General features: G+C 44.5%; 1 long non-coding RNA gene across 1 annotated transcript; it reads right to left on the bottom strand.

The window, feature by feature from the left end:
* Positions 1 to 25,164: 25,164 nt before the first annotated feature.
* LOC119921735 lies at positions 25,165 to 48,382 on the bottom strand. The gene is made up of 4 exons (XR_005448589.1): positions 48,288 to 48,382; positions 36,952 to 37,023; positions 26,549 to 26,628; positions 25,165 to 25,302 (listed from the first exon to the last, which is right to left on the bottom strand). It is a non-coding gene; the product is annotated as an uncharacterized LOC119921735 (long non-coding RNA).
* Between the last annotated feature and the right edge of the window lie 23,707 nt (positions 48,383 to 72,089).

Here is a 72,089-nt window from a genome sequence, read left to right as displayed (position 1 = left end):
AAACAAATAAATAAATAAATAAATCCATAACTCAGCCAACCCTTCCCGCCTTGAAGTCCCCAGGATGGGCATAGCTTCAGGGACCTCCTATGCATCAGGGTAGTTGAGAATTTTTTTAATCACCTTACAACATAGATTCTGCAAATTTCCACCAAGAACCTTTTTGGATTTGTCATTAGGATACTTTAAACTATTGTTATTATAATCCTGGCTCTTCCAATTGTCAGCTCTTAAGTCAGCCCTTGGGCTTAACTTAACTTACCTCCTCTATGCCTCAGTTCCCTCATCTGTAAAATGGGGGTTAAGACTGTGAGCCCCACCATGGGACAACCTGATCATCTTGTAGCCTCCCCAGTGCTTAGAACAGTGCTTTGCACATAGTAAGCACTTAATAAATGCTATTATTATTATTATTATTATTATTAAAGATACATCTGTTTCAGTTTATGCTGCAAATAATTTGACTTTTCATCAGTTTCAAAATAAAAACTCTTTACTTTTAATTTAGTAATATTATTCATTCAGAACCTGTGGTGTCCATTGCTCTGTGGGAATTAGACATGGTTTCTAGTCCCCAAGGTGTTCACAATTGAAGAATAAAGGAGAAAGAGTGGTTTGGAGCTCTTTATCTTCCCTCCCAAACCCTGTCCTGTCCCTGACTTTCCTGCCACTGAGGATGGCACTACTATCCTTCCTGTCTCACAAGCCTGAAACCTTTGTATCATCCTTGACTCTGCTCTCTCATTCACCCTACATATCCAATCTGTCATCAAAACCTGCCCGTCTCACCTTCACAACTTTGCCAAGATCTGCCCTTTCCTCTCGATCCAAACCGCTACCTTGCTGGTTGAATCTCTCATCCTAAACCAAGTGGATTACTGCCTCAGCTCCTTTCTGCTCTCCCAACCTGCTCTCTCTCCCCACTTCAGTCTGTACTTATTGAACATTGAACATTGAACATTTCTTTTGTGCAGAGTACTGCAAGGCTGGAAAAAGTTGTTGGTAGCTATGATCCCTGCTTGTCAGGGACCTTACAGTTCAGCAGAGGGAGGCAAACATTAAAAAAATTACAGGTGAGGGAAGTAACCACATTTAAGGCTATGTACATAATTGCTGTTTAGGTGGAGAATGGGAGGGAATAAAAAAATTGCCTAGCAGGAGGGACTAAGTATATAGGAGAGGCAGTAGGGAGGGAAAGTGAGGTTAGGGGTGAGAGCATAGTCTGGAAAGACTTGATGGTTAAGATTTCAGTAAAGGTTTGAAGCTGGGAGGGAGATGGTTGGTTGGATACTTTGGATGAAGAGAGTTGCAGACAGAAGTGAAGGCATGATCAAAAGGTTGATGATAGCTGAGCTGAAAGCCAAATTTAGTGAGTAGGTTAATATCAGAGGAGAATAGTATGTGGTCTGGGAGAGAAGTGAGGATGAGTAGGAGGGAAGAGATCATTCATTCATTCAATATTATTTATGGAGCACTGTACTAAGCGCTTGGGAAGTACAAATCGTCCACATCTAGAGACAGTTCCTACCCAACAATGGGCTCACAGTCTCAAAGGGGGAGACAGACAACAGAGCAAAACAATTAGACAGGCGTCTACCTCCACAACATCGCAAGATATGCCCTTTCCTCTCCATCCAAACTGCTACCTTGCTGGTTCAGTCTCTCTTCCTATCCCGACTGGATTACTGCATCAGCTTCCTTTCTGATCAATCAATCAATCAATCAATCAATCGTATTCATCCTCCAGTCTCTCTCCGCTTCAGTCTATACTTCACTCTGCTGCCTGGATTATCTTTGTAAAAAACGTTCTGGGCATGTCACTCCCCTCCTCAAAAATCTCCAGGGGTTGCCTATCAACCTAGGAATCAAGCAAAGACTCCTCACTCTTGGCTTCAAGGCTCTCCGTCAACTCATGCCCTCCTACCTCACCTCCCTTCTCTCCTTCTCTAGCCCAGCCTGCACACTCAGCTCCTCTGCCACTAACCTCCTCACTATGACTCATTTTCGCCTGATCCGCAATTGACCCCTGGCCCACGTCCTATCTCTGGCCTGGAATGCCCTTCCTCCACACATCCGCCAAACTAGCTCTTTTCCTTCATTCATAGTCCTCCTGAGAGCTCACCTCCTCCAGGAGGCCTTCCCAGACTGAGCCCCTTCCTTCCTCTCCCCCTCGTCCCCCTCCCCATCCCCCTGCCTTACCTCCTTCCTCTCCCCACAGTACCTGTATATAAGTATATATGTTTGTACGTATTTATTACTCTATTTATTTATTTATTTAATTTGTACTTATCTATTTTATTTATTTCATTTTGTTAATATGTTTTGTTTTGTTCTCTGTCTCCCCGTTCTAGACTGTGAGCCTGCTGTTGGGCAAGGACCGTCTCTATGTGTTGCCGACTTGTACTTCCCAAGCGCTTAGTACAGTGCTCTGCACACAGTAAGCGCTCAATAAATATGATTGAATGAATGAATGAATACCCCTTCCCCTCCAACAGCACTTGTATATATTTGTACATATTTATTACTGAATTTTATTTGTACATATTTATTACTCTATTTATTCTATTAATGATCAATCAATCGATCAATCAATCAATCATATTTATTGAGCTCTTACTGTGTGCAGAGCACTGTACTAAGCACTTGGAAAGTACAAATTGGCAACATATAGAGACAGTCCCTACCCTTCAGTGGCTCACAGTCTAAAAGGGGGAGACAGAGAACAAAACCAAACGTACTAACAAAATAAAATAAATAGAATAGATATGTACAAGTAAAATAAATAAATAAATAAATAAATAGAGTAATCAATATGTACAAACATATATACATATGTACAGGTGCTGTGGGGAAGGGAAGGAGGTAAGTTGGGGGGATGGAGGGGGACAAGATGGAGAGAAAGGAAGGGGCTCAGTCTGGGAAGGCCTCCTGGAGGAGGTGAGCTCTCAGCAAGGCCTTGAAGGGAGGAAGAGAGCTAGCTTGGCGGATGGGCAGAGGGAGGGCATTCCAGGCCCGGAGGATGACGTGGGCCGGGGTCGATGGCGGGACAGGCGAGAATGAGGCACGGTGGGGATATTAGTGGCAGAGGAGTGGAGGGTGCAGGGTGGGCTGCAGAAGGAGAGAAGGGAGGGGAGGTAGGAGGGGGCGAGGTGATGGACAGCCTTGAAGCCAAGGGTGAGGAGTTTCTGCCTGATGTGCAGATTGATTGGTAGCCACTGGAGATTTTTGAGGGGGGGAGTAACATGACCTGATGTGTATATAGCTATAATTCTACTCATTCTGATGGTACTGACACCTGTCTACTTGTTTTGTTTTGTTGTCTGCCTCCCCCTTCTAGACTGGGAGCCCGTTTTTGGACAGGGACCATCTCTGCACAACAGTAAGCACTCAATAAATATATTTTCCTCTCCTCCTCCCCATCTCCCCGCCCTACCTCCTTCCCCTCCCCACAGCACCTGTATATATGTTTCTGTACAGATTTATTACTGTATTTATTTTACTTGTACATATTTACTATTCTATTTGTTTTGTTAATAGTGTGCATTTAGCTTTAATTCTATTTGTTCTGATGACTTGACACCTGTCCACATGTTTTGTGTTGTTGTCTGTCTCCCCCTTCTAGACTGTGAGCCCATCGTTGGGTGTGGGACCTTCTCTATATGTTGCCAACTTGTACTTCCCAAGTGCTTAGTATAGTGCTCTGCACATAGTAAGCGTTCAATAAATACGATTGATTGAGTTAATGGATGAGTGATTGAATGAATGAAAGAGAAGGTTGGGGGTGGTAGGATGGTGCACAAGGGACACTGGGAAATGAGAAGGAAGTTGATTCCTCCTCCTTAACCACTGAGTCTGGAAAAGTGGGAGGAAACGAGCCCCCCTCTGGAGATAGCAGCACAGGGAGAGCCAGGATTCAGTGTTGCTTAGGAGGAGCAGTGACTGGGTCAGGAACAAGTTAAGGATGAAGGGAAGCTTTCCCATAAAGGAGTGGCGGTTCCAAAGGTCACACTTGATTGAGGCTGGCCAAGGGGAAGGGGAGAGGGGAAGGCACAAAGGTGGGGAGGGTTTGAATGAGAGTAAATTGGTGGGTCTGCAACAGGGAGAAGGGGATGTTAGGCAGCCCTGGGACAGGAGAACAGCCTCCTCTCCTATCTCCCATCCTCCTGTCTTTCCCCACTTCAATCCATACTTCATGCCGCTGCCCGGATTGTCTTTGTCCAGAAACGCTCTGGGCATATTACTCCCCTCCTCAAAAATCTCCAGTGGCTACTAATCAACCTACGCATCAGGCAAAAACTCCTCACCCTTGGCTTCAAGGCTCTCCATCACCTCGCCCCCTCCTACCTCACCTCCCTTCTCTCCTTCCACAGCCCAGCCCGCACCCTCCGCTCCTCTGCCGCTAATCTCCTCACCGTGCCTCGTTGTCACCTGCCCTGCCATCGACCCCAAGCCCACGTCATCCCCCTGGCCTGGAATGCCCTCCCTCCACACATCCGCCAAGCTAGCTCTCTTCCTCCCTTCAAGGCCCTACTGAGAGCTCACCTCCTCTACGAGGCCTTCCCAGACTGAGCCCCCTCCTTCCTCTCCCCCTCCTCCCCCTCTCCATTCCCCCGCCTTACCTCCTTCCCTTCCCCATAGCACCTGTATATATGTTTGTACATATTTGTTACTCTATTTATTTATTTAACTTGTACGTATCTATTCTATTTATTTTATTTTGTTAATATGTTTTGTTTTGTTCTCTGTCTCCCCCTCCTAGTCTGTGAGCCCACTGTTGGGTAGGGACTGTCTCTATATGTTGCCAACTTGTACTTCCCAAGCGCTTAGTACAGTGCTCTGCACACAATAAGTGCTCAATAAATACGATTGAATGAATGAATGAATGAATGAATGAATGAATGAATGAATGAATGAATGAATGAATGAATGAATGAATGGGGAAGGGGATAGCACAGGGGTGGGAAGAAGTTGGATGAAGAGAGATGAAACTGTTAAAAAGGGAGGTTAAAGGTCACCTCTCAGAGGTCACCAATGATCTCCTGGCCATCCTAATCCATCTTAATCCTTCTCAACCCCTCAGCTGCATTTGACACTGTCATCCATTACCTTCTCCTGGAACCATGATCAAACCTCAGCCAAACTGACAGTGTCCTCTCCTGGTCCTCCTCCTACCTTTTTGACTACTCATTCTCAGTCTCTTTCATGGGCTCCTCCTCTGCCGAGCCTGCTGTTGAGTAGGGACCGTCTCTCTTTGTTGCCAACTTGCACTTCCCAAGCGCTTAGTACAGTGCTCTGCACACAGTAAGCGCTCAATAAATACGATTGATTGAATGAATGAATGAATGAATGAATGAATGAATGAATGAATGAATGAATGAATGAATGAATTACTGCATTAGCCTCCTCTCTGATCTCCCATTCTCCTGTCTCTCCCCACTTCAATCTATACTTCAAGCTGCTGCCAAGATTGTTTCTGTGCGGAAACGCTCTGGGCATGTTACTTCCCTCCTCAAAAATCTCCAGTGGCTACCAATCAATCTGCGCATCAGGCAGAAACTCCTCACTCTCGGCTTCAAGGCTCTCCATCACCTCGCCCCTTCCTACCTCACCTCCCTTCTTTCCTTCTTCAGCCCAACCTGCACCCTCCATTCCTCTGCCGCTAACCTCCTCACTGTGCTTCATTCTTGCCTGTCCTGCTGTCGACCCCCGGCCCACGTCCTCCCCCTGGCCTGGAATGCCCTCCCTCTGCACATCTGCCAAGCTAGCTGTCTTCCTCCCTTCAAATCCCTACTGAGAGCTCACCTCCTCCAGGAGGCCTTCCCAGACTGAGCCCCTTCCTTCCTCTCCCCCTCCCCATCCCCCTGCCTAAACTCCTTCCCCTCCCCACAGCACCTGTATAGTATTTGTACAAATTTATTACTCTATTAATTTTACTTGTACATATTTACATATTCTATGTATTTTATTTTGTTAATATGTTTTGTTTTGTTGTCTGTCTCCCCGTTCTAGACTGTGAGCCTGCTGTTAGGTAGGGACCGTCTCTATATGTTGCCAACTTGTACTTCCCAAGCACGTAGTGCAGTGTTCTGCACACAGTAAGTACTCAATAAATACGATTGAATGAATGAATGAATCAATCAATCAATCGTATTTATTGAGCGCTTACTATGTGCAGAGCACTGTACTAAGCACTTGGGAAGTACAAATTGGCAACACATAGAGACAGTCCCTACCCAACAGTGGGCTCACAGTCTAAAAGGGGGAGACAGAGAACAGAACCAAACATACCAACAAAATAAAATAAATAGGATAGAAATGTACAAGTAAAATAAATAAATAAATAAATGAATAAATAGAGTGATAAATATGTACAACCATATATACATATATACAGGTGCTGTGGGGAAGGGAAGGAGGTAAGATGGGGGGATGGAGAGGGGGACAAGGGGGAGAGGAAGGAAGGGGCTCAGTCTGGGAAGGCCTCCTGGAGGAGGTGAGCTCTCAGCAGGGCCTAGAAGGGAGGAAGAGAGCTAGCTTGGCGGAGGGGCAGAGGGAGGGCATTCCAGGCCCGGGGGATGACGTGGGCCGGGGGTCGACGGTGGGACAGGCGAGAACGAGGTACAGTGAGGAGATTAGTGGTGGAGGAGCAGAGGTTGCGGGCTGGGCAGTAGAAGGAGAGAAGGGAGGTGAGGTAGGAGGGGGCGAGGTGATGGAGAGCCTTGAAGCCCAGGGTGAGGAGTTTCTGCCTGATGCGCAGATTGATTGGTAGCCACTGGAGATTTTTGAGGAGGGGAGTAATATGCCCAGAGCGTTTCTGGACAAAGATAATCCGGGCAGCAGCATGAAGTATGGATTGAAGTGGAGAGAGACACGAGGATGGGAGATCAGAGAGAACGCTGGTGCAGTAGTCCAGACGGGATAGGATGAGAGCTTGAATGAGCAGGGTAGCGGTTTGGATGGAGAGGAAAGGGCGGATCTTGGCAATGTTGTGGAGCTGAGGCCGGAAGGTTTTGCTGACGGCTTGGATGTGAGGGGTGAATGAGAGAGCGGAGTCGAGGATGACACCAAGGTTGCGGGCTTGTGAGACGGGAAGGATGGTAGTGCCGTCAACAGAGATGGGAAAGTCAGGGAGAGGACAAGGTTTGGGAGGGAAGACAAGGAGCTCAGTCTTCGACATGTTGAGCTTTAGGTGGCGGGCGGACATCCAGATGGAGATGTCCTGAAGGCAGGAGGAGATGCGAGCCTGGAGGGAGGGGGAGAGAGCAGGGGCAGAGATGTAGATCTGGGTGTCATCAGCGTAGAGATGATAGTTGAAGCCGTGGGAGCGAATGAGGTCACCAAGGGAGTGAGTGTAGATTGAGAACAGAAGGGGACCAAGCACTGAACCTTGGGGAACCCCCACAGTAAGAGGATGGGAGGGGGAGGAGGAGCCTGCAAAAGAGACTGAGAAAGAACGACCGGAGAGATAAGAGGAGAACCAGGAGAGGACGGAGTCTGTGAAGCCAAGGTCAGATAGCGTGTTGAGGAGAAGGGGGTGGTCCACAGTGTCAAAGGCAGCTGAGAGGTCGAGGAGGATTAGGACAGAATATGAGCCGTTGGATTTGGCAAGCAGGAGGTCATTGGTGACCTTTGAGAGGGCAGTTTCCATGGAATGAAGGGGACGGAAGCCAGACTGGAGGGTATCGAGGAGAGAGTTGTTGTTGAATGAATGAATGAATGAATGCCTCCCATCCCCTATCTGTGAGTGTCTCTCAGGGTTCCGTTCTGGGTGCCCTTCTTTTCTCCATCTACACCTACTCCCTTGGAAAATTCATTCACTCACATGGCTTTAACTACCACTTCTACGCTGATGACACTCAAATCTATGTCTTCAGCCCTCATCTCTCTCCCTCTCTTCAGTCTTGCATTTCTTCCTGCCTTCAAAACATCTTTACTTGGATATCCTCCTGTCATCTCAAACTTAATGTGGCTGAAAGTGAACTCTTCTTATCTTCTCACCCAACCCCTGTCCTCCTGCTCATTTTCCCATCACCACTGATGATATTATCATCCTTCCTGTTTTGCAAGCCCACAGTCTCGGGACCATCCTTGACTCCTCTCTCTCATTCCACCCACATATTCAAGCCATCACTTCATCTTGTCAGTTCTACCTCCACAACATCGCCAAAATCCACCCTTCTTATCTCTGTCCAAACTGCCACATTAATGCAAGCACTTATCCTAGCTCACCTTGATTATTGTATCAGCCTTCTTGCTATCCTCCCTGCCTCCTGTCTCTCCCAATCCAGTCCATACTTTATTCTGCTGCCCGATTCATTTGCCTTCAAAACCTTCAGACCATGTTTCCCCACTCCTCAAGAAACTCCAGCGGTTGCCCATCTACCACTGCATCAAACAAAAACTCCTCACCATTGACTTTAAAGCCCTTAATCATCTTGCCCCTTCCTCCCTCACCTCGCTACTCTCCTACTTCAATTCAGTCTGCACACTTTGGTTCTTCAGTACTCGCCTTCTCACTATACCTTGATCCCATCTGTCTCACCACTGACCACTTGCTCACACCTTGCCTCTGGCCTAGAATGCCCTCCCTCCTCATATCAGACAAATAATTGCTATCAGACAGATAATTGCTCTCCTCCACTTCAAAACTTTGTTGAAGGCACGTCTCCTCCACGAAGCCTTCCCTGACTAAGTCCTCCTCTCCTCTTTGCCCACTCTCTTCTGTGCCATTCTTACTTGTTCCTTCAATCGCCCTCCCTTTCATCCCCACTGCATGTATTCATTCAATCGTATTTATTGAGCGCTTACTGTGTGCAGAGCACTGTACTAAATCCTTAGTACACATATGTGCCTTAGAGAAGCAGCATGGCTTAGTGGAAAGAGCATAGACTTGGGAGTCAGAGGACATGGATTCTAATACACCACTTGTTGCTGTGTGACATTGGGTAAGCCACTTAACTTCTCTGTGCCTCAGTTACCTCATCTGTAAAATGGGGATTAAAATTGTGAGCCCCATGTGATTACCTTGTATCTGCCTCAGAGTTTAGAACAGTGGTTGGCACAAAGTAAGCGCTTAACTAATTCCATAATTGTTATTAATTATTATTATGGGAAGTAACATGGCCAAGAGGCAAGATCCTAGGCTTGGGAGTCAGAGGATGTGGGTTCTAATCCCGGTTCCACCACTTGCCTGCTGTGTGACCTTGGGCAAGTCACTTCACTTCTCTGGGCCTCAGTTACCTCATCTGTAAAATGGGGATTGAGACTTTGAGTCCCATGTGGGACAGGGACTGTGTCCAACCTGATTGCCTTGTATCTACCCCAGTGCTTAGAACAGTGCCTAACAAATACCATTAGTATTATTATATATCTGTAAATATATGTTATTTGTTTATTTATTTAAATTAATGTCTGTCTCCCTCCCTAGACTGTAAGTTCGTTGTGATCAGGAATGTGTCTGTTTGTTGTTATATTGTACTCTCGCAAGTGCTTAGTACAGTGCCTTACACACAGTAAGTGCTCAATAAATATGATTGAAGAAGGAAGGGAGGAGTACAGGGATGAGCTCCTGAGAAGCAATGTGGTTTAGTGGCTTAGTGGAAAGAGCACAGGCATGGGATTCAGAGGTTGAGGGTTCTAATCCTGGCTCTGCCATTTATCAGCTGTGTGACTTTGGGAAAGTCATTTAACTTCTCTGGGCTCTGGTAACCTCATCTGTAAAATGGGGATTAAGACCGTGAGCCCCACTTGGGGCAACCTGATGACTCTGAATCTTCCCCAGTGCTTAAAGCCGTGCTTGGTGCAGAGTAAGCACTTAACAAATGCCGTTATTATTATTATTGTTATTGTTGTTATTGATAAATTGTCTCCTTCTTGCCAAATATAATGGCCCCTACTTCACCCTAATCCTCCTAGACCTCTCAGCTTCCAGTCAACCACCCACTTCTCGCGGAAACATTATCCCATATCCCATTATCCTTGGCTTCACTGACACTGTCTTTTTCTCTGGCAACTCATTCTCCAACTCTTTCACAGTCTCCTCTTCTGCCTCCCACACCCTTAACTGTGGGAGGTCTTCAAGGTTCAGTTCGGGGTCCCCTTCTATTCTCCGTATGCAGCCACTCCCTTGGAGAACTCATTTGCGCCTATTGCTTCAACTACCACCTCTAGGTGGATGACCCCAAATCTACATCTCAAGCCCTGATCCCTCTCTTTCTGCAATCTCATATTTCCTTCCACCTTAAGGCTATCTCACCTTGAATTTCCTGCAGGCAACTCTAACTTAACATGTCCTTCTCATCTTCCCACTCAAACCAACTCTGAAATCCCTCTATCAGACTGTAACTTTCTCACCTGCTTTCTTTCCCAAACATCACTTCCCAACGTATTTGCCTAGTTTTTTCACAAAGATCTTTTGATCCCCGCCAATACTCTTACAGCTTTGATGTCCCATTTGGTCTTCATACTTCAATTATCTTCTCTTAGTGCAGAAATAAACGCCCTAAACACCACCCTCAACTCCCACTGAACTCAACTCCCTCACTCCCCTATCCCTCCCCTGATCCCGCTCCACTAACCCGCAACCCTGAATCACCTCCACAAAAACCTCAGCTCTTGTCCTCCAGCCACATAGTGTGGCTGGAGGAAATGCAGACTTTTTTTTTTGACCTTGTCCACTTGAAATTCATTCTTAAATGCTGCAACTCAGTCCTTTCCTTGCCCAACAATGATACCTTTCCTTCCCCGTTCACTCCCATATCTGTTGCTCCCACCCAGACATTTAACTTTCTCACCCACCATCACTTTCCCCTTAATGAACTGGCCACATATTACCTCAACAAAATTGAAACCATCAGGCAGGATCTCCTTAAATTCTCCCCTGCTCCTTTCCAATTTCCCTCTCCTCTTAGTAGATGAGATCTCTCTCCTCTCAAAATCCATCCCCTCCTGTGCTTCAGACCCTATCCCTTCTTATCCTATTAAATCACTTGCCCCCTGCCTTCTTCCCTCCTTGACTAACATCTCCAATCATTGGCTTTCCAATGGCTTCTTTCCCTCTGCTTTTAAACATGCTTATGTAACCCTATCCCAAAAAACCCTCCCTTGATCCTAAGAAGCTCTTATGTAATCTCCCCATCTCCCTCCTACCATTTTCCTCTAATGCTAACCTTCTCCCTGTACCTCGATCTTGTCTATCTCACCAGTGACCTCTTGCACACACCCTACTCTGGACTTGAATGTCCTCACTCCTCATATCAGACAGATAATTGCTCTCCCCCACTTCAGAGCCTTGAAGACACATCTCATTCATTCATTCAATCATATTTATTGAGCAAGAAGACTTCCCTAACTAAGCCCTCCTCTCCTCCCACTCCCTTCTGTGTCATTCTGACTTGGCCCCTTTATTCATTCTCCCTCCCATCCCCACAGCACATATCTATAAACTGGCTATTTATTTGTTTGTTTGTTTGTCTCTCTCCCCCTCCAGACTGTGAGCTCGATGTGGGCAGGGAATGTGCCTGTTCATTGTTGTATGTACTCTCCCAAACACTTAGTACGGTGTTTTGCACACAGTAAGTGCTCAGTAAATACAGTTGAATACATGAATAAATTAATTTCCTTCCAAACGTTTTGAGAGAGTTGTCTACACCCACTGTTTCCATTTCCTCTCTCAATTTTTTCTTTGAACCTCTCCAATCTGGTTTCCACCCACTTCGCGCTATGAAAACAGCCCTCTCTAAGGTAACCAACGACCTTCTTTTCACCAAGTCTGATAGCCTCTGGTCCATCCTAATCCCACTCGACTGCTCAGCTGCTTTTGAGAACCGTCTCCTAGATCATCCTCATCTCCTTGAAACTTTATCCCACCTTGGCTTCAATGAGACTGTCGTCTCTTAGTTTTCCTCCTGTCTCTCTGACTGCTCCTTCTCAGTCTTTTATTCAGGCTTTTCCTCTGCCTTCCACCCTCTGTAAGTAGGGGGGTCCCTCAGGGCTCAGTTCTGGGTCCCCATTACCTCTTCATCCACACCTACTCCCTTGGAGAACTTGTTGACTCCTAAGGCTTCAACTACCATCTCTATGTGGATGATTCCCTAATCTACATCTCTAGCTTTTACCTTCTCTGTAGTCTCACATTTCCTTCTGCCTTCAGGTTATCTCTACCTGGTTGTCCCACTGACATCTCAAATTAAACACGCCCAAAACTGTACTCCTTATCTTCCCACCCAAACCCTGTCCTCTCTATATTTCCTATCACTGTAGGCAATACACTTCTCCCTGTCTCATCAAAAGCAACATGGCTTCAGGAAAAGACCATGTGCCTGCAAGTTAGTACACCTGGATTCCAATCCTGGCCCTGTCAAACTGCTTGCTCTGTGACCTTGGGCAATTCACTTAACATCTGTGTGCTTTAGTTCTCCTGTTCTCCCTCCTTTTTAGACTGTGAGACCCATGCGGGACAGGGACTGTGTCCAACCTAATTAACTTGCATCCAGCGCACAGAACAGTTTTTGAAACACATTAAGTACTTTCCAAATACCACTATAAATGGCGTGAAACCTTGGCATTGTCGTTAGCTCTGGTCTCTCATTCAACCCACAAATTCAATATATCGAAAAGTCCTGTCAGTCTACTTTCACAAATGGCTAAAATCATCCTTCCTGTTCATTCAGTACTCTATTCATTTATTTATTTATTTATTTATTTATTTATTCATTTATTTACTTACTTACTTACTTACTTACTTACTTATTTATTTATCTATTTATTTATTTATTTATTTATTTATTTATTTATTTATTTATTTTACTTGTACATATCTATTCTATTTATTTTATTTTGTTAATATGTTTGGTTTTGTTCTCTGTCTTCCCCTTCTAGACTGTGAGCCCACTGTTGGGTAGGGACAGTCTCTATATGTTACCAACTTGTACTTCCCAAGCTCTTAGTACAGTGCTCTGCACACAGTAAGCACTCAATAAATACAATTGATTGATTGATTGATTCAAACTGCTACTATGCTGATTCCAAGTACGTATCATATCCCACCTGGACTACTGCATCTACTTTCTTGCTGATCTCTCTGCACCCTGTTTCTCCCCACCCCAATCCATATTTCATTCTGTTGCCCTACCCTTTTTTTCTAAAGAATCATTCAATCAATCAATTATATTTGTTGAGTGCTTACTGTGTGCAGAGCACTGTACTAAGTATTTGGGAGAGTACAATACAACAAGAGTTGGTAGATTCCATTCCCTCCCCACAGCAAGGTTACAGTCTACTTCTCCCCATTCCTCAAGAATCTCCAGAGGTTGTCTATCGAACTCCATATTAAACAGAAACTCTTTGTTCATTCATTCATTCATTCATTCATTCATTCATTCATTCATTCATTCATTCATTCATTCATTCGTATTTATTGAGCGCTTACAGTGTGCAGAGCATTGTACTAAGTGCTTGGGAAGTACAAGTCAGCAACATGTAAAGATGGTCCCTACTTTACAGCTTTGATGTACAACAATGGGCTCACAGTCTAGAAGGGGGAGATAGACAACAAAACAAAACATGTGGACAGGTGTGAAATCATCAGAATAAATAGAAGTAAAGCTAGATGCACATCATGAACCAAATAAATAAAACACTAAATATGTACAAGTAAAATAAATAGAGTAATAAATCTGTACAACTGCGTACAAGTTCTGTGGGGAGGGGAAGGAGGTAAGGCGGGGGGTATGGGGAGGAGGAGAGGAAAAAGGGGGCTCAGTCTGGGAAGGCCTCCTGAAGGAGGTGAGCTCTCAGTAGGGCTTTGAAGGGAGGAAGAGAGCTAGCTTGGCAGATGTGTGGAGGGAGGGCATTCCAGGCCAGGTGAAGGGCGTGGGCCGGGGGTCGATGGTGGGGACTGGCGAGAACGAGGTACAGTGAGGAGGTTAGCGGCAGAGGAGAGGAGAGTGCAGGCTGGGCTGTAGAGGGAGAGAAGAGAGGTGAGGTAGGAGGGGGCGAGGTGATGGAGAGCCTTGAAGCCGAGAATGAGGAGTTTTTATTTGATTCATAGGTTGACAGGCAGCTACTGGAGATTTTTGAGGAGGAGAGTAACATGCCTAGAGTACATTCAGTTAGCTTGGCTGAATCTTACCTTACCTCACTGATCTCCTACTGCATCACGGCCGACACACTTAGCTCCTCTATCACCAGTGTGCTTACTGCCCTGATCTTGTCTATCTATCCACCCATGTCCTCCCTTTGGCTGGGACTCTCCCCACGACAAATGCTCCAGACCACTACTCTCCCCACTTTCAAAGCCTTTTTAAGATCACATTTCCTCCAAGAGGTCTACCCTAATTAAGCCTCCTTTATCCAACTCCATTTCCCTTTCACATTTGGAGCCAAATCTTTTGGACATTTGGTATTCACTCCACCCTCAGCCCTGCAACATTTAGGAATACATGCATAAATTATGTATTTATATTAATGTTTGTCTCCTCCTCTTCTAGACTGTAAACCTTTTGAGAGAAAGGTGTGTGCCTACCAACTCTATTGTATTGTACTCTTCTAAATACTTACACCAGTGTTTTGCAAACTATCAGCTCTCAATAAATACCATGATTGATTAATGGACTCTGGAAGCGTAGGTAGAGGATAATAATAATGATGGTATTTGTTAAGCACTTACTATGTGCCAAGCACTGTTCTAAATGCTGAGGTAGATACAAATTTATCAGGTTGTCCCACATGGGGCTCACGGTCTTACTACCCATTTTACAGATGAGGTAACCGAGGTACAGAGAAGCTAAGTGGCTTGCCCAAAGCCATACAGCTAATAAGTGGCAGAGCCGGGATTAGAACCCACGACCTCTTACTCCCAAGCCTGTGCTCTTTCCACTAAGCCATGCTGCTCCTCAGGATCAGGTGGAGGGTATAGATTGTGATACGTGACAGCAGACCTTCTCTTTAAATACTGTAAGGAATGATAGGAAAATCCAAGAAAGGAAAGGAGGAGAGAGCACCTGGAGATGAACAGGACAGGTTTTATAGAGATCAAGGTTTCAATTTTATCTGTAAATAACATGGCATGTCACTGGGGCAAGAGATAGGGAAAGGAGGGGATGGAGGACTTTGAGGAAGGAGTTAAATTTCTGAAACAGCTGGTGTGGGCAATGGGTAAGGGAGTCATTCATTCATTCAATTGTATTTATTGAGTGCTTACTGGGTGCAGGGTGCTGTACTAAATGCTTGGGAGAGTCACTAAAGATGGGCAAGAATTGTTGTCTGGAAGAGGAGAGAGCAGAATTAAAGCAGGGGAGGATAATTTTGAGATGACTGAGGTCAGACCTCATTCTGCCAACAACTCCCTGCAGCTTGTGCACAGGAGCAGAGGAAGTGTACTGATGTGATCCAGGGATGCAGGTTAAGAGATAATGGAGGGACAGGGATCGAGAGAGATGAATTCAGTGGAGAGGATGGTATTAAGGTTTTATATGTGTTCCTTCTTGACATTGTTGAAACCTGGTTCTCCCCCACAGTACCCTCCCTTCTCTCCCAATATAGGGGACTCATACACTACCCTCCCTTCTCTCCCACTATAGGGGACTCATTCCACTCCCCAGTGTTCCCTGAGAAAAGAGGAGGAGTTGAATTTTTCTTGTCACCCAATACTGCTTTTGCACAGAAACATATCATTTGGGCAAATCCAGCCCGACATGGAGAAGGCCTCAGTGCTGGATTATGAAGGGTGTCCTTTTACTTCAGGGGCAAGGTACTGCAGTTTGTGGTCATTGCTGTCTCCATGGGCTGCTATATTTGGGCAGTCTTCTGGCTTCATACCACTCCAAATCAGAAACAGGGACTGCTTGAATCCTTCCCTTAGTATTGCTGGATTGTGATTGTGATAGTAACACAATGAATAGTGTGTTTTGGCGTGTAGTTGGTCTAGACTGTAGAATCCTTATATCTGCTGGTACTGTGTATTCACAGAGGCATCACAAATGGCCCAGGCTCACCTTTTGTGGTTCATTCAAATTTTTTCAGGAAAGAGTCTCTTGATCATTAACCAATCTAGTCAAAATAAATGGAAGTAAGGATCTGAAGATGGCAAGTAAGGAGATTTTTCTATGCTTTATATTCAGTACAGTGTCAGTCTTTCCTAAAACCTCTTTTAAATAGTTTTTGCATGACTTTAGCATGTTTTATTTTTTACAATGTTTTTCACTGTTTTTCCTTTAGCTGGCCAATTGACGGTTTAGGGATTATGCCTTGAAGCAGGTTTGTTGCAATTTAATAAAAAAATTGGGGAGAGCCTATAGTTTTTCATTTAAAAAGAGCAAACTCAATTGACCAAAAAAAATCATACTTTTTGTCAGGACAGTCAGTGTTCCAATAACACAGAGTTTATTTTATTTGATTTTTTAAAGGTATTTGTTAAGCCCTTAGGAAGTGCCAGGCACTGACTGATCTACGTGCCGGGATCCATATAAACTTATCAGAAGATTAAACACAACATTAATCCCCATTTTACAGATGAGGTAAGTGCGGCACAGGGAAGTTAAGTGACTTGGCCAAGATCCCACAGCAGACAAGTGGCAGAGTCAGAATTAGAACCCAGGTCTTTCTGAATCCCAGGCCCAACCTCTTTCCACTTGGCCGTGCTGCTTCTCATTCATTCATTCAATCATATTTATTGAGCGCTTACTGTGTGCAGAGCACTGTACTAAGCGCTTGGGAAGTACAAGTTGGCAACATATAGAGACGGTCCCTACCCAACAACAGGCTCACAGTCTAGAAGGGGGAGACAGACAACAAATCAAAACATGTGGACAGGTGTCAAGTCATCAGAATAAACAGAAGTAAAGCTAGATGCACATCATTAACAAAATAAATAGAATAGTAAATATATACAAGTAAAATAAATAGAGTAATAAATCTGTACAAATATATATACAGGTGCCCTGGGGAGGGGAAGGAGGTAGGGTGGGGTGGGATGGGATGGGGAGGAGGAGAGGAAAAAGGGGGCTCAGTTTGGGAAGGCCTCCTGAAGGAGGTGAGCTCTCCGTAGGGCTTTGAAGGGAGGAAGAGAGCTGGCTTGGCCGATGTGTGGAGGGAGGGCATTCCAGGTCAGGGAGAGGACATGGGCCAGGGGTCGACGGCAGAACAGGTGAGAACGAGGTACAGTGAGAAGGTTAGTGGCAGGAGAGCAGACGGTGTGGGCTGGGCTGTAGAAAGGGAGAAGGGAGGTGAGGTAGTAGGGAACGAGGTGATGGAAAGCCTTGAAGCTGAGAGTGAGGAGTTTTTGCTTGATGCGTAGGTTGACTGGTAGCCACTGGAGATTTTTGAGGAGGGGACTAACATGCCCAGAGCGTTTCTGCACAAAGATGATCTGGGTGTCAGTGTGAAGTACAGACTGAAGTGGGGAGAGACAGGAGGATGGGAGATCAGAGAGGAGGCTAGTGTAGTAATCCAGTCGGGATAGGATGAGAGAAGCGTGGCTCAGTGGAAAGAGCATGGGCTTAGGAGTCAGAGATCATGGGTTTGAATTCCGGCTGCACCACATGTCTGCTGTGTGACCTTGCGCAAGTCACTTCACATCTCTGAGCCTCAGTTACCTCATCTGGAAGATGGGGATTAAGACTGTGGAATCGTGGTTAGAACCCACAACCTCTGACTCCCAAGCCCGGGGTCTTTCCACTGAGCCACATTGCTTCTCTGCTTCTCTTAATTATGCTTTGAAGGTGAGGAGAACGATGGTCTGCAGGGGGAGAGAGTTCCAGGCTAGGAGAGCTTGTGGAAAAGGAGTCAGCAACTAGACAGATTCATTCATTCAATCCTATTTATTGAGCACTTACTGTGTGCAGAGCACTGTAACAATAATAACAATGTTGGTATTTGTTAAGTGCTTACTATGTGCAAAGCACTGTTCTAAGCGCTGGGGTAGATACAAGGTAATCAGGTTGTCCCACGAGGGGCTCACAGTCTTCATCCCCATTTTAAAGATGAGGGAACTGAGACCCAGAGAAGTGAAGTGACTTTCCCAACGTCACACAGCTGACAAGTGGCGGGGCCAGGATTTGAACCCACGACCTCTGACTCCAAAGCCCGTGCTCTTTCCACTGAGCCACGCTACTTCCCAGAAAGCGCTTGGAATGTACAAATCGGCAACATATAGAGAGGGTCCCTACCCACCAACAGGCTCACGGTCTAGAAGCGGGAGACAGAAAACAAAACAAAACAAGTAGACAGGTGTCAATACCATCAGAATAGATAAATAGAATTCTAGTTATATACACATGAGTTGAGATGTATACAGGGATATCCACATGACAGATCCACTGGAGTGGGTGGATTAGGCTGTAGTAGATCAGTGAGGAAAGGTAGGAGGGGGTGAGCTGATTGAAGGATTTAAAGCCAATGGTAAGGAGTTTCTGTTTGATCCAGAGGTGGGTGGACAACCACTGGATATTCTTGAGGATTGGAGAGACATAGACTGAACATTTTTTAAAAAAAATCATCTGGACAGCAGAATGAAGTATGGACTGGAGTGAGGAGAAAAAGGAAGCAGGGAGGTCAGCAAGGAGGCCGATAGACTAGACAAGTTGGGATAGAATAATTGGCTTGGATCAGCAAAGTAGCAGGTTGGATTGAGAGGAAAAGTTGGATTTTAGCAATGTTATGAAGGTAGAACATGGCAGATTGAGTATGTGGGTTGAATGAGAGAGCTAAATCGAGGAAAATGTCAAGGTCACTGGTTTGTGAGATATGGAGGACAGTAGTATTGTAGTATTGTCCACAGTGATGGGAAAGAGAATAAGGAGTTGCTTTGAAAACGCTAAATATACACAATATATACAAAAATTGTTAAGTGTTGGTCGAACATCCAGATAGAGATGTCCTGAAGGTTGGAAGATATGTGAGATTGCAGGGAAGAAGAGAAATTAGGGCTGGAGATGTAGATTAGGGAATCATTTGCATAGAGATGGAAATCGAAGCCTTGGGAGTGAATGAGTTCTCCAACGGAGTGGGTGTAGATGGAGAACAGAAGGGGACCCAGGGTTGGCTCAACCTTCACATCTCTAAAATCAGTCTTTCTCTCTCTCTCTAAACTGACCACATTGATCCAAGCACTTTACCCTATCCCACCGTGTTGACATCCTTGCTTCAGCCTCCAGTCTCCTTGCTGAACTCCCACAACTAGCTGTCAGTTTTTAGGGGATTGCCTACTACAATCCAGCCTACACAATTCGCTCCTCTCATGCCAACCTCCTCAATGTACCTCAATCTCTACTATCGCTACTAGTATTGCTACTAGAGAAGCAGCGTGTTTTAATGGAAAGAGCATGGGCTTGAGAGTAAGAGGACTTGGGTTCTAATCCTGATTCTGCCACTTGCCTGCTATGGGACCTTGGGCAACTTAACTTCTCTGAGCTTCAGTTCCCTCATCTGTAAAATGGGTATTAAAAGTGTGAGTCCCACGGGGAACAACCTGATTACCCTGTATCCATTCCAGCACTTAGGACGGTGCTTGACACACAGTAAGTGCTTAACGAATACCACAGTTATTAGTATTATCTCACCACCAACAACTTTCTCATGTTCTGCCTCTGATTCCACATGGTCACCCTCTTCATAGCCAACAGATTATCATTCTCCCCTCAAAGTCTTATTAAAATTACATGTACTCCAAGGGACCTACCCTGACTAAACCCTTATTTCCCTACTCTCTCTCTCATCTGAGTTACCCTTAGGTTTACCCATCCTCAGCTCCGCATCACTTTTTTTTAAGGGTATTTGTCTAGTGCTTACCATATCCCAGGCAATGCACCAAGTGCTGGGGTAGATACAAGATAATCTGGTTTGGAAAAAGTCCATGTCCCTCATAGAGCTCCACCGTCCTAGATGAGGTTTCTGAATCACAGAGAAGTTAAGGGGCTTGCCGAGATCACCGAGCAGACATGTGGTAGAGCTGGGATTAGAACTCAGGTCCTCTGACTCCCAGGTCTATGCTCTTTCCAATAGGCCATCCTTCTTTTTGTGTGTACATGTACATTTTTTTCTTTTTTTTTTCATAGTTTTTATTAATCCCTTACTTTGTGCGTCACTATACTAAGTACTTGGATGGATAAAAGTTAATCAGGTTGGAAATGGTCCCTGTCCCAGACAGAGCTCACAGTCTTAATCCCCATTTTACAGATGAGGTAACTGAGGTACGGGGAAGTTAAGTGATTTGCCCCAGGTCACACAGCAGACATCTGGCAGAACCTGGATTAGAACCCAGGTTCCTTCTGACTCCCAGGCTCCTATCCACCAGGCCATGCTGCTTCTGCCTTGTACAAGCCCATAATTTATTTTAAAGCCATTGTATATAGGTGTACAGATTTATTACTCTATTTATTTTACTTGTACATATTTATTATTCTATTTGTTTTGTTAATGGTGTTCATATAGCTATGACTCCATTTGTTCTGACGAATTTGACACCAGTCTACAGGTTTGGTTTTGTTGTCTGTCTCTCTTTCTAGACTGTGAGCCCATTGTTGGGTAAGGACCATCTTTATATGTTGCCGACTTGTACTTCCCAAGCACTTAGTACAGTGCTCTGCACACAGTAAATGCTGAATAAATACAATTGAATGAATGAATGAAATTCTCTAAATTGAAAATATGTTGTTGTCTGGGAACCTGTCAGCCAGTTGTTATGCTGTTTTGTCCCAAGAGCTCATTACAGTGTTCTGTACACAGTAAACACTCAATAAACAAGATTGACAACATGACAATACTTACAACTTTATTCATTCATTCATTCAGTTATATTTATTGAGTGATTACTATGTGCAGAATACTGTACAAAGTGCTTAGGAGAGTACAGTACAGAAGGAAATAGAAACATTCCTGCCCATCATGAGCTCACAGTCTGGTTTGGGGGAGGCAGACATTAATATAAATTAAAAAATTACAGATGTACATAAGTGCTGTGGGGCTGAGAGGGGGGATGAACAAAGGGAGCGAGACAGGGCATCATAGAAGGGAGCAGGAGAAGAGGAAAGCGGGGTTTATTCAAATGGAAGCCCTCCTGGAGGAGATGTCCTTTCAGTAAGGCTTTGAAGGCAGGGAGAGTAATTGTTGGATTGGAGACCAGAAGCAGGACATGGATGAGGGGTTGGCAGTGAGAAAGATGAGACTGAGGCACAGTGAAAAGGTTAGCATTAGAGGAGCAAATTGTGCAGGCTCAATTGCATTAGGAGAGTAGTGAGGTGAGGTAGGAAGGGGCAAGGAGATTGAGTACTTTAAAATATTGATGAGGAGTTTTTGTTTGATGAGGAGGTGGTTGGGCAACCATGCTTGAGAAGTGAGGAAACATGTCCTGAATATTTATGTAGAAAACTGATGTAGGCAGCAGAGTGAAGTTTGGAATGGAGGGACCGTCTCTATATGTTGCTGACTTGTACTTTCCAAGCACTTAGTACAGTGCTCTGAACACAGTAAGTGCTCAATTAATACTATTGAATGAACGAATGAATGAATGAATGAATGAATGAATGAATGAATGAATGAATGAATGAATGAGTGAATGAATGAATGAATGAGTGAATGAATGAGTGAGGAGAGACAGGAGATTTGGAGGTCAGCAAGGGAAACGATGCAGAAATCCATGTGGGATAGGATGAGTGATTGTATTAACGTGGTAGTAGCTTGGATGGAGAGGAAAGGGGGGACTTTTAGCAATGTAGTGAAGGTGGAACTGAGGATTATGTGATGGAATGAATATGCGAGTTGAATGAGAGAGACGAGTCAAGAATAATGCCACGGGCAAAGCCAAGGATAATGTCAAGGATATCTGAGCTCCTTATCTTCCCTCCCAATCCCTGTCCTCTCCCTGACTTTCCATCGTTGCAGACAGCACTACCATCCTTCCTGTCTCACAAGCCCGCAATCTTGGTGTCATCCTCGACTCCTCTCTCTCATTCACCCCACACATCCAGTCCATCACCAAAACCTGCCGGTCTCACCTCCACAATATTACCAAGATCCACCCTTTCCTCTCCATCCAAACCACTACCTTGCTGGTTCAATCTCTCATCCTATCCCGACTGGATTACTGCATCAGCCTTCTTCCTGATCTCCCTTCCTCCTGTCTCTTCCCACTGCAGTCTGTACATCACTCTGCTGCCCAGATTAGCTTTCTACAGAAACTCTCTGGATATATCACTCCCCTCCTCAAAAATCTCCAGTGATTGCCTATTAACCTTAGAATCAAGCAAAAACTTCTCACTCTCGACTTCAAAGCTCTCCATCACCTCGCCCCCTCCTACCTCACCTCTCTCTTTCTCCAGCCCAGCCCACACACTCCACTCCTCTGCTGCTAACCTCCTCACTGTGCCTCATTCTCGCCTGTCCCGCTCTCGACCCCTGGCCCACATCCTACCCCTGGCCTGGAATGCCCTCCCTCTTCACATCAGCAAAACTAGCTCTCTTCCCCTTTTCAAAGACCTACTGAGAGCTCACCTCCCCCAGGAGGCCTTCCAAGACTGAGCCCCCCACCTTGTCCTATGCTCTTTCTCCCCTCGTCTTTTCCCCTACTCCCTCCCTCTGCTCTACCCCCTTCCACTCCCCACAACATTTTGTACATATTTATTACTCTATTTTATTAATGGTGTGTACATAGCTATACTTCTATTGATTCTGATGGTATTGACACCAGTCTACTTGTTTCGTTTTGTTTTGTTGTCTGTCTCCCCCTTCTAGACTCTGTGCCCATTGTTGGGTAGGGACTGTCTCTATATGTTGCCGATTTGTACTTCCCAAGTGCTTAGCAAAGTGTTCTGCATACAGTAAGCGCTCAATAAATATGATTGAATGAATGAGTGAACACCAAGCTTACAGGTTAGTGAGAATTTACCATTGTATAATGATGAAATTAACACTGTGATGATATAGAAATTGACAAATGACAATGACAGATTTCATTTTCCATTACAAGCGACTCAGAATGATAAAGGGCTTTAAAAGAGTTCAAGCAGCCAAGGTTTCCTGCTCTTTGCCTATTTGTGGATTGAAAGCTGAAAGCTGAAGAACAGAAATCAAATGAATATTTTTTTTCAAGGTGAGTCTGATCTGATCTTTTCAGTCACATAGTTTGCAAGCAATTGCTTATTTGGCAAAAGCTTGTATTTCAGTTTAAATTCTAATAAAATGGGGAAAAGTTCAATCCATGGAACAATTAGCCTTAAGATGCTTAGAAAGAGGAGGTAGAAGAATTTCATTTTGGATTCCAAATGTAATCAGTATGCAATTCTCAGGAAGCAATAATTTTTTTTTAATATTCTATAGATGTTTTTTATGTAGGGTATGTTTTTGTACTTCTCTGGACTCGACTATAAGTTTGTTGTGCGTAGAGAACGTCTGTTACATTGTTATATGATACCCTCCCAATAATAATAATAATGATGGCATTTATTAAGTGCTTACTATGTGCAAAGCACTGTTCTAAGTGCTGGGGAGGTTACAAGGTGATCAGGTTGTCCCACGGGGGGCTCACAGTCTTCATCCCCATTTTACAGAATAGGTAACTGAGGCACAGAGAAGTTAAGTGACGTGCCCTAAGTCACACAGCTGACAATTGGTGGAGCCAGGATTTGAACCCACCACCTCTGACTCCAAAGCCTGTGCTCTTTCCACTGAGCCACGCTGCTTCCCAAGTGCTTAGTATAATGCTGAGCACCCAGAATGTGCTCAATAAATACATTTGATTGATTGATCTTTGTGTACACCCACCAAACACTAAATGTGTGGAGTCATTTTAGCCAGTTCCCCTCCAGTCTTAGGCAGAATAAATTTGTTCTGAGAATACCATCACTACCCAAACCACAAAATTCACAACCACATATGCCAGTAGCCTACTTGCCAGCCTACCTCTATCCCTCCAGTTTTCTCCCCTCTCTAATCCATAATTCACTTTGCTACCTGGAATAATAATAATAATAATAATAATAATAATAATAATAATAATAGCATTTATTAAGTGCATACTATGTGCAAAGCACTGTCCTAAGCACTGGGGAGGTTACAAGGTGATCAGGTTGTCCCGTGGGGGGCTCACAGTCTTAAACCCCATTTTACAGCTGAGGGAACTGAGGCCCAGAGAAGTTAAGTGACTTCCCCAAAGTCACACAGCTGACAAGTGGTGGAGCTGGGATTTGAACCCATGACTTCTGGCTCCAAAGCCCATGCTCTTTCCACTGAGCCATGCTGCTTCTCTGGATATCTTTCTAACATTAGAAAAACATTAACAAACTTCATGCATTTCCCTTCTCCTCAAAAACTTTCACTGGTTACCCATCCCTGCCTGTATCAAGCAGAAACTCTTGTCCACTGGATACAATGAATTAAATCAGCTCTCTCCCTTCTACCTATCTACTTTACCCATTTTTTCTTTAGATACAAGTAAATTGGGTTGGACACAGTCTCTGCCCCACCTGGGGCTCACAGTTTTAATTCCCATTTTACAGATAAGGAAACTGAAGCAAAGAGATGTGAAGTGACTTGCCCAAGATGGCCCAGCAGACAAGTGGTGGAGTCTGTGCTGTACTCTGAACTGATTGAAAGCTTCTTGAGAGATGAGATCTCCTACTAACTGTTGTACTTTCTCAAGTGCTCGTTACACATTTATCCCACAGTAGATAAGACCCCTTGAGCTATATATTCCAGAGCAACCAACCTAAGATCTTGATGGACCTCAGCCAGAAGGTTGACAAAATCAAATTTCTTGCAAAAATAATTCTCTGGATGACAGTAAAGCTGGCTTCCAGGGACACACTATTATCAGGATTGGTTAACAGATTTCTTCCAAATTCTACATTTTCTGGAATAAGCTTCTTATCTGAAAATGCAATTTTTACAATTAATTAGTTCTAAAAGTAGGACCAAATATTTAATGTTGTGCAATAGGAAGTACATTTTCATTTTGCTCAGTATCTATGACCAAATTCCCTTGACTAATTAGTAGGAACTACAGGCTCAACATATTGGAACTTGTGTCTGTTTACAATATTTACAAGTATTGAGCTGCCTTCTATGGCAGTGCAGTGTTCCAGGAAAAGCAAACTTGAAAGGAACTTTTTGGAATTTGGTTCAGTATTTTGGGAAATTTTATTTTTAATTTTAGAGACAACTCACTTTTACATTGAGGTGTCATATTGCTACTGTATCCAGATAGCTCTGCAACTTTCGGATGGTCATCTCATCCAGAGAAAAAAGATCAAAGTAGAAAGTTGTGTTGGTCACATTAAAATGGCCAGTTTCTTCAATTAGATTAACAATCTGAAAAGACAAAGGAGGAGACATAAATAAAAGGATGCAAATCCATTAAGACAGCAAGTTTATGAGGAAATAGCTTTTGGTTGGAATTTCCATAAAACTGGGAGCTTTAAGATATGTGAGAGGTTGTTTGTTGGCTAGGGCTGTCTCTCCTTATTTGAAGGACACTGAGGGAATGAGGCTGAAGCATGCCAAAGACTGTTTTTGTAAGTGGGGAGAATTCGGAAATTGATCCTTTGAAGAGCTCCCTTGTCAAATTAATTTAAATTTTAATTTTAATTACTGAATTTCTAAATTTCATTTTGTTTCTGGAAATTTATTCCTATTTCCTATATCCCTGTCCTACTTCATTTACATGGTGAACACTTGGTGGGACAGGAATGCATCTTTATTATTAAATTTCTGTCTATCCTGTGCTTAGAACAGTGCTAGCACAGGGTAAATGCTTAATAAGTACAACAAAAGTAATGTACCCAAACAGCCCTGAATTCACACAAATGAAGTACTGTAACAGAACAAATGAAAAAAAAATGACATAAAGAATTGTCAAGTTTAATACTAATTCTGAAACAGTCAGAATGTGAACAGTGTTGGAAGTAACCTGGAATTGAGCTGGAACTCAGCTGCAGTAAAAGAAAAAGTCCTGGAATGGCCATTGGGTTGTGAAAATTGCTGCAGTCAAACATAATCTTTTAGCCTGCAGAACATCAATCTCAACACCAATCTTTTTTTCTAATGGTATTAATGAAGTGCTTACTATGTGCCAGGCATTGTACTAAGTGCAAGGGTAGATACAAGATAATAAAGTCGGACACAGTCTATTAGAATAGCAGCATGGCTTAGTGGTTAGAGCATGGGCCTGGGAATCAGAAAGCCTTGGGTTCTAATACTGGCTCAGCCACGTATCTGCTGTGTGACGTTGATCAAGTCCCAACTTCTCTGGGTTTCAGTCACCTCATCTGTAAAATGGGGATTAAGACTACAAGCCCCAGGTGGGACAGGGACACTGTCCAACCCAATTTTCTTCTATCCACCCAGTTCTTAGAATAGTGCCTGGCACAGAGTAAGCGCTTAACAAATGCCGCAGTTATTACTACCGTTACTACACGGGACTCAAGGCTTTATAGTGAAAAGTAGAATTTTCTCCTTTAAAGGGAAATAACAAAATTTACAACGAATCACACTCATCTCTAATCCTCCATTTAACAAGCACCTTAAATAAATTAATGAATTTAAAAAGATCATTCACCTGCTGAAGTACGTTGTGTTCCCGAAGTGCCATCAATCTCTTCTGAAGTTCCACCAGTTCATTAGTGTAAGCCTGAGTAACTGATTAATGATTGTAAGATATGAAAAAAGATCTAATACAGTTTGCTTAATCCAAGCACTGTTTTTAAATGTGGTTAAATACATTTAGGAATAATTTTCAAACCGTTGCCACATTTGTGGAGAGGGAAATTCTCTTGGTAATCTTTGTAGTCTTGGTAGATTGGTAGTCTTCCAATCGTATTCATTTGCTTCTACAGAAATGCTCCCTTTCTACGGAAATGCTCTCTTTGTACTGAAACGCTCTTCTTTCTAGAGAAATGCTCTTCTTTCTACGGAAACACTCTGGGCATGTCACTCCCCTCCTCAAAAATCTCCAGTGGTTGCCTATCAAACTTCGAATCAAGCAAAAACTCCTCACTCTTGGCTTCAAAGCTCTGCGTCACCTTGCCCCCTCCTACCTTATCTCCCTTCTCTCCTTCTACAGCCCAGCCCACGCACTCCGCTCCTCTGCCACTAACCTCCTCACTGGGCCTCGTTCTTGCCTGTCCCACCGTCGACCCCTGGCCCACGTCTTACCTCTGGCCTGGAATGCCCTTCCTCCGCCCATCAGCCAAATTGGCTCTCTTCCTCCCTTCAAAGCCCTACCAAGAGCTCATCTCCTCCAGGAGGCCTTCCCAGTCTGAGCCCACCCTTTCCCTCTGCTCCTCCTCCCATCACCCCATCACCCCAACTTCCTCCCCTGCCCTACCCTTTCCCCTCCCCACAGCACTTGTGTATATTTGTACATATTTATTACTCTATTTTATTAATGCTGTGTATATAGCTATAATTCTATTTATTCTGATGGTATTATCACCTGTCTACTTGTTTTTCTTTTATTGTCTGTCTCCCCCCTTCTAGACCGTTAGCCCAATGTTGGTTAGGGATTGTCTCTATAGGTTGCCGATTTGTACTTACCAAGCACTTAGTACAGTGCTCTGCACACAGTAAGCACTCAATAAATATGACTGACTGAATGAATTTGCTTCCTTTAACTGCCTGAGGTGCTTACTATTTTGGGAACCATTTAGCCCCATCCCATTATTTCCCAAAGTGAGATTTCCCAAAGAGACAGACTGAGGATTTACATTCTAAATGGTAGGAATAATGAGAAATATTCAGTTGGATAGAGCTGAAATAATCATTCAATCAAGGGTTTTTATTGAGTGCTGACTGTGTGCCAAGCACTGTACTAACAAGGTACTTGGGAGAGCTCAATACAAGAGACTCGGTGGCATAAATCCTACCCAGAAGGAGTTTACAATGTAGTCGGAGAGACAGACATTAAAATATATAATAATAATTATTGTTAAGCATTTACCATGTGCCAAGCATTGTTCTAAGTGCTGGGGGTCATACAAAGATAATCAGTTTGGACCCAGTCCCTGTCCCACACTCTTAATCCCCATTTTACAGGCGAGGTAACTGTTAATCCCCATTTTACAGACAAGGTAACTGAGACCCAGAGAAGTTAAGTGACTTGCCCAAGGTCAAAAAGCAGAACGGGGATTAGAACTCCAGTCTTTCTGACTGCCAAGCCCATGCTCTATCCACTGAGCAAGGCTGCTTCTCACTAAGCCATGAATTTCAGACAGGGGAAGTGAACAGAGTATAGCATATGGACATAACTGCTGTGGGGCTGGAGATGCATCTTAAGGGTACAGACCCAAGATGCAGAGGGGAGGATGAATAGGGTGGGGAAATGAGGGGTCCATCAGAGAAGTCCTTTGGGAGATGTAATTTTATTCTGTCAGATAATAAAGGGTAGAGGTCCAGGCCAGGGAAAGAAAATGGGGAAGAGATCAGAGGCAGGATAGAGAAGACTGACAGTCAAGGGTATCATACAATATATAAAGGACAACATAATCAGCAATAGTATAAAAATGTACTGATAGAATTCTTTTAGAATCAAATTCCAAACTTAAACAGAAACTATCTCCAGAGGACTGTCTGGACACAGTCAAAATGGTCAAGTTAAGGAAAGTTAAGAGACGACTAGAGTGAGGACAGACAGGAGGTGGGGAGGCCAGAAAGGAAGATTATGCAGTTAATCAAACTGGGACATTACAAGTGCTTGGATTAGGGCAGTGAGTTCTGTTACAAGGTGGACTTAGAAACGTTGTGGAGGAACAACAGGCAGGATTACACCCTCCTTCTCCCTGGAACACCTCCCTTCACATTTTTTTTTTTGGTATTTTAATAGTTCTTGCTAAGCGCTTACTATGTGCCAGACACTGTACTAAGTGTTGGGGGTGGACACAGGATAATAAGAATGGCTCCTATCCCTGTCCCATATTGGACTCTCAGTTGAAGGAAAAACAGGAATGTTCAACTCCCATTTTAGATTTTAAGGGCTGGAGAAGTAGATTTGGGAATCATCAATGTAGCTGTACTCGTATGGTAGTTGAAGCTATGGCAGTGAATTAGTTCACCAAGGGAGCGGGAAGGGGACCAGAACTGAGACTTAAGGAATCCCCACAGTTAGATGGTGGGTGGTAGGAGAGGAGCCTGAGAAAGAGACTAAGAAGGAACTGACAGAGAGACAAGAGAAGAACCAGAAGAGAAGAGTGTCCTAGAGGACAAGATTGGATAATGTTTCCAGAAGAAGGGGGTGGTTAACAGCGGTTGAAGGCAGTTGAGAGGTTGAGAAGGATTATGACGTTGGGCAAAAAGGAAATCATTTATAACCACTGAGAGAGTGGTTTCAGTGGAATGAAGGGGGCACAAGCCAGACTGAAGGAGGTCAAGGAGAGAATTGGAGGAGTGGAAGAGGAGGCAGTGGATACAGACAACTTGCTCAAGATGTTTGGAAAGGATGGTAGGAAGGAAAGCAGTGGGAAAGAAGCCACTGAATAGTGAACAGGTGAAGATTACTTACTATCACTATTATGGTATTTGTTAAGCACTTACTATGTGCCAAGCACTGTTCTAAGCACTGGGTAGATAGAGGGTAATCAGGTTGCCCCACATGGGGGCTCACATTTTTAATCCCCATTTTACAAATGAGGTAACTGAGGCACAGAGAAGTTAAATGACTTGCCCAAGGTCATACAGCAGACCTTGAGAGCCGAGATTAGAACCCATGTCCTCTGACTCCCAAACCCGTGCACTTTCCACTAAACAATGCTGCTTATGAAGATGGCAGTCAGGGAGGGAAGAAGGGAGGAGAAAGCACTTCGGTAAGGTGCAAAGGGATGGAGTTGGTGGCAAGGGAAATGGGGTGGATTTTGAGAGAAGGCAGGCTTCAGAGCTCTCCATCACCTTGCCCCCTCCTGCTTCACCTCCCTTATCTCCTTCTACAGCCCAGCCCGCAACCTCTGTTCCTCTGCCGCTAACCTCCTCACTGTGCCTCATTCTCGCCTGTCCACCATCGACCCCTGGCCCATATCCTACCTCTGGCCTGGAATGCCCTCCCTCCTCACATCTGCCAAACTGGTCTCTTCCCCTCTTCAAAGCCCTACTGAGAGTTCACCTCCTCCAGGAGGCTTTCCCAGAGTGGGCCCCCCTTTTTCTCTGCTCCTCCTCCCCTCCCCCATCACCCCTACTCCCTCCCTCTGCTCTACCCCTTTTCCCCGCTACAGCACTTGTGTATATTTGTACATATTTATTACTCTATTTTATTAATATGGAGAGAGAGAGAGAGAGAGAGAGAGAGAGAGAGAGAGAGAGAGATGGTACTGATGCCTGTCTACTTGTTTTCTTTTGATGTCTGTGTCCCCCTCCTAGACTTTGAGCCCGTTGTTGGGTAGGGATTGTCTCTATCTGTTGCCAAATTGTACTTTCCAAGCACTTAGTACAGTGCTCTGCACACAGTAAACACTCAATAAATATGATTGAATGAATTGAATGAATGAATGAATGAAATCTCCTCTTGAGATACTGCTGTTAAAAATGGGAGTGTTAAAGAATGAGTGTTTTGGAAGGCAAGGGAGGAACTGGAGATTAGCAAGGAAGCGAAGCAGCATGGCCTAGGAGATAAAGCATGGGACCGGGAGACCAAAGGACATGGGTTCTAGTCCCGGCTCTGCCACTTGTCCCCTGGGTGAACTTGGGCAAGTCACTTAATATCTCTGTGCCCCAATCCCCTCATCAGTAAAACGGGGATTAAGTTTGTGAGCCTCAGGTGGGACATGGACTGTGTCTAATGTGATTCACTTGTATCTGTCCCAGTGTATAGAACAGTGCCTGGCATATAGTAAGAACTTAACAAATACCACCACCTCCCATGACACCCCACACCTCCCCCCCTCAGAACACACACACACTTCCCCCCCACACACACACTACTTAAAAGACTTTAGGAAGATCACATCTGGTCTTCTGGTGGGTTCAATTTCTCGATAAAATATGTGGCCAGGTTATTAAGTACAAGAGATGGGTGAGACAGGAGGGCAGGGGGTTTGAAGAGGAAGTTAAATATCTGAAACACCTGGTGAGGGGAATGGGCATGGTAGTCAATAAAGATGGAGCAATAATGTTGGGATAAGGAGAGGACAGAGTTACAACAGGTAAGGGTGTTTATCTGGATTTCCACCAAAAGCGCTCTATAGCTCATGCACAGGAGTGAAGGAGGCAGAGATAGGGGTGATCCAGGTCTATGGATTGGTGGTATGAGAACTGCAAAGGGATAGGGGAGCTAGTGAATTGAGTTCAGTAGAGAGGGTAGTGATGAGGGAATAAATGTGATTGTAGAGGGAAGTTTACACGATTCTCACAAGCAGTCTCTTTTATGGGTTCCTCCTCTGCCTCCCAGCCCCTTACTGTCGGAGTCCCTCAAGACTCAGTTCTGGCCCCCCTTTTCTTCTCCAGCTACACCCACTCCCTTGGAGAACTCATGCACTCCCATGACATCAACTACCATTTCTATATAAATCTACACCTCCAGCCCTATTTTCTCTCTCTCTCTCTCTCTCTCTCTCTCTCTCTCTCTCTCTCTCTCCCTCCCTCCTTTCCCCCTCCCTCCCTCCCTCCCTCCCCCATTCATTCATTCATTCATTCATTCATTCATTCATTCATTCATTCATTCATTCATTCATTCATTCAATCACTTTTACTGACTGCTCACTATGTGCAGAGCACTGTACTAAGTGCTTGGAAAGTTCAATACAGCAGTAAAAAGAGACAATCCCTGCCCACATTTCGTTTACAGTCTAGACGGAGGGAGACAGACATCAAAACAAGTACCCAGGCATCAATATAAGTAAATAGAATTATAGATATATAACTATATAAATAAGTGCTATGGGGCGGAGGGGAAAGCAAAGGGAGCGGGTTGCAGGAAATCTGAGGAGGCCTTTTGGAGGAGGTGCACCTTCAGTAGGGCTCTGAAGAGGGGAAGAGTGATTGTTTGGTGGATTTGAGGAGAGAGGGCATTCCAGGCCAGAGATAGGACATGCGTCAGAGGTCGGCAGCAAGACAGGTGAGATTGAGGCACAGTGAAAAAGTTAGCACCAGATGAGTGAAGTGTGCGAACTCGGATGTAGAAGGAGAGAAGGGAGGTGAGGTAAGAAGGGGCAAGCTGATGGAGAGCTCTATCTCTCTCCTTCTCCTCTCTGCAGTCTCTCATTTCCTACTGCCTTCAAGATATCTCTACTTGTATGTCCTCCAGTCACCTCAGATTTAACATGTCAAAAACAGAAATCCTATCTTCCCACACAAACTCTGTCTTGAGTTTCCCATCACTGTAGATGGTAATGCCATCCTTCCTTTCACAAGCCTGAAACCTTGGTTTTATCCTTGACTTCTGTTTCTCATTCAACTCGCCTAATCAATGTGCCACTAGATCTTGTTGGTTCAACATTCAAAACATTCACAACTGCCCCTCCTCGGTCCTTCACCATTCTGGCCCCCTCTTCAACTTTACTATCCTTCCCAGCAGTATTTCCAGAGGAGATCTGCTGCCTCCTCTCAATGCCATGCCCTTCACACGCAGCTCTCTTCCTCCCTCCAAAGCCCTACTGAGAGCTCTCCTCTTCCAGGAGGCCTTCCTAGACTGAGCTCCCCCTTATTCCTCTGCTCCTCCTCCCCTTCCCATTGCCCCCCACTCCCTCCCTCTGCCCTATATTTGTACATATTTATTATTCTATTTTATTAATGATGTATATATATATAGCTATAATTCTGTTTATCTATTTTTATGATATTGACACCTGTCTACTTGTCCTGCTTTGTTATCTGTCTGTCTCCCCTTTCTAGACTATGAGCCCATTGGTGGGTAGGGACTGTCTCTATCTGTTGCTGACTTGTACTTTCCAAGCCCTTAGTACAGTGCTCTGCTCACAGTAAGTGCTCAATAAATATGATTGAATGAATGAATGAATGTCAGGCTCCATTCCTTCGCACCTTATACTCTCGCCCCCTCTCTCCTTCCCTTCCTCCCTAACAACCATCTTCAACCGTTCACTCTCCAATGGCTTCTTCCCCACTGCCTTCAAACAAGCACACATCTCCCCTATTCTAAAACGCCTTCCCTTGACCCCAGTTATTGCCCCATCTCCCTCCTACCATACCTCTCCAAACTCCTTGAGTGAGTCGTCTACACTTGCCGTCTCAAATTCCTCTCCTCCAATTCTCTCCTGGACCTCATCCAATCTGGCTCTGTTCCCGGCATTCCATAGAAACTGCCCTTTCAAAGGTTACCAATGATCTCCTTCTTGCCAAATCCAACAGATTCTACTCCATCCTAATCCTCTTCAACCTCTCGGCTGCCTTCTGCACTGTGACCACCCCCTTCTCCTGGAAAGCCAAGGCTTTCAACCTTGGCTACACTGACTGTCCTCTCCTGGTTGTCCTATCTCTCTGGCTGTTCATTCTCAGTCTCCTTCATGGGCTTCTTCTCTGCCTCCCACCCTCTAATTGTGGGGGTCCCTCGAGGTTCAGTTCTCTGCCTCTTTCTATTCTCCATCTACACTCTTTCCCTTGGAGAATTCAATTGCTCTCATGGCTTCAACTACCGTCACTATGCAGGTGTTACTCAAACCTACATCTTCCCACTGATCTCTCTCACTCTCTCCAGGCTCGCATCTCCTCCTTCCTTCAAGACATCTTTACTTGGATGTCCTCCTGTCACCTCAAACTTAACATGTTCAAAATACAGAGCCTTATCTTCCCACCCAAACCCTGTCCTCTCCTTGACTTTCCTATCGCTGTAGATAGTACCACTATCCATCCTGTCTCACAAGCCCGTAACCCTGGCATTACCTTTGACTACTCTCTCTCATTCTACCCTCATATTCAATCTGTCACAAAATCCTCTCGGTCCCACCTGCACAATATCGCTAAAATCTGCCCTTTCCTCTCCATCCGAACTGCAACCATGTTACTATAATCACTCAAGCTATTTCCCCCGGATTACTGCATCAGCCTCCTTGCTGACCTTGCTGATTGAATGAATGAATGAATGAATGAATGAATGAATGAATGAATGAATGAATGAATGAATGAATGAATGAATGACCTCCCAACTTCCTGCCTCTCCCCACTCCAGTCCATACTTCATTCTGCTGCCTGGATCATCTTTCTACAGAAATGTTCAGGACATGTCACCCCACTCTTCAGAAATCTGCAGTGGTTGCCTTTCCACTTCCATATAAAACAAAAACTCCTCATCGTTGGCTTTAAAGAACTCCATCGCCTTGCCCCCTCCTACCTCTCCTCACTTCTACAACCCAGCCTGCATATTTCACTCCTCTGGGTGCTAACCTTCTCACTGTGCCTCAATCTTATCTGTCTCACTGCTGACCCCTGGCCCACCTCCTGCCTGGAATGCCCACTCTCTTCAATCCAATAGACAATTACTCTACCCGACTTCAAAGCCTTACTGAAGGCATATCTCCTCCAACAGGCCTTCCCTCACTAAGTCCCACTTCTTCTCATCTCCCACTCCCATCTATATCCCAATGATTCATTTTCTTAGCTCTTCTCCCCCACTTCCCAGCCCCATAGCACTTGAGTATATATCTGAAATTTTATTCATTTGTATCGATGTCTGTTTATTTGTACTGACATCTGTCTCCCCTACTCTAGAATGTGAGCTAGTCATGCGGCAGGGACTGTCACTGTTTATTGTTGTATTGTATCTTCCCAAGCCCTTAATAAATACAAATGAGTGAATGAACGAATGAATTAATAAACATGCCTGAAATCTGCCCTTTCCTTTCCAACCATACAACTACACATTAATTCAAGCACTTTTCCCTCAATTATTGTTTCAGTCTCCTTGCTGACCTCTCTTCCTACCCTTTCTCCAGACTTCAGTCCATTCTTCACTCTGCTGCCTGATTCATTATTCCACACAAATGTTCAATCCAGGTCCCCACTCCTCAAGAGTCTCCAGTGGATACCAATCCGCCTCTGCCTTGAACAGACACTCCTTATCATTGCCTTTAAAATACTCAATTACCTTGCCGTCTTCTACCTCACCTTGCTGCTCTCCTAATACTACAACCCAGTAGTAGTAGTACTACTCCTCCTCACACTCACACTTCACTCCTCTAATGGTAACTTAGTCCCTGTACCTCAATCTCATCTAACTCACTGATAATCTCTTGCCCATGTTCTCCCTCTGGCCTGGAACACCTTCCCTCCTCAAATCCAACAAACTAATGACTCTCTCTTTAAAGCCTTATTGAAGGCACATCTCCTCCAAGAAGCTTTCGCTAGCTAAGCCCTTATTTCCTCTTCTCCTGCTCCCTTCTGCATCACCCTGATTTATTCCCTTTATTCACTGCCGCTGACTAGCCCCAGAGCATTTATCTATTTATCTGTAATTTTCTTTTTTATATTAACATCCGTCTACTCTAGACTGCAAGCTCGTTATGAGCATTTCCTTCCTTCATTCATTCAATCATATTTATTGAGCACTTACTGTGTGTAGAGCACTCTTCTAAGCACTCGGGAAGTGCAGGTCGGCAACATACAGAGACAGTCCCTGCCCAGCAGTGGGCTCACAGTCTAGAAGGGGGAGACAGACAACAAGAAAAAAACATGTAGACAGGTGTCAAATCCGTCAGAATAAATAGAATTACAGCTATGTGCACATCATTAATAAAATAGAGTAGTAAATATGTGCATGTAAAATAAATAGAGTAATAAATGTGTACAAGTGCTGTGGGGAGGGGAAGGAGGTAGGGTAGGGGGGCGATGGAGAGGAGGAGAGGAAAAAGGGGGCTCAGTCTGGGAAGGCCCCCTGGAGGAAGCGAGCTCTCAGTAGGGCTTTGAAGGGAGGAAGAAAACTAGTTTGGTGGATGTGAGGAGGGAAGGCATTTCAGTTCAGGGGAAGGACGTGGGCCAGGGGTTGACGGCGGGACAGGCGAGAACAAGGCCATGTGAGGAGGTTAGCAGCAGAACAGTGGAGTGTGTGGGCTGGGCTGGAGAAGGAGAGAAGGGAGGTGAGGTAGGAGGGCACGAGGTGATGGAGAGCCTTGAAGCCAAGAGTGAGGAGTTTTTGCTCAAGATCACTTGAGCATGCAATGTATCTACCAACTCTGCCATTCATTCATTCATTCAATTGTATTTATTGAGCGCTTACTATGTGCAGAGTACTGTACTAAGCGCTTGGGAAGTACAAGTTGGTGACATATAGAGACGGTCCCTACCCAACCATGGGCTCACAATCTAGAAGGGGGAGACAGACAACAAAACGAAGCATGAGAACAGTGGTCAAATCGTCAGAATAAATAGAATTAAAGCTCAATGCACATCATTAACAAAATATATAGAATAGTAAATATGTACAAGTAAAATACATAGAGTAAATAGAGTAATAAATCTGTACATACATATAAACAGGTGCTGTGGGGAGGGGAAGGAGGTAGGGCGGAGGGATGGGGAGGAGGAGAGGAAAAAGGGGGCTCAGTCTGGGATTTAATACTCTCATTCATTCATTCATTCAATCATATTTATTGATTGCTTACTGTGTGCAGACCACTGTACTAAGCGCTTGGGAAGTACAAGCTGGCAACATACAGAGATGGTCCCTACCCAACAGCGGGCTCAGTACTCTCCCAAGCGCTTAGTACAGTGTTCTGCATAGAGTAAGCAGTGAATAAATATGGTTAACTGATTGATGGTACTAATCATTCTTTGTGTTAAGGTTAGAAGAAAGGGCTACAAGGACGAGATGGTAAAGGGTGTACGGGGTGGAGGTGGAATGTTTGAAAGCAGTGCTGTAGCTTGAGTAGGTAAGCTCTTTCCCCTTTGCTGATGACATGGTGAGGGGGAAGGTTGGAGAAGGTGAGAGAATGGTAGGGGCGACTGTAATCTGGGGTCAGCCAGTCTCATAAATTCCCAATGACGTAGTAGCTTTCTCTTCAACAGCACAAACCTAAAGCCAACCCTCCTCACCTTGTCATATGTTCCATTCTTTCGGATTTTTTCAGGTATACTGCATGGTTCTGGACTCTTCCTCTTAAATCCCTGGAAGAATTACAGAACACTTTGTTTATGACAAGAATAAAACTGTTATAGAGGCGAGAAGCAGCGTGGCTCGATGGAAAGAGCCCAGGCTTTGGAATCAGAGGTCATGGGTTCAAATCCCTGCTCTGCCAACTGTCAGCTGTGTGACTCTGGGCAAGTCACTTAACTTCTAAGTGCTTTGCACACAGTAAGCACTTAACAAATGTCATCATTATTATTCTGGGTGCCTCAGTTACCTCGTCTGTAAAATGGGGATTAAAACTGTGAACCCCCCTGTGGGACAACCTGATCACCTTGTAACCTCCCCAGTGCTTAGAACAGTGCTTTGCACATAGTAAGCCCTTAACAAATACCATTATTATTATTATTATGATGATGATGATGGGGTGGGGGAACATGCCTCAGTTTTCTGTTACTGGGAAGCAGCATAGCTTAGAGGAAAGAGCATGGGCCTAGGAATCAGAGGACCTGAATTCCAATCCCAGTTCTGTCACTTGCCTGTTGTGTGATCTTTGGCACTTCTCTGTGTCCTAGTTTCCTCATCTGTAAAACAGGGATTAACTGCCTATTAATCTTCTCCTTAAATTGTGAGCCAAAGAAATTCAATTGTGTCATATGGGTGACACTGGAACTATGTTTGACCTGATTATCTTGTATCTACAGTCAGTCAGTCAATTGTATCTACTGAGTGTTTATTGTATGCAGAGCACCGGGCTAAGCACTTGGGAGAGCACAATAGAACAAACATATTCCCTACTCACAATGAGCTTACAGTCTAGATGGGAATCCAGACATTAATATAAGTGAATAAAATTACACATATGTACAGATGTGCTGTGGGGCTGGGATGGGGGGATGAATAAAGGGAGCAAGTCAAGGCAATGTGGAACAGAGCAGGAAAAAACAAAAGTTGGGCTTAGTGAGGGAAAACCTTCTGGAGGAGATTTGCCTTCAATAAGCTTCAGAAGAACGGGAGAATAACTGTCTACAAGAAAACTCAGTATAGGGCTTGACACCTAGGAAGTGCTTAACAAATACCGCAAAGACCACAAGTGATTAGTACAGTGCTTTGCACACAGTAAATGCTCAATAAATACCACTGAATGAATGAATGAATGAACCACAATTATTATTCTTATTGTTAATATACTCCTGCACTTTTTTGCTACCTTAAACTACAAAGCCATTTATGAAGGTTTTTCTATGCAAAGAATAAGTGATTTTATTGGTAACACAGTCAGCAAATACCTTGCTAGCAGGAAGCAGTTTATCAGTGGGAATGTCTTCCTGATCTGGCAGACAAACACCTAAACTATTTTCACTGTCACTGAAACTTAACCTGAAAGGCAAAGATACAGCATTAGTGCCCGATAACTAGAGTCATGACCTTTTCTGGTATGGGGTGCTTTTTTTCATGTCAAATTTGAGGTATCCAGTTGTGGGTAACCACTGAGAAAATGTTTCGCAAACTTGCACCCTTTTTTGTGGAAATACAGAATTGCAGATTTTCTGCTTCTTGCTATTTTAATTCATTCATTCATTCACTCAATCGTATTTATTGAGTGCTTACTGTGTGCCGAGCACTGTACTAAGCGCTTGGGAAACACAAGTCGGCAACAGATAGAGACGGTCCCTACCCAGCAATAGGCTCACAGGCTAGAAGGGGGAGACAGACAACAAAACAAAACGTAGACTTCTGACTGCAGAATCGAGAATAGGGAGTGCAAGAGTGTGAATGGCTCAGTGAAAAGCCCCTTCACTACTACATAATCAATAAATCAATTAATGAAATTTAATGAGCACAAATTGTGTGTACAGTCCCACACTAACTACTTAGGAGAATACAATATCACTAATCTCAAGGAGTTTATAATCTACAGGGGTGAATATATTTAAATAAATTACAGATAGGGCAGCAAAGTAGACTGGGCTGTGGGGAGGGGTGGATACTGAAGTACCTAGAAGGTACAGACCCAAGTGCAGAGGTAATGCCAAAGGGAGGGCAAATAGGGTGAGGAAATAAGTATCATACTCTCCCAAGTACTTTGTACTGTGCTCTGCATACAGTAGCTCTCAATAAATACCATTGATGATGATGATGATGAGGATGAGGATGATGATGATGATGATGATGATGATGTTGATGATGAAGACCTCTTGGAAGAGAAATAATTTTAGTAGGATTTGAAGAAGGGGAGAGTGGTGGACTGTCTGATGTGAAGGGGGTGGGAGCTTCAGGTCCAAGGAGGGATATGGGCAAGGGGCTGGGGGCAGCATAAACAAAATCAAGGTACAAAGAGCAAGCTGGTTTTAGAGGAGTAAAGGGTGTGGGCTGGGTTGTAGTGGAACATACATAAGGTAAAATAGGGGGGCAAGCTGACTGACTGTCTTAAAGCCAATGGTAAGTTTCTACCATTAGAGAAGTAGTGTGGCTCAGTGGAAAGAGCACGGGCTTGGGAGTCAGAGGTCATGGGTTCTAATCCTGGCTCCGCCGCTTGTCAGCTGTGGGCAACTCACTTAACTTCTCTGAGCCTCAGTTACCTCCTCTGTAAAATGGGAATTTAGACTGTGAGCCCCACGTGCAACAACCTGATCACCGTGTTACCACCTCCCAGTGCGCAGAACAGTACTTTGCAAATAGTAAGTGCTTAACAAATGCCATTATTATTATTAGTAGTAGTAGTAGTAATAGTTGTAGTGGTGGTAGTAGTAGTAGTATTACTACCTGATGCAGAAATAGGTCAGCAACCACTGGAGGTTTTTAGGGAGTGATGCTATAAGTATTACCACAGTGGTCCCAGCATTTGTCATATTCTGCCTCAATCATTCTATCTCCTTCTTCACTGACTTCCCTACCTCTAGCCTTTTTCCTCTCTAGTCCATAATTTACTCAACTGGTACAATATATTTTTTCCAAAATACTGTTCTACAAACATCTCCCCATTCCTCAAAAATCTCCAAAAGTTGCTCAACTACAGTTGCATCAACAGAAATTCATTACCATTGGTTCTGTGGCCTTCAATCAGCTCTGTTCTTCACAGTAAACCTCTCTTCTGTCCCACTACAGCCCATATTTCACTCTAACACCAACCTACTCTACTCTGCCTTGCTCTTGGCTCTCTTGTCATTGATACCTTGCCCTGGCCTTTGGAACTCCCTCTGTTTTCATATTCACCAAACCACCTCATTACTCATTTTCAAGGCCCTACTGTAAATGCATTTATCCCAGAAAGCCTTCCCTGACTAATCTCTCACTTGCCTACTCTACTCTCCTTCCCTTCTGCATCACTTATGTATTTGGGTCCATGTCAATTAAGCACTTAGATTTTCTCTCCTTGACTCAGCCACAATGCCCTTGAGTACATACCCTTACACTCTGCTGTTTCTCCTATCTGGAATTTATTTTAAAGGCTGATTCTCAAATAACTGGTAACCTCTTTGAAAGCAGGGGTCATGTCTAGCAACTCTCTTGCATTGTACTCTCACAAGTGCTTGGTACAGTGCTACACACCTTATAAGCATTAATAAATAGCATTGATTGACTGACAATACATTCAGATATATATGAGTATATCCTCAAGGTTCATCAATCATCATCAGTGGTAATTACTGAATACTTAAAATGTGAAGAGTACTGAACTTAGTGCTTGGGAGGGTACAGTACAACAGAATTGGTAAACAACTTAGGAAGAGTGTTTGAGAGTCAGAGAAAAACGGACTAAACTGTTTGTAAAAAAAGATCTGTGGAGCAGGACTGTAGTATGAGAGCAGTGATGTGAGGTAGGAGGGGGCAAGGTAATTGAGTGCTTTAAAGCCAATGGTAAGAAGTTTCTGTTTGATGTGGAGGTGAATGGGCAACCACTGGAGGTCCCTGAGGAGTGGGGAAAAGTGGACTACACATTTTTGTAGAAAAATGATTCGGGTATCAGATTGAAGTATGGACTGGAATGCAGAGAGACAGGAGGCACAGAAGTCAGCAAGAAGGATGATTCAGTAATCAAATAATTGCTTGGAATTAAGTGGTAGCAGTTTGGATGGGGAAGAAAGTGTGGATTTTAACAGTAGTGTGAAAGTAGACCAGATCGGATTTTTGATAGATTGAATATATGGGTTGAGTTAGAGAGATGAGTTGAGAACAATGCCATGGTTATATTTTGTTGGGGAAGATAGTGGTACTGACCTGGGAGTCCGAAGAATTTAGGTGCTAATCCTGGCTCCACCACGTGTCTGCTGTGTGATCCTGGGCAAATCACTTCACTTCTCTGGGACTCAGTTACCTCATCTGTAAAATGGGGGGATTAAGAAGGTGTGCTCCATATAGGACAGGGACTGCATCCAACCTGATGAACTTGTATCTACCCAGTGCTTTGAAGAGTGCTTGGCACATAGTAAGTGCTTAACAAGCACATTAACTAATTAATTAATTAATTACAGTGAAGGGAAAGACAAAGGGAGGACAGGGTTTGGGTGGGAAAATAAGGAGTTCTGTTTTGGACATGCTAAATTTGAGTATCAGCAGGACACTCAAGTAGATCCTGAAGGAAGAATGATAAGTGAGATTGCAGGGAAGGAAAGAGGTCAGGACTAGAAATTATTTGGGAATCATCAACATGGAGATGGTAGTTGAAACCATAGGAATCAGCCATAGGAAGTTGTAGGAAGCTGAGAGCTGATTTGAGTGCCTTAATAATAATAGGAATGATGGTAATTGTTAAGCGCTTACTATGTACTGAGCACTGTTCTAAGCACTGAGGTAGGTACAAGGTATTCAGGTTGTCCCACGTGGGGCTCACAGTCCTAATCCCCATTTTACAGATGAGGTAAGTGAGGCAAAAAGAAGTGAAGTGACTTGCCCAAGGACATCCAGCTGACATTCAAACCCACGACCTCTGACTCCCAAGCCTGTGCTCTTTCCACTAAGCCACGCTGCTCTTCAAGTCCCTTAAGACCAATGGTGAGGTGTTTCTGTTTGATACTCTCATATCTCCTCTGGTTTCCTTAATAAACCTCCATGCCCACCCAGGGGAAGAAGGGTCCCTGCCTTGAAAACTTTCCTTTCTACTACACTGAATTCCCTTGCCAAGTCTCCCTCTGACATTGTTTCACTACCAAATTCCAGCAGTGATTCACTCATAGAATACTTTGTAAAGTCCTGCACTCAAGTGGTTGAATACTGTTGGCAAAAATCCAGACAACATGCTGTCCTCTGTCACTTCAATCAATTACTCAAGGATGTTTACTGATTGCTTCAATAGGTATTTATTATTATTCTTACATTATTATTAGGTATTATTATTATTACTTCCATCGCCAAAACCTGCCGGTCTCACCTCCACAACATTGCCAAGATTCGCCCTTTCCTCTCCATCCAAACCGCTACCTTGATGGTTCAATCCCTCATCCTATCCCGACTGCATTACTTCATCAGCCTCTTCTCTCATCTCCCATCCTCCTGTCTCTCCCCAGTTCAGTCTATATTTCACTCTGCTGCCTGGATGATCTTTGTACAGAAACACTTTGGGCATGTCACCCACTCCTCAAAAATCTCTAGTGGTTGCCTGTCAACCTACAAGCTCTCCTACGTCCTCTCAAGTGCTACTCCAGCCACCTGTGCTTCTGACCCCATTCCCTCTCATCTCATAAAATCTCTCGCTCCGTCCCTTCTCCCCTTCTTATCTTCCTCAACCGCTCACTCTCCACTGGTTCTTTCCCCTCTGCCTTCAAACATGCCCATGTCTCTCCCATCCTAAAAAAACTCTCTCTTGACCCCACCTCACCTTCTAGTTATCGTCCCATCTCCCTCCTACCATTCCTTTCCAAACTCCTTGAACGAGGCATCTACACATGCTGCCTCGAATTTCTCAACACCAACTCTCTCCTCGACCCCCTCCAGTCTGGCTTCCGTCCCCTACATTCCACAGAAACTGCCCTCTCAAAAGTCACCAATGACCTCCTGCTTGCCAAATCCAACGGCTCATACTCTATTCTAATCCTCCTCGACCTCTCAGCTGCCTTCCACACAGTGGACCATCCCCTTCTCCTCAACACGCTATTCAACCTTGGCTTCACAGACTCCATCCTCTCCTGGTTCTCCTCATCGATCTGGTCATTCATTCTCAGCCTCTCTTGTGGGCTCCTCCTCCCCCTCCCATCCCCTTACTGTGGGGGCCCCTCAAGGTTCAGTTCTTGGTCCCCTTCTGTTCTCGATCTACACTCACTCCCTTGGTGACCTCATTTGCTCCCACGGCTTCAGCTATCATCTCTACACTGAAGACACCCAAATCTACATCTCTGCCACTGCTCTCTTCCCCTCCCTCCAGGTTTGCATCTCCTCTTGCCTTCAGGACATCTCCGTCTGGATGTCTGCCCGCCACCTAAAACTCAACATATCCAAGATTGAATTCTTTGTCTTCCCTCCCAAACCCTTCCCTCTCCCTGACTTTCCCATCTCTGTTGATGGCACTACCATCCTTCCCGTCTCACAAGTCCACAACCTTGGTGTCATCCTCGACTCCTCTCTCTTGTTCACCCCTCACATCCAAGCCATCACCAAAACCTGCCGATCTCAGCTCCGCAACATTGCCAACATCCGCCCTTTTCCTCTCCATCCAAACCGCTACCCTGCTCATCATCATCATCATCAATCGTATTTATTGAGCGCTTACTATGTGCAGAGCACTGTACTAAGCGCTTGGGAAGTACAAATTGGCAACATATAGAGACAGTCCCTGCCCAACAGTGGGCTCACAGTCTAAAAGGGGGAGACAGAGAACAAAACCAAACATACTAACAAAATAAAATAAATAGGATAGATATGTACAAGTAAAATAAATAAATAAATGAATAGAGTAATAAATATGTACAACCATATATACATATATACATATACATATACATACATATATGCTCGTTCAAGCTCTCATCCTATCCCGTCTGGACTACTGCATCAGCCTCCTCTCCGATCTCCCATCCTCTTGTCTCTCCCCATTTCAATCCATACTTCACGCCGCTGCCTGGATTGTCTTTGTCCAGAAATGCTCTGGGCATGTTACTCCCCTCCTCAAAAATCTCCAGTGGCTACCGATCAACCTGCATATCAGGCAGAAACTCTTCACCCTCGGCTTCAAGGCTCTCCATCACCTCGCCCCCTCCTACCTCACCTCCCTTCTCTCCTTCTACAGCCCAGCTGGCACCCTCCGCTCCTCTGCCGCTAACCTCCTCACTGTGCCTCGTTCTCGCCTGTCCCACCACCGAACCCCGACCCACGTCATACCCCTGGCCTGGAATGCCCTCCCTCACCACATCTGCCAGGCTAGCTCTCTTTCTCCCTTCAAGGCCCTACTGAGAGCTCACCTCCTCCAGGAGGCCTTCTGAGACTGAGCCTCCTCCTTCCTCTCCCCCTCCTCTCCCTCTCCATCTCCCACACCTTACCTCCTTCCCTTCCCCACAGCACCTGTATATATGAATATTTGTTTGTACATATATATTACTCTATTTATTTATTGAACTTGTACATATCTATTCCATTTATTTTATTTTGTTAATATGTTTGGTTTTGTTCTCTGTCTCCCCCTTCTAGACTGTGAACCCACTGTTGGATAGGGACCATCTCTGTTTGTTGCCAACTTGTACTTCCCAAGCGCTTAGTACAGTGCTCTGCACACAGTAAGTACTCAATGCATACGATTGATTGATTGATTGATTGATTGAATCAAGCAAAAACTCCTTACTCTCAGCTTCAAGGCTCTCCATCACCTTGCCCCTTCCTACCTCACCTCTCTTCTCTCCTTCTACATCCCAGCCGTGGCCCACAACCTTCCACTGGCCTGGAATGCCCTCCGTCCACACATCTGCCAAACTAGCTCTCTTCCTCCCTTCAAAGCCCTACTGAGAGCTCACCTCCTCCAGGAGGCCTTCCCAGACTGAGTCCCTTTTTTCCTCTCCTCATCCTCTACCCATCGCCCCCTGCCCTACCTCTTTCCCCTCCCCACAGCACTTGTATATATTTATTACTCTATTTATTTTACTTGTACATATTTACTACCCTATTTATTCTATTAATGATGTGCATATAGCTATAATTCTATTTATCCTGATGGTTTTGACACCTGTGTACTTGTTTTGTTTCGTTGTCTGTCTCCCCCATCTAGATTGTGATCCCGTTGTTGGGTAGGGACCGTCTCTACATGTTGCTGACTTGTACTTCCCAGTGTGCTCTGCACACAGTAAGCGCTCAATAAATACGATTGAATGAATGAATGAATTTAATGTACTGCATTAAATGCATTTAATGTTCTAATGTAATGCAGAACGGTGAACTAAGGAATTCAAATTTACCACCTCTTGCTAAAGTTTTGTTTTTTGAAAACCTCAATGATAGTACAGCTCTTAACTGACTCCCTTAATTTTTGATCCTAATGACTATTTCAGGTAAGAGACTTTGTCTTGAAAGCCATCTCAGAAAGAGGAGAATAGGGGAGTAGGAATACGTAGATATTGAGCAGGCAAGGGGGATCCTTTTAGGGAGTCCTTATCTATAGGAGTGGACATTCCCTGGCAGAACTCATTTGTTCCCATGGGTTCAATTGCCACCTCTATGCAGAAGATTCCCAAATCTACATCATCAGCTCTGATCTCTCTCCATCTCTGCACTCTCACATTTCCTCCTGCTTTCATGACATCTCTACTTGAATGTACTGCCGACATGTCAAAAACAGAACTCCTTATCTTCCCATTCAAAACCTGTCCTCCCTTGATTGTCCCATCACTGAAGACAGCACCTTCATCCTTTCCATCTCACAAACCCATAACTTTGGGGTTATCCTTGACTCATCTCTTTCATTCAAACCACATATTCAATCTATTAGTAAAGCCTGTTGGTTCAATCTTCTTATCATGGCTCGAATCTACCCTATCCTCTCCATACAAACTAACACCACATTAATCCAAGCACTTATCCTATCCTGCCTGGATTACTCCATTACCTTTCTTGTTAACCTCCCTCCCTCCTGTCTCTTCCCACTCCAGTCCACACTTCACCCTGCTGTCCGGATCGCTTTTCTCCAAAAAATGCAGACCATGTTTCTTTACTCCTCAAAAACCTCTGAATCAAACAGAACCTCTTCCCCATTGGCTTTAAAGCAGTCAATCACTTTTCCCCCTCCTACCTCACCTTGTTACTCTTCTACTACGACCCAGCCCACATTCTTCACTTCTCGAACACTTTCTTCCCGTACCTTGATAAATTCTATCTCACCGTTGACTTCTTGCCTACATCCTGCCTCTGGCCTGGAATGCTCTCCCTCCTCATAGCCGGCAGATGATGACTCTCCCCACTCCTTCAGAGCCTCATTGAAGGCACACCTCCTCCATAAAGGTCTTCTCTGACTAAGCTCACTTTTCCTCTTCTTCAACTCCCTTCTGCATTGCCCTGACTTGCTCCCTTTATTTAACCCCCATCCCAGCCCCACAACACTTATTTACATATCTGTAATTTACTATTTATATTAATGCCTGTCTCCCCCTCTAGACTGTAAGCTCATTGTGGGCAGGGAATGTTTGTGTTATATTGTTATACTGTACTCTCCCAAGCTTTTAGCACAGTGGTCTGCACATAGTAAGAGCTCAATAAATACAACTGCTTGTCTGGCTGACAGATTGACTCTCCCCACCTTCAAGGCCTTAGTGAAGGTATATATCCTCCAAGAGACCTGCCCTGCCTAAGCCCTCATTTCTTCTTCTTCCACTCTATTGTGAGATGTCCTGATTTGCTCCCTTTATTCACTCCTCCCTCAGCCTCACAGTATTTATTCATTCTTTCAATCATATTCACTGAGCACTTAGTTTGTGCAAGCACTGTACTAAGTGCTTTGGAAGTACAAATCGGCAACATATAGAGACGGTCCCTACCCAACAACGGGCTCACGGTTTAGAAGGGGGAGACAGACAACAAAACAAAACAAAATCTATGTAACCATAATTTATTTCTTCATATTAATGATGATGATTGTATCTGTTAAGAACTTACTATGTGTCAAGCACTGTTCTAAGCCCTGTGGTAGATACAAGGTAATCAAGTTGACCCATGTGGGGCTCACAATCTTAGGCCCAATTTTACAGATGAGGTAACTGAGGCACAGAGAAGTTAAGAAACTTGCCCAAAGTCACACAGCTGACAAGCAGCAGAGTCGGACTTTGAACCCACAATCTCTGACTCCCAAGCCCGTGCTGTTTCCATTAAGCCATGTTATGGGAGTATATTAATGTCTGTATCCCTCTCTAGACTAAAAGCTCATTGAATGCAAGGAATGTGACTACCAATTCTATTGTATTGTACTCTCTCAAGTGCTTAGTACAGTGATCTGCACACAGAAAATCCTCACTAAACAGCAATGATTGATTTTCCTGTGTGGTGGGCTCCTTTCTTTATCATAAAATATTTGTTATATGTCTGCTATTATGCAGTGCTAAGCGCATGCTAATTAGGTATAGCGCAGTCTGTGGCTCACATGGGACTCACAGTAAAGTAGGAAGAGTACATGTATTGACCCCCCCCTCCCCCCCAATTTTGCAATTGAGGAAACTGAAGCACAGATAAATTAAATGACTTGCCCAAGGTCACACAGAAGTGGAGTGGCAGAGTGAGGATTACAACCCAGGCACTCTGGCTTCCAGGCTCCTAGGCCACTTTTCTTCCTACAACTACTTCTACTCGCTACTTCTAAAAAATTCTTATTGCCACATTTCTCTCTTACCTTACTGATATCTTCAACTTCTTTTTTTATGGTATCTGCTAAGCAGTTATTAAGTGTCAACCACTCTTCTAAGCACTAGGGGATATATAAGTTAATCATGCCAGATACAAGACCCTGTCCCACATGGGGTTCACAGTCTAAGTAGAAGGGAGAAGAGGTACTGAATCCCCATTTTGCAGTTGAGAAAACTGAGGCACAAAGAATTGAGTTGACTTGCCCAAAGGCATTCAGCAGGAAAATGGTAGAGCTGGGATTAGAACCCATGTCCTCTGGCTCCCAGACCTGGGCTTTATTCACTATGCAACTGTGTCTCTATCCGTCTCTTATCATCTTCATAGATATACAGCCTAATTGAACCTAGCATCTATTAGATGAAGGTAGCCCCAAAGTTAGGGAAGGGTACTGTGACTGCAAACACAAACAAAGCAGTCCACACACTGCCCAGCAAGGTATTTTGAAGTCCCTAACTGTACATTTTAATGTTCAACAGTTTCTATCTAAATTTATCACCTGGAATCCTTCACAAGATTGGTTTTGACAACAGCATCTTCCCCATAAGAAGAGTCATCATCTGATCCCTCTGACTGCTGATCTTCAATCATGGAACGCAATGGTCCTAACTTTAGACAGAATGGGGAAAGAGAAGAAAGAAAACATCTATTATTTAAACTCCTGATGAGAGCCCACTTTGTTCTAGTTCTTCTCCCCAATTTCCATCCATTTTCAAACCTCATAGAGTATGGGAATCACTCAATCTTTCAATCCTATAATAATAATAACAACAACAATAACGACTATTATGATGAAGATGACAGTGGTATTTGTGAAGTACGTACTTTGTGTCAACTGTTCTAAACCCCGGGGTAGTTACAAAATTATCAAGTTGGACACAGTCCCTTGTCCCACTTGGAGATCATAATCTAAACAGATGGAGAACTGATGTTGAATCCCCATTTTGCACATGGTGGAACTGAGGCACAGAGAAGTTATGTGACTTGCTTAAAGTTTCACAGTAGACAAGTAATAATAATAATAATTGTTGTATTTGTTGAGCAATTACTATGTGCCAGGCACTGAATTAAGCTCTGGGATGGGCACGAGTATATCAGGTTGGGTACAGTCCCTATTCCACACAGGACTCACTGTTTCAATTCCCATTTTACAGAGGAGGTAACTGAGGCCCAGAGAAGTGAAGTGGCAGACAAGAGGCGGAGCCAGGATTAGAACATATGGCCTTCTGACTCCAAGGCCAGTGCTTTATCCACTACGCTGCGCTGCTCTTCAAATGGCAAGGATGGTTTAGAACACAGGTCCTGACTCTCAGGGCCTGGCTCCCTTCCACTATGTCAGTACATCACACTGCTTCTCATGAAGACATATTACTTCTCAGAATGTGCTTATGTCTCCACTAAACCAGGATATGAATGCCTATCTTCTTCTTATTATAAAGCTGTATATTCCATCGATTATGTGACATTTCCCCATTCATTCATTCATTCAATCACATTTATTGAGCACTTCACTGTGTGCAGAGCACTGTACTAAGCACTTGGGAAGTCAAATCAGCAACATACAGAGATGATAGCATTTCCCCAAAATTATTATCTGACCCCTGTGAACTCCTTGAAAGAAACAACTATTAAATCTGAATTAAAATAAAAAATAACTGCCTCAATTTTGGGAACAATTTCTGTAAAACCAGAACATGGATGGGGCAATTATATGAGACATAAGAAAATGAAGTCTAGTAATTATGGAATTCAAAAATATGTTCTGATTTTGGTATTCCAGGTCTGTATAAGCTTGCATTATGATAACACTTCATTTATTCAAAACCTGAAAATGTCTCTCTGTATTTTGCTTCACCACGTTTCTGAAACCATGTAACCATGTTTCTTAAATGCAGACACAATACAGATTCTTAATATCATATAGCTATATAAAATCCAGACCAAAGAAATGTACTATTTCCAGCTTCTGAACTGCTACCTTCTGTTAATGAGGAATTATTCCTTCCTTTAGAACACAGATCATTCATTGAATCATATTTATTGAGAGCTCACCATGAACAGAGCACTGTACTAAGTGCTTGGGAGAGTATAGTACAATAATAATGTGGGGCTGTGGGGGTTTCAGCTGCAGCAGCTGCAGCACACCCCAGTCTCTCTCTTCACCAAGCAACAGAGGGAATCCAACAGGAACCATACAACTTTCCCATCAGAGGCTCCGGGGCCCTCATTCATTCATTCATTCATTCATTCAATCATATTTATTGAGCACTTACTGCGTGCAGAGCACTGTACTAAGTGCTTGGGAAGTACAAGTTGGCTCTCAGCATTCCCTTTGGCTGGATTACCTTGCTGCCTCCCTGGGGACCTCCACCAACTCTTCTACTTATCACTGAGGAACCTCCAACCCAACCTGCCTTGCACCACCAAGGCAGGAAAGAGGAAGACAGATGCAGTAGGCAACTTCCACAAAACAGTGTGGCCTAATGAGAAGAGTCCAGGCACTGGAGTCAGAAGGAGAGAAGCAGCATGGCTCAGTGGAAAGAGCATGGGTTTTGGAGTCAGAGGTCATGGGTTCAAATCCCAGCTCCGCCACTTGTCAGCTGTGTGACTTTTGGCTAGTCACTTCACTTCCCTGGGCTTCAGTTACCTCATCTTTAAAATGGGGATTAAGACTGTGAGCACCCTGTGGGACAACCTGATCGCCTTGTAACCTCCCCAGCACAGTGCTTTGCACAGAGTAAGCGCTTAAAAAATAAATGCCATCATTATTAGTATTAATCCTGGCTCTTCTGCCTGCCTGCTGCATGACCCTTGGCAAATCACTCCACCTCTTTGTGTCTCAGTTCCCTCACTGTCTCTATCATACAAGTTGTCAAACACAAAGTAGTCTTCCCTGCAGTTAAGTGCACTAGATATACTAGTTGCCATACAGCTCTTGACAAGACTGTTGGGAATCTGGTTCCAAGCCTGATCAACTCAGACACACAGTTCCAGAGAAGGGTTTCTTCATCTTCCCTTTGAGGGTCAATTCATGAGTTTGAATCTAATTTTCATAAAAACAGCAAATGTTACTCAAATGGCTTACTGTTGCAGACATCTAATGCTTGAAGGACTGAATTAAAACACCACGGATAATGATGGCATCTATTTTAGAGCCACCATCTCTTGGTTACCCTTCAACAAGCCGTCCTCAAAAACAGTTGATGCTACAAGTGATCTTCTCTATAAATAGCCTTCAAGTTATCTTCCTCAACTTGGTGCTTAGCCAATTTAGTTAATACTGAATTAAATCCCTTAATCCTGCACCTTTTCTCTTGCACCCTCAAATGAATTCCATGCGGAAATTCACTAGAGGAAGTATCTTCTGTCTGAATACCAGGTATTTGGGTAAAGTTTACTCTATTTGTAATTATAAGCATGGTTGTATACTGCAGTTTTTCTGCTCCTGTTCTTTTAATTAAGTATGCTAAATGAAACTTGTCTTTGGACTGTAGTATTCTGTGGCAGATTGAAAAATAGAGGATCATGTTCTGATTTGTAGCAGTAGGAATTGATATTCTTGTCAGCTTCTTCTGGCCAATTGATGTTCTCTTCTGAAGGCTAAGATTATTCACTACAAAAATGGATTTATCCTGACTCTATTGACTTAAAAATCTACTTCAGTGATGTTCCTTTTCTGGCAATGCATTTTGAATATTTTAGCCGATATCCACTGTTTCTAAATTAAATTATATACTCAAAAACAATTGTCAATTGCAGGATAGTTTTTATTTTTTGGAACATGAAAACTTGTCCTGTTGTTTTTATATCATTAAGAATGAGTATACAGTGCAAGAGAGTTGATAGAAACTTTCCCTGTCCATGACTAGCTAGCTTACAATCTAGAGAGAGACAGTGCTTAGAACAGTGCTTTGCACAGAGTAAGCACTCAACAAATGCCATTATTATTATTATTATTATTATATTAATATAAAGTATGAATATGGACATGGGGTAAATATCAACCAATCAACAGTATGGTGAATACCAATCAGTAAACAGTATTCACTGACTGATTAATTAGCCATATAGGCCACACTGCCACTCTCCCCACCTTCAAAGCCTTGATGAGGTTCCATCTCCTCCAGAACCTTCCCTTATTTTCCCTTTCTTTTCCCCAATTCCCCTTCCTTCTGGGTAGCACTGTCTATGCATTTAGACAGGAAACCCGTGGGCACTTGATATTCACTCACCTCAGCCCCACAGTACTTATGTACTTACCTGTAAATTATTTATTTATATTAATTCATTCAATCGTACTTATAGAAGCGCTTACTGTGTGCAGAGCACTGTACTAAGCGCTTGGGAAGTACAAGTCGGCAACATATAGAGACGGTCCCTACCCAACAACGGGCTCACGGTCTAGAAGGGGGAGACAGACAACAAAACAAAACATGTAGACAGGTGTCATATCCATCAGAATAAAAGTAGCTGTCAAGGTGTTGCAGGACATGGGTATGGTCACAGATGTGCAAGGCAAAGAGTCAAGCATAGGTGAAGACTCATCTGAGAAAGCAGAGCATAAATCTGTTGTAATTCTTCCTTCATCTGAGAAAACCATGGTCATTTCCTCTCCTAACTTCCCCTTGGACAATCAGGCCTTTGAGGTGAGGTGCCAGCTTGAGCTCTCAAAAAAAAAAAAAAAAAGATTTATGCCTGTGTGGTATTATATTTAAAAAGTGAATTGGTAAAAGTGGACTGGCACTTAATTTCAGACTTCTCAAGGACAGAATAGCACTTCGTGTAAGTGGGTGCTAAGTACAATTGTTGTAAAATTCACACAATTTAGTCTTAGTTCTAAATTCTACGCAGAAGCCACCCAGTGCCCTAACTGAATAGATGTTCAGTATCCATTTGGTGCCCCCGTTCAGTTTGTGTCTAGTTTAGTACTGTTCATAAAGTGGGCACTAAAAGCACACAGTGTATCAGTTTGCCCAGTGTCCCTTCCATTCAGCATTTTGTAAATACTGTGTTCTCATTTTGGTAATTCTACACACCGAGGGGTTCAAAGCTGCAAACAAAGTAGAGTGTTCACTACAGAGTTGATGCCTAGCATAATCCTTTGCTTTCAGAAGAAACTCTTTATATGGTTCTAAAGCAGCCAGAATATACTGAAAATAGGAAAGTCTACACCCTGTAAGCACTCAGTATGGTGCTATGGTGTATGTATATAAAATTCATTCTGTTTGGTGTTCTGCAAATACCCTGAGAAGCAGCATGGCCTATTGGATAGAGCATGAGCCTGGGAGACAGAAGGACCTAGGTTCTAATCCTGGCTCTGCCACTTGTCTGCGGGTGACCTTGGGCTAGTCACTTAACTTTTGTGTATCTCAGTAACCTCATCTGTAAATTGGGGATTAATATTATGAGCCCCATGTGGAACTTGGACGGGTGTCCAATCTGATTATCTTTTATCTATCCCAGCACTTGATACAAACCCTGGCACATAATAAGCTCTTAAGAAATACCATAACAAAAGCAAAGTACAAACATGTCTCCTAAAAACTGTTGGCTTGGAAACAGTTTTGCAACCATCTTTTCCATAAACCACCCCAAGTTAAGTCAATTAGAGAAGCAGCCTGGCTCAGTGGAAAGAGCATGGGCTTTGGAGTCAGAGGTCATGGGTTCAAATCCCAGCTCTGCCAAATGTCAGCTGTGTGACTTCGGGCAAGTCACTTCACTTCTCCGGGCCTCAGTTACCTCATCTGTAAAATGGGGATTAAGACTGTGAGCCCCCTGTGGGACAACCTGATCACCTTGTAACCTCCCCAGTGGTTAGAACAGTGCATTGCACATAGTAAGCGCTTAATAAATGCCATTATCATTATTATTATTATTGTTATTATCTCCAGAGCTGGCCAGTTACCTACTGACTTTGCTCTTGAATACTGGTCAAAAGAATGCCCAAGGAAAGGATTCTTTTGCCCCTGGAGTTGCCCATTCTCTCTCATCTCTCTCATTCTGTCTTGAAGCCTGGTTCCCATGAATCATTCAAGTTTGTTTGTCTTTCTTGTCCCTGGAACAGGCTAATATCCCCCAGTTTTGTTCTCCTTTTGTTGCCGACTTGTACTTCCCAAGCGCTTAGTACAGTGCTCTGCACACAGTAAGCGCTCAATAAATACGATTGATTGATTGATTGATTGATTGATTGATTGATTGAGTAGGGATTGTCTCTGCTGCTGAATTGTACTTTCTAAGTGCTTAGTACAGTGCTTTGCACACAGTAAGCGCTCAATAAATATTATTGAATGAATTATGGCTATATGCACATCATTAATAAAATAGAGTAGTAAATATGCAAGTAAAATAGAGTATTAAATATGTACAAATATATGAAAGTTCTGTGGGGAGGGGAAGGAGGTAGGGCCAGGGGGGCGATGGGGAGGGAAGGAGGAGAGGAAAAAGGGGGCTCAGTCAGGGAAGGCCTCCTGGAGGAGGTGAGCTCTCAGTAGGGCTTTGAAGGGAGGAAGAGAGCTAGTTTGGCAGATGTGTGGAGAGAGGGCATTCCAGGCCAGGGGAAGGACGTGGACCAGGGGTTGACGGTGGGACAGGTGAGAACAAGTCACAGTGAGGAGGTTAGTGGCAGAGGAGCGGAGGGTGCGGGCTGGGCTGTAGAAGGAGAGAAGGGAGGTGAGGTAGGAGGGGGCAAGGTGATGGAGAGCCTTGAAGCCAAGAGGGAGGAGTTTTTGCTTGATTTGAAGGTTGACAGGCAATCACTGGAGATTTTTGAGGAGGGGAGTGACATGCCCACAGTGTTTCTGCACACAGATAATCCAGGCAGCAGAGTGAAGTATAGACTGAAGCAGGGAGAGACAGGAAGATGGGAGATCAAAGAGGAGGCTGTTGCAGTAATCCAGTCAGGATAGGATGAGAGATTGAATGGCAAGGTAGTGGTTTGGATGGAGAGGAAAGGGCAGATCTTGGTGATGTTGTGGAGGTGAGACCGGCAGGTTTTGGTGATGGATTGGATGTGTGAGGTGAATGAGAGAGTGGAGTCAAGGATGACACTAAGGTTGCAGGCTTGTGAGAAAGGAAGGATGGTAGTGTCATCTACAGTGATGGGAAAGTCAGGGAGAGGACAGGGTTTGGGAGGGAAGATAAGGAACTCAGTCTTGGACACGTTGAGTTTTAGATTGAACGGCAAGGTAGTGGAAAACTCCTCGACCTCTCAGCTGCCTTTGACACTGTGGACCATCCCCTTCTCAACACGTTATCCAACTTTGCCTTCACGGACTCCATTCTCTCCTGGTTCTCCTCTTATCTCTCTGGTCATACATTTTCAGTCTCCTTCGCAGGCTCCTCTTCCCCCTCCCATCCCCTCCCATCCCCTAAACATAGGGGTCACTTAAGATTCAGTTCTTGGTCCCCTTCTATCCTCCACCTTGGTGAACTCATTTGCTCCCATGGCTTCAACTACTATCTGTGTGGGGATGATACTTTCATTCATTCTTTCAATCGTATTTACTGAGCACTTACTGTGTGCAGAGCACTGTACGAAGCACCTGGGAAGTACAAGTTGGCACCATATAGAGATGGCCCTTACCCAACAACAGGCTCACAGTCTAGAAGGAGGAGACAGACAACAAAACAAAACACGCGGACAAGTGTCAAGTCAACAGATTAAATAGAAGTAAAGCTAGATGCACATCATAAACAAAATAAATAGATGTTGCCAAATTGTACTTCCCAAGCGCTTTGTACAGTACTCTGCATACAGTTAGCGCTCAATAAATACGATTGAGTGAATGAATGAATGAATGAGTGGGGGCGATGGGTGTACTTCAGATCCCACTCATTCACAACTTATGAGACTATAAGTTATAGTTGGCAACTATTGAATGAATTATAGCTATATGCACGTCATTAATAAAATAGAATAGGAAATAGGTACAAGTTAAATAGATAGAGTAATAAATCTGTACAAACATATATACAGGTGCTGTGGGGAGGGGAAGGAGGTAGCGTGGGGGGATGGGGAGGTGGAGAGGAAGGAGGGGACTCAGTCTGGGAAGGCCTCCTGGAGGAGGTGAGCTCTCAGTAGGGTTTCGAAGGGAGGAAGAGAGCTAGCTTGGCAGATGTGTGGAGGGAGGACATTCCAGGCCAGGGGGAGGACGTGGGCCAGACAGCGACGGTGGGACAGACAAGAACGAGGCACGGTGAGGAGGTTAGTGGCAGAGGAGCGGAGGGTATGGGCTGGGCTGTAGAAGGAAAGAAGGGAGGTGAGGTAGGAGGGTGCGAGGTGATGGAAAGCCTTGAAGCTGAGAGTGAGGAGTTTTTGCCTGATGTGTAGGTTGATGGGTAGCCACTGGAGATTTTTGAGGAGGGGAGTTACATGCCCAAAGCGTGTCTGTACAAAGATGATCCGGGCAACAGTGTGAAGTATAGACTGAAGTGGGGAGAAACAGGAGGATGGGAGATCAGAGAGGAGGCTGATGCAGTAATCCAGTCGGGATAGGATGAGAGATTGAACCATCAGGGTTGCGGTTTGGATGGAAAGGAAAGGGCGGATCTTGGTGATGTTGCGGAGGTGAGACCAGCAGGTTATGGTGACGGATTGGATGTGAGGGGTGAACGAGAGAGCGGAGTCCAGGATGACACCAAGGTTGTGGGCTTGTGAGATGGGAAGGATGGTAGTGCCATCTACAGTGATGGGAAATTCAGGGAGAGAGCAGGGCTTGGGAGGGAAGATAAGGAATTCAGTCTTGGACATATCGAGTTTTAGATGGCAGGCAGACATCCAGATGGAGTTGTCCTGAAGACAGGAGGACACATGAGCCTGAAGGGAGGGAGAGAGAGCAGGGGCAGAGATGTAGATTTGGGTGTCATCAGCGTAGAGATGATAGTTGAAGCTGTGGGAGCGAACGAGTTCACCAAGGGAGTGAGTGTAGATAGAGAACGGAAGGGGACCAAGAACTGACCCTTGAGGAAACCCTATATTAAGGGGATGGGAGGGGGAGGAGGAGCCCGCAAAGGAGATTGAGAATGAATGGCCGGAGAGATAAGAGGAGAACCAGGAGAGGACGGAGTCTGTGAAGCCAAGGTTGGATAGCATGTTGAGGAGAAGGGGGTGGTCCACAGTGTGGCAGGCAGGTGAGAGGGCGAGGAGGATTAGGATAGAGTAGGAGCCGTTGGATTTGGCAGGCAGGAAGTCACTCGTGACCTTTGAGAGGGCGTTTTGGTGGAATATAGGGGATGGAAGCCAGATTGGAGGGCGTCGAGGAGAGAGTTGGCATTGAGGAATTCGAGGCAGCGGGTGTAGCCGACTCGTTCAAGCAGTTTGGAAAGGAATGGTAGGAGGGAGATAAGGCAATAACTAGAAGCGTAGGTGGCATCAAGAGAGGGTTTTTTTTAGGATGGGGAGACGTGGGCATGTTTGAAGGCAGAGGGGAAGGAACCAGTAGAGAGTGAGCAGTTGAAGATGGAAGTTAAGGAGGGGAGGAGGGAAGAGGTGAGAGATTTCATAAGATGAGAGGGAATGGGGTCAGAAGCACAGGTGGCTGGAGTAGCACTTGAGAGGAGGGAGGAGATCTCATCTGAGGATACTGCTGGGAAGGATGGGAGAGTAGCAGAGAGGGTTGAGAGCAGGGGGCTTGGAGAAGGGGGAGGAGTGACTTCGAGGAGCTCAGACCTGATGGAGTTAATTTTACTGATGAAGTAGGAGGCCAGATCGTTGGGGGTGAAGGAAGGAGGAGGGGGAGGAACAGGGGGCCTGAGAAGGGAGTTAAATGTTAAAAATCTTGTTAGTTTAAATTAATTAACTTCAAATTAATTAACTTAAGTTGATTTAAATTTAATTTAGACACCCAAATCTACATCTCCTCCCCTGTTCTCTCTCCCTCCCTCCAGGTTCACATCTCCTCCAGCCTTCAAGACACCTCTTCTTGGATGTTCTCCCACCTCTTCAAACTCTACATGTCCAAGACACCCAAATCTACATCTTTGCCCCTGCTCTCTCTCCCTCCCTCCAGGCTCATGTCTCCTCCTGCCTTCAGGACATCTCCACCTGGATGTCTGCCTGCCATCTAAAACTCATTATTCCAAGACTGAACTCCTTATCTTCCTTCCCAAACCCTGTCCTCTCCCTGACTTTCCCATCACTACACGGCACTACCATCCTTCCCGTCTCACAAGCCCACGACCGTGGTGTCATCCTCGACTCCGCTCTCTTGTTCACCCCTCACATCCAATCTGTCACCAAAATCTGCCGGTCTCAACTCCACAACATCGCCAAGAAACGCCCTTTCCCTTCCATCCAAACTGCTACCTTGCTGGTCCAATCTCTCATCTTATCCCGACTGGATTACTGCATCAGCCTCCTCTCTGATCGCCCATCCTCCTGTTTCTCCCCACTTCATTCTACACTTCACGCTGCTGCCTGGATCATCTTTGTGCAGAAACGCTCTGGGCATGTTACTGCCCTCCTCAAAAATCTCCAGTGGCTGCCTGTCAACCTAGGAATCAAGCAAAAACTCCTCATTCTCGGCTTCAAGGCTCTCCATCACCTCGCCCCCTCCTACCTCACCTCCCTTCTCTCCTTCTACAGCCCAGCCTGCACCCTCTGCTCCTCTGCCGCTAACCCCCTCACTGTACCTCATTCTTACCTGTTCCACCGTCGACCCGTGGCCCACGTCCTCCTCCTGGCCTGGAATGTCCTCCGTCCACACATCCACCAAGCGAGCTCTCTTTCTTCCTTCAGAGCCCTATTGAGAGCTCACCTCCTCCAAGATGCCTTCCCAGACTGAGCCCCCATTTTCCTCTCCTCTTCCCTGTTCCCTCTGCCCTACCTCCTTCCCCTCCCCGCAACACCTGTATATATGTTTGTGCCGATTTATTACTCTATTTTACTTGTACATATTTACTCCTATTTATTTTGTTAATGACATGCATTTAGCTTAAATTCTATTTGTTCTGATGACTTGACACCTGTCCACATGTTTTGTTTTGTTGTCTGTCTCCCCCTTCTAGACTGTGAGCCCGCTGTTGGGTAGGGACCGTCTCTATATGTTGACAACTTGTACTTCCCAAACGCTTAGTACAGTGCTCTGCACACAGTAAGCGCTCAATAAATACGATTGAATGAATGAATGAATGAATGAAAGACAGAGCTCCTTATCTTCTCTCCCAAGGCTGCTCTTCTCCCGAACTTTCCTGTCACTGTATACTGCATAACCATCGTTCCTGTTTTACAAGCCCGCAAACTTGGTGTCTTCTTTGACTACTCTCTCATTCAACCTAAATACACAATCCATCACCAAGTCCTGGCAATCTCACCTTCACAACATCACCAAGATCCGCCCTTTACTTTCCATCTAATCTGCTACCACTTTAGTACATTCACTCAACCTATCTCGTCTGGATTACTGCATCAGCCTCCTTTCTTAATCCCAACCTCCTGCTTTTCCCCACTTCAGTCCATACTTCACTCCACTGCCTGATTACCTTTTTACAGAAACCTGCAGGGCACGTCAACTCCCTCCTCAAAAATCTCCAGTGGTTGTTTATCAAGCTAGGTATTCAACAAAAACTCTTCAACATTGGCTTTAAAGCTCTCTTTCACCTTGCCCTCTCCTACCTCACCTCCCTTATGTCCTTCTACATCCCAGCCCTCACACTATGCTCCTCTAGTGCTAACCTTGTTACTATGCCTCGATCTTGCCAGTCTCGCGGCTGATCCCTGGCCCATGACCTACCTCTGACCTGGAATGCCCTCCCTCCTCAAATCTACCAGACAATCACTCTTCCCCGCTTCAAAGCCCTGATGAAGGTGGGCCTCCTGCAAGAGACCTTCCCGGACTAACCCCCACTTTTCCTCAGCTCCCACTCCCTTCCCTCCCTCGACTCGCTCCCTTTGCTCTTCCGCCATCTCTCCACCCCACAGCACTTACGTACATATGTATATATCTATAATTCTATTTATTTATATTTGTACCTGTTTACTTCTATTGATATTTTTCTCCACCCCCTCTAGACTGTGAGCCCATTGTGGGCAGGGATTGTCTCTCTTTATTGCTGAATTGTACATTCCAAGCACTTAGTACAGTGCTGTGCACACAGTAAGCTCTCAATAAATATGAATGAATGAATGAATGAATGAATGAATGAATGAATGAATGAACAAGCCCATAACTTTGGCATTATCCTTGACTTCTCTGTCTTGTTCCGCATACATATTCATTTTATCACTAAATCCTGTCAGTTCTACTTTCACAACATCATCAAAATCTGCCCCTTCCTCTCCATCCAAACTGCTACCAAACATAACTCTCACCCCGTCCCTCCCTAATAACCACCTTCAGCCATTCAGTCTCCAATGGCTTTGTCCTCACTGCCTTCAGACATGCCCATGTCTCCCCTAAATAACCCTCCCTTGACCCCACGCTCCCCCCAGTTATTGCCCCATCTCCTTCCTACCCTTCCTCTTCAAACTTCTTGAGCAAGTCGTCTACACTTACTGTCTCAAATTACTCTCCTCCAATTCTCTCCTGAATCCCTTCCAACCTGGCTTCTGTCCCCCTCACTCCACAGAAACCTCCCTCTCAAAGGTACCAATGCTCTCTTTCTTGTCAAATCTAATAGCTTTCATTCATTCATTCAGTTGTATTTACTGATTGCACAGTGTGTGCAGAGCACTTTATTAAGCACTTGGAAAGTACAATTCAGCAACAAAGAGAGACAATCCCTGCCCACAAACATGCTCACAATCTAGAAGGGGGGAGACAGGCATCAAAACAAGTAAACAGGCATCAACAACATCAATATAAATAAATAGAATTATAGATATATATAGATATGTATATATGTATATATATATATATATATATATATATACATCAAACTAGTAAACAGGCATTAATATAAATAAGTGAAGTGTGGACTGAAGTGGGAAAGACAGGAGGTTTTGGAGATCAAAAAGGATGCTGATGCAGGAATCCAGTCGGGATACGATAAGTGATTGTCCTAATGTGGTAGCAGTTTGGATGGAGAAGAAAGGGCAGATCTTGGCGATGTTGTGAAGGTGAGACCGGCAGGTATGGGTGACAGATTGGATATATGGGGTGAATGAGAGAGTGGAATCATGGATGACACCGAGGTTACATTTCGTTAGATGGGAAGAATGGTTCCCACCTTCACAACATCGCTAAAATCCATGCCTTTATCTCCATCTGCTGCCACATTAATACAATCACTTATTCTATCACTCCTGGATTACTGCATCAGCCTGCTTGTTGACCTCCCAACTTCCTGACTTTTCCATTCCAAGCCATACTTCACTCAGCTTCCTGGATCATCTTTCTACAGAAATGATCAAGACAGGTCACCCCCTCCTCAAAATTCTTCATTGTTTACCTCTACACCTCCATATCAAACAAAAACTCCTCACCATTGACTTTAAAGCTCTCCATCACCTTGCCCACTCCAACCTCACCTCGCTTCTCTACTAGTACAACCCAAGCCACATAATTCACTCTTCTGGTGCTAACCTTCTCACTGTGCCTTGATGTCACTTATCTTGCCACTTACCCCTGGCCCACATTCTGCCCTGAACTGGAACACCCTCCTTCTTCAAATCCTACAAACCATTACTCTCCTCCACCTCAAAGCCTACTTTGAAGGCACATCTCCTCCAAGTGGCCCTCCCAGACAAAGCCCCACTTTTCCTCATCTCCCATTCCCATCTGCATAACCCTAACTTGCTCCCTTTACTCTCCCTCCCCACCTCAGCCCCACAGCAATTACACACACACACACACACACACACACACACACACACACACACACACACACACACACATATATATAGCTGTACTTTTATTTATTTTTTTTGATATCTGTCTCCCCGCCTCTACACTTCAATCTTGTTGTGGACAGGGATTGTTACTGCTTGTTGTTGTATTGTATTGTTCTTTTCCATATGCTTAGTACAGTGTTCTGCAAACAGTAATTGCTTAATAAATATGATTTCATGAATTAATTAATGCAAGCACTTATCTTAGCTCACCTTGATTACTGTATCAGTTTCCTTGCTTACTTCTATGTCTTCTGTCTCTCCCTACACCAATCCATATTCCATTTTGCTACCTTAATCACTTTCCTTCAAAAACATTCAGACCATGTTTCCCCACTCCTCAAGAAACTCTAGTGGTTGCTCATCCATCTTTGCAGCAAACAAAAACTCCTCACCATTGGTTTTAAAACACCAAATCACCTTGCTCCCTCCTACCTCATCTTGCTACTCGACTAATACAACCAAGCTCATGTATTACGTGCTAATGCTAACCTTCTCACTCTCATATATCTAACCGCCAACCTCTCGCCCACATCCGACCTCTGTTCTGGAATGCCGTCCCCCCTCATTCATTCATTCATTCACTCATTCATTTAGTCGTATTTATTGAGCATCTACTGTGTGCAGATCACAGTACTAAGTGGTTGGGAAGTACAAGTTGGCAACATATAGAGATGGTCCCTACCCAACAGCGGGCTCGCAGTCTAGAAGGGGGAGACAGACAACAGAACAAAACATCTTAACAAAATAAAATAAATAGAATAAATATGTATAAGTAAAATAAATAAATAGAGTAATAAATATGGACAAACATATATACGTATATACAGGTGCTGTGGGGAGGGGAAGGCGGTAGGGTGGGGGAGGGGGAGAAGGGGGAGAGGAAGGAGGGGGCTCAGTCTGGGAAGGCCTTCCAGACAGATAATGGCTCTTCCCCACTTCAAAACATTATTGAAGGCACACCTCCTCCATGAAGCCTTCCCTGACTAAGATATCCTCACCTCTTCTCCCGCTTCCTTCTGTGCCACTCTTATTTGCTCCTTCATTCATCCTCCCTCTCATCCCCACAGTGCATATATATTTATCTGTAATCTATCTATCTATCTATCTATCTATCTATCTATCTATCTATCTATCTATCTATCTATCTATCTATCTATCTATCTATCTATCTATCTATCTATCTATCTATCTATCTATCTATCTATCTATCTATCTATCTATCTATCTATCTATCTATCTATCTATCTATCTATCTATCTATCTATCTATCTATCTATCTATCTATATCTATTTATCTATCTGTCTGTCTATCTATCTATCTATCTATCTATCTATCTATCTATCTATCTATCATCTATCTATCTATCTATCATCTATCTATCTATCTATCTATCATCTATCTATCTATCTATCTATCATCTATCTATCTATCTATCTATCTATCTATCTATCTATCTATCTATCTATCTATCTATCTATCTATCTATCTATCTATCTATCTATCTATCTATCTATCTATCTATCTATCTATCTATCTATCTATCTATCTATCTATCTATCTATCTATCTATCTATCTATCTATCTATCTATCTATCTATCTATCTATCTATCTATCTATCTATCTATCTATCTATCTATCTATCTATCTATCTATCTATCTATCTATCTATCTATCTATCTATCTATCTATCTATCTATCTATCTATCTATCTATCTATCTATCTATCTATCTATCTATCTATCTATCTATCTATCTATCTATCTATCTATCTATCTATCTATCTATCTATCTATCTATCTATCTATCTATCTATCTATCTATCTATCTATCTATCTATCTATCTATCTATCTATCTATCTATCTATCTATCTATCTATCTATCTATCTATCTATCTATCTATCTATCTATCTATCTATCTATCTATCTATCTATCTATATCTATCTATCTAATCTCCCACTCTAGACTGTGAGCTCTTTGTGGGCGGGAATGTGTCTGTTTGTTTTAATATTGTACTCTTCCAAGCACTTGGTACAGTGCTTTGCACACAGCAAGCACTCCATAAATATGACTGAATGAATGAATGAAGTGCACTGGGTGAGCTGTAGTAGGAAGTGGGTTGGAAAACTTCTGATATCCTTAAGGAGTGGGGAGCCATGAAACGAAATGATTTTTCAGAAAAATGATCTGGACAGAGTTAAGTCATGCCTGAAATGGGGAGAGATAGGAGGGTGGAAGGTCATAGAGAAAGCTCCTTGCTGACCTCCCAGCCTCCTTTCTCTCCTCACTCTAGTCAGTACTATGCTCTGCTGCCTGGATAATTTTCTACAAAAACATTCAGGATGTGTCACCCCACTCCTAAAACAACTCCAGTGGTTGCCCATCCACCGCTGCATCAAACAAAAACTCCTCACCATTGGCTTTAAATTGACTGATTTAAAGGACTCCAACACCTTGCCCCCTCATTCATTCATTCATTCAATCATATTTACTGAGCACTTACTGTGTGCAGAGCACTGTACTAAGCGCTTGGAAAGTACAAGTTGGCAACATATAGAGACGGTCCCTACCCAACAGCAGGCTCACAGTCTAGAAGGGGGAGACAGACAACAAAACAAAACCTATTAACAAAATAAAATCAAGAGAATAGTAAATATGTACAAGTAAAATAAATAGAGTAATAAATATGTACAACCATATATACAAGTACTGTGGGGAGGGGAAGGAGGTAGGGTGGAAGGGATGGGGAGAGGAGCAGGAGAGCAAGGAGGGGGCTCAGTCTGAGAAGGCCTCCTGGAGGAGGTGAGCTCTCAGTAGGGCTTTGAAGGGAGGAAGAGAGCTAGCTTGGCAGATGTGCAGAGGGAGGGCATTCCAGGCCAGAGGGAGGATGTGGGCCAGGGGTCGACGGTGGGACAGGAGAGAACGAGGCACAGTGAGGAGGTTAGCAGCAGAGGAGCGGGGGTGCGGGCTGGGCTGTAGAAGGAAAGAAGGGAGGTGAGGTAGGAGTGGGCGAGGTGATGGAGAGCCTTGAGGCCGAGAATGAGGAGTTTTTGCCTGATGCATAAGTTGATTGGTAGCCACTGGAGATTTTTGAGGAGGGGAGTAACATGCCCAGACCGTTTCTGCACAAAGATGATCTGGGCAGCAGCGTAAAGTATAGATTGAAGTGAGGAGAGACAGGAGAATGGGATATAAGAGAGGAGGTTGATGCAATAATCCAGTCGGGATAGGATGACAGATTGAACCAGCAAGGTAGTGGTTTGGATGGAGAGGAAAGGGCAGATCTTGGCGATGTTGCGGAAGTGAGACCGGCAGGTTCTGGTGACGGATTGGATGTGAGGGGTGCACGAGAGAGCGGAGTCGAGGATGACACCAAGGTTGCGGGCTTGTAAGAAGGGAAGGATGGTAGTGCTGTCTACAGTGATGGGAAAGTCAGAGGGAGGGCAGGGCTTGGAAGGGAAGATAAGGAGTTCAGTCTTGGATATATTGAGTTTTAGATGGCAGGCAGACATCCAGATGGAGATGTCTTGAAGGCAGGAGGAGATAGGGGCCTGAAGGGAGGGAGAGAGAGCAGGGGCAGAGATGTAGATCTGGGTGTCATCAGCATATAGATGATAGTTGAAGCCATGGGAACGAATGTGTTCACCAAGGGAGTGAGCATAGATAGAGAACAGAAGGGGACCAAGAACTGACCTTTGAGGAACCCCTACAGTAAGGGGATGGGAGGGGGAGGAGGAGCCCTCAAAAGAGACTGAGAATGAATGGCCAGAGAGATAAGAGGAGAACCAAGAGAGGACAGAGTCTGTGAAGCCAAGATTGGATAGCATGTTGAGGAGAAGGGAGTGGTCCACAGTGTGGAAGGTAGCTGAGTGGTCGAGGAGTATTAGGATAGAGTAGGAGTCGTTCGTTGGATTTGGCAAGGAGGAGGTCATTGGTGACCTTTGAGAGGGCAGTTTCAGTGGAATGTACGGGACGGAAGCCAGACAGGAGGGGGTCGAGGAGAAAGTTGGCATTGAGGAATTCGAGGCAGTGGGTATAGACGACTTGTTCAAGGAGTTTGGAAAGGAATGGTAGGAGGAAGATAGGGCGATAACTAGAAGGGGAGGTGGGGTCAAGAGAGGTTTTTTTTAGGATGGGGGAGACGTGGGCATGTTTGAAGGCAGAGGGGAAGGAACCAGTGGAGAGTGAGCAGTTGAAGATGGAAGTTAAGGAAGGGAGGAGGGATGGGGCGAGAGATTTCATAAAATGAGAGGGAATGGGGTCAGAAACACATGTGGCCAGAGTAGCACTTGAGAGGAGAGAGGAGATCTCATCTGAAGATACTGCTGGGAAGGATGGGAGAGCAGCAGAGAGTGCTGAGAGCCGGGGGGTTGCAGAAGGGGGAGGAGTGACTTTGAGGAGCTCAGACCTGATGAAGTTAATTTTACTAATGAAGTATTAGGCCAGATCACTGGGGGTGAGGGAAACAGGATGGGGAGGAACAGGGGGCCTGAGAAGGGAGTTAAATGTATGGCAGAGCTGACGGGAATGAGGGGCATGGGTGTCAATAAGGGAGGAGAATTAGTTTTGTCTGGCAAAGGAGAGGGAGGAGTTAAGGCAGGAAAAGATAAACTTGAAGTGAACGAGGTTGGCTTGGTGTTTAGACTTTCGCCAGCAGTGTGTAGCAGCTTGAGCATAAGAGCAGAGGAGACAGACAGTGGCAGTGATCCAGGGCTGTGGGTTAGTAGTACAAGAGCAGCGAAGGGAAAGGGGAGTGAGTGAGTCAAGCTGAGTAGACAGGGTAGAGTTGAGAGCAGTAATCTGATCGTCAAGATTGGGTAGAGAGGAAAGGGCGGCGAGGTGGCGTGTGAGGCACTCAGAAAGATGGACGGGATTGAGAGAGTGGAGGTCTCTTTGAGGTAGTAGTATAGATTTACAGGGGAGAGGAGTGTGAGTGAGGAGGCAGTTGAGAAGGCTATGATCAGAGAGAGGGATTTCAGAGTTGGTGAGGGTGGAGATAGTGCAGCAGTAGGAGATGATGAGGTCGAGGGTGTGGCCAAGTTGGTGAGTGGGCGAGATGGGGTGGAGCAGGAGGTTGGCAGCGTCAAGGAGAGATAGAAGGCGGGTGGCAGAGGAGTCACCAGGGATATCCATATGGATGTTGAAGTCTCCGAGGATCAGAGTGGGCATGGAAAAGGAGAGAATGAAGGTGAGGAAGGGGTCAAAATCATTAAAGAAGTTGGAGGTGGGGCGGGGGGGGCGGTAGATGATGGCTACAAGAATCTGGAGGGGGTGGTAGAGGTGAATAATGTGGGCTTCAAAGGAAGGGAAGGAAAGGGAAGGGGGAGGAGGGATGGTGAGAAAGCGACATTGGGATGGGGGGGGGGGAACCGACACCTCCTCCTTTTGCGGTGAGTCTGGGGGAGTGGGAGAAGAAGAGGCCTCCACTGGAGAGAGCAGCAGAAGAGACCGTGTCGTCCGGAGACAGCCATGTTTCAGTTAGGGCGAGGAGGAGTAGAGAGCTGGAAAGGAATAGGTCCAGGTTGAAAGGGAGTTTACCTATAATGGAGCGGGGTTCTAGAGGCCACACCTGGCAGCAGCTGTGGAGTCAGGGGAGGGAGGGGGAAGAGTGCAAGGGCTGGGGAGGGTTTGGATTGGGGTGAGTTGTTGGGGGCCTGGGTGGGGAGAGTGGGAAGAAGGGCGGCAATGAGAAAGGAGAACTGGGATGGGGTGGGGATGGGGAGGAGGGGAGGGAGAGGGCTGGGAGGGAGGAGTTTAGGGTTGGCGCTGGTACAGAGGGATCCTGAGTAGGGGGTGAGGGGGAGAGGTGACGGGGGAGGGGGGGAAGGGAGGGAAAAAGTTGGGTGGGAGAGGGGAAGGGGAAGGTGAGGAATGGGAATGGCAGTTGGGAGCAGGGGAATTGATAGTTCATGGTGAGGTCAGCAAGGTAAAGGACAGCACAGCGGGAGGTTAACAATTGAAATGCAGAAGCAATAACACAGTAGCAGTGATATAAGTAGGTGATGGCATCACAGAGGGTAGTTAACAATTAACATGCTATGGCAATAATAAAATAGGCAGATGATGATGCCCTTCTACCTCACCTTGCTTCTCTCCTACAACCCAACTCACACACTTTGCTCCTTATGTGCTAACCTTCTCCCTGTGATTTGATCTCACCTATCTCACCACTGAACCCTCGCCCAAGTGCTGCCTCTGGCGTGGAATGCCCTCCTTCCTCAAACCCAACAAACAATTATTCTCCCCTGGTTCAAAGCTTTAGTGAAGTCCCATCTCCTCCAAGAGGCCTTCCTAGACTAAGCCCCACTTTTCCTCATCTTCCACTCCCTTCTGTATCATCGTGAATTGTTCCCCTTGTTCTTCCCCACTCTCAGCGCTACAGCACTGTGTACATATCTGTAATTTTATTTATTTGTATTCTTGTTTTGTCTCCCAACTTCCAGACTGTAAGATCGTTGTGGTCAGGGGAGTATGTCTGCTTATTATTGTACTATGCTATTGTACAATAGTTTAGTTCAGTGTTCTGAACACAGCAACTATTCAGTAAATACCACTGAATGTATAAATGAATAAATGAATGGGATAAGTGCTTGGATTAGTGTAGTAGCAGTTTAGATGGAGACGAAAGGGAAGATTTTAGAAATATTGAAACATAGAAATGACAAGATCTGGTGGCACATTGACTATGTCTAGATTATAGTCCTTGTGGGTAGAGAATGGGTTGACCAACTCTGCTATACTGTACTTGCCCAAGCACTTAGAAAAGTGCTCTGCACACAGTAAGCACCGTATTAATCATATGTAGCTGGGGAACGTGACTGTTTAATATTGCACTGGACTCTCCCATGTGCTTTGTACAGTGCTTTGCACACAGTAAGCACTTAATAAATGTGACTGACTGAATGAATAGTAAGCACTTGATAAATACCACAATTATTATTATAATTATTACTCTGCACATTGTAAGTGCTCAGTAAGTATGATTGATTGATAAATTCATTCATTCACATTTATTGAGCACTCACTGTGTGCACAGCACCATACTAAGCATTTGGAAAATACAATTCGGCAACAGATGGAGACAGATGGAGATGGAGACAGTCCCTACTCAATCCCTACTATGTGACAGGCACTGTGCTAAGGTCTGGGGTAGATATAAGATAATCAGATTGGACACAGTCCTGGCCCCACTTAGCGGGTCTCAGTCTTAATCCCCATTTGAAAGATGAGGGAATTGAGGCCCAGAGAATTTAAGTTGCTTGTCTAAGGTCACATAGTAGATGTGGCAGATCTGGGATTAAAACCCAGGTCCTTCTGACTCCAGGCCCTTGGTCTACCCACTAGGTACTAAGCACTTGGGATAATACAATGTAATAGAGTTAGTAGATAAATTCCCTGCCTAAAATGAGTTTACAATCTAGAATCTACTGAGATGTGGGTTGAACTTGAGAGATGAGATAATGCTTAGGTTAGGGACTTTTGAGATAGCAAGGATGAAGATGCTGTTGTCTATAGTGATGGAAAACATAGGGGAAGGGTGGGAAGTTGTGGAGTTCTGCTTCTGATCTATTAAATTTAAGGTGTCAACAGGAGATCGAGGTAGAGATGTCCTGAAGGCAGGAGGAAAAATGTGAGACTGCAGAGAAGGATTGCTCTAATTCTAGCAATGCAGGTGGGTGTGGTCTCAAGTAGGCTAATTCAAGAAAGAAATCCAGAACAGAATCCTATAAGAAGCAGCACTGGCCCTTGAAAAATGTCCTGGACTTATTGCCACTGGTAAATGAGTACCATGCTTTCACTACTTCAAATCACCTAAGTAATTAGCCTTGCTGTCAGATTTTTATATCTTTTTGAACTTGGAAAAATTAATAAAATTTCTCGGAAAGTACAATGCAACTTGGAATCATCCATGATTTAAAGCATCATGGCTACTACACTGATCCCAGCTCCGCCAACTGTCAGCTGTGTGACTTTGGGCAAGTCACTTCACTTCTCTGGGCCTCAGTTACCTCATCTGTAAAATGGGGATTAAGACTGTGAGCCTCCCGTGGGACAACCTGATCACTTTATAACCTCCCCAGAGCTTAGAACAGTGCTTTGCACATAGTAAGCACTTAATAAATGCCATTATTATTATTATATCCACGCCTTATCCTAGTCTGGCTTGATTAACCTCCTTGCTAGACTTCTGCTCCTCTTCTGCTTCCTACTGTCCTGAACTCTCTCCTTCTCTGTAGTCTCACATTTCCTTCTGCCTTTAGGACTTGGGTCTCCTTCAGTCACCTCGAACTGATCGTCTAAAACAGAACTTCTTATCTTCCCCCTCAAACCCTGTCCTCCCCAGTGACTTGCCCATCTCTGTAGATCCTTCCTGTCTCACAGTCCGTTTACCTTGGTGTTCTCCATGACTACTCTCGGTCCACATATTCAATCCATCACTAAATCCTGTCAGTTCCACCTTCACATCATCATAAAAATCCACTCTTTCCACTCCATCCAAACTCCTATCATGTTAATCCAGTCAGTAATCCTATTTCTAGACTGCGAGCCCGTTGTTGGGTAGGGACCATCTCTATATGTTGCTGACTTGTACTTCCCAAACACTTAGTACAGCGTTCTGCACGGGGTAAGTGCTCAATAAATATGATTGAATGAATGAATGAATGAGTGAATGAATTCCACCTGATGTATCAGCCTTCTTGCTGACCTCCCTGCCTTCTGTTTGTCCCCACTACACTCCATAGTTTACTCTGCTGCACAATCAATAGTCTACAAAAATGTTTGGGCCATATTTCTCCTCCCCTCAAGACTCTCCAGTGGCTGCCCTTCAAACTCCACATCAAACAGAAAGTTCTCACCATTGACTTTAAAGCACTCACCTTACGCCCTCCTACTTCACTTCACTACTCTCCTAATTCAACCCAGCCCACACACTTCATTCCTCTAATGCTAGCCTTCTCACTATATCTTGATCTTTTCTATCTCACTGTCAACCTCTTGCCCATGTCCTGTCTCTGGCCTGGGACGCCTTCCCTCCTTATATCCAACAGGCAATTACTCTCTTCTGCCTCAAAAGCTTTACTGAAGGCACATCTCCTTTAAGAGGCCTTCCTCAACTAACCCCTATTTTCCTCCTCGCCCTCACTCTCCTGCATCATCCTGACTTACTTCCTTTATTCATTCCCCTTCTCTGCCCCACAGCACATATGTATATATCTGTAATTTATTTGTTTATATTTATGTCTGCCTCCCCCTCTAGACTGAAAGCTCAGTGTGGGCAGCGAATATGTCTGTTGTACTGTTACACTGTACTCTCTCCAGTGCTGAACATAGTACCCTGCACACAGTAAGTCCTCAAATCAATACAATTGATCGACTTGCTGACTGACTAGCTGATCGCCCTGATGCCTGTCTCTCCCCAATGCAGATTTTACTTCACTCTGCTGCCTGGGTAATTTTTCTACAAAAATAAGTGTTCAATCCATATTTTGTCACTCTTCAAGAACTTGCAGTGGAAGAAATTCCTTACCATCGGCTTTAACGCAGAGTCAGCTCGCCACCTCCTATCTCACCTCACTGATCTATTACAGCTCAGCCTGTGCACTTTGCTCCTATAATTCCATTTCACTCACTGTTCCTCAATCTCATCCTTCTTTCTGCTGACCCATTGTCCATATCCTCCCCTCTGACCTGGCACTCCTTCCGCCTCCATATATGTCAGACCTCCACCTTACCCATCTTCAAAGTAAGGTTAATTTCATTTCTCCTTCACTAGGTCTTCCCAGACTATCCTCTCACTCTACCATATTGTCTATGCATTTGCCAATGTAACTCGTAGGCATTTTATTACTTACCTCAGCTCCTTAGCACGGATCCTGACGCTCCATGTTTCCAATACCTGTAATTTAGTTTAATGTCTTTCTCCTAATAAGCTGTAAACGCCATATGGACATGGATCATGTTTACCCACTTAGTTGTATTATACTCTCCCAAGTTGTACTGTACTCTCCCAAGTTGTATTGTACTCTCCCAAGGTTCAGTCTGGTTTCCCTTCTATTTTTCATATACACTCACTCCCTTGGAGAACTCATTCACTCCCATGGCTTCAACTACCACCTCTCTGCAGATGATACCCAAATCTACATCTCCCCTAGTCTTTCTCCCTCTTTCCAGCCTTGCATCACCTCCTGCCTTCAAGACATCTCTGCTTGGTTGTCCTCCCATCACCTCAAGCTTCACATGTCCAAAATTTAACTCCTTAATCTTCCCAACCATACCCTCTTCTCTTCCCGACTTTCCTATCACTGTAAATGGCAGCACTATCCTTCCAGTCCCAAAAACCCGTAACCTTGGAGTTATCCTTGACTCCTTTCTCTTATTCAAGCCACATATTCAATCGGTCATTAAATCCTATCACTCCAACCTTTACTATGTTGCTAAAATCCGCCCTTTCCTCTCCATCCAAACAGCTA

This window comes from Tachyglossus aculeatus, assembly GCF_015852505.1.
Source record: "Tachyglossus aculeatus isolate mTacAcu1 chromosome Y3 unlocalized genomic scaffold, mTacAcu1.pri scaffold_183_arrow_ctg1, whole genome shotgun sequence".
Taxonomy (NCBI): Eukaryota; Metazoa; Chordata; class Mammalia; order Monotremata; family Tachyglossidae; genus Tachyglossus; species Tachyglossus aculeatus.
Note: the sequence above shows the minus strand (reverse complement) of the source record. Positions and strands in the feature narration are given on the sequence as shown.